General features: G+C 33.7%; 3 protein-coding genes and 1 pseudogene across 3 annotated transcripts; 3 read left to right on the top strand and 1 right to left on the bottom strand.

Annotated features, from left to right (window-relative positions):
• The first annotated feature begins 5,712 nt into the window (after nt 1-5,712).
• LOC122603107 lies at nt 5,713-8,697 on the top strand. Its single transcript, XM_043775728.1, has 3 exons — nt 5,713-6,012; nt 7,144-7,495; nt 7,574-8,697. Exons 1-3 carry the CDS (start codon nt 5,935-5,937, stop codon nt 8,431-8,433), a joined length of 1,290 nt encoding a protein of 429 aa, XP_043631663.1. The 5' UTR covers nt 5,713-5,934; the 3' UTR covers nt 8,434-8,697.
• Nucleotides 8,698-20,161: 11,464 nt separating this feature from the next.
• LOC122591107 lies at nt 20,162-22,974 on the top strand (annotated as a pseudogene).
• Nucleotides 22,975-51,943: 28,969 nt separating this feature from the next.
• On the bottom strand, nt 51,944-53,373 carry LOC122585263. Its single transcript, XM_043757382.1, has one exon. The coding sequence runs from the start codon at nt 52,978-52,980 to the stop codon at nt 52,279-52,281; it is 702 nt and encodes a 233-aa protein (XP_043613317.1). The 5' UTR covers nt 52,981-53,373; the 3' UTR covers nt 51,944-52,278.
• A 14,631-nt stretch (nt 53,374-68,004) lies between these two features.
• On the top strand, nt 68,005-71,326 carry LOC122585118 (synaptotagmin-2-like). The gene is made up of 11 exons (XM_043757216.1): nt 68,005-68,133; nt 68,253-68,351; nt 68,452-68,502; nt 68,593-68,716; nt 68,808-69,028; nt 69,172-69,246; nt 69,761-69,837; nt 69,912-70,158; nt 70,226-70,576; nt 70,673-70,804; nt 70,882-71,326. The coding sequence occupies exons 1-11, from the start codon at nt 68,023-68,025 to the stop codon at nt 71,011-71,013; spliced, it is 1,620 nt and encodes a 539-aa protein (XP_043613151.1). The 5' UTR covers nt 68,005-68,022; the 3' UTR covers nt 71,014-71,326.
• The last annotated feature ends 763 nt before the right edge of the window (nt 71,327-72,089 follow it).

Below are 72,089 nucleotides of genomic sequence, written 5' to 3' on the forward strand. Positions count from 1 at the left end.
AGTGTAAAGTTTGAATTGTTTTTGTAGCTCGGGAGACATGCTCGCAAGCATCAAACAACAAACTTCATTGAATCTAGTGTACTGAACTCTATAGTCAGCTTTTTCAGCTGCTGTAGCAGTGGCAGTCGGTTCATTAGGCCATTGTTTTTCAATGACATCCATACGTTCCTCAACTCGCAGAACAATTCGTAGTTGACGAAACCAGTCATTGAAATTCGATCCATTAAGCTTTTCTCTTTCAAACATTTGCCGAAAAGCATTGGTGTTTGTGGAGGGATTCATTGCCATCTACAAAACAGATTAAGTTCAAAAATCAGTATTTTCGATAATAAGTCCTTAAGAAATTAATTACCCAATGTTTATAGAATAAACAATATTAAGGCTAGGATCCAATTGACATGCAACCATTTCATCAGTTGATCTGCTAGAAATGATTACACTCAAAAGGTAAGTGACGATCAATAATTGCATTACAAGTGCAATTCCTAGAAAGTATGGGACCTACGTAAGACACTCAATTCATCAAGTGATATTTTGTAGTCATGTTTTGTCCCATCTTTTGCCACGGGTCAAGGTCTCACCGCTTAACTCGCTTTAAGTCGTCCAACTAAGAACGTGCAAAATTGACCACCACTGTGTACCAGTGAATGGGTTTCGCCATGTAATCGCCATTTCACCACTTTGTACCAGTGAGTAAAACAACGACCCCATGTGTCCTTGACAAATTGGATGGCAAATGACTTAAGTTTATTGGGTCATTCAATTTGATATGTGATCAAAAAGTTATGTTTCGAAGATTCATGCATATCTTCTAAACATAATATTTAATAAAATCATTTGTATAGTCTTAGCAACACAAGAGAGCTCGGTAGCTCCATTTGAACGCACAAAGAAGTGCAAGGGCAAAGGTTTGCGATGAACGCAATTAAAAACCCGCCCTTTTAGAAGGCTAGCGCACTCCGACTTATACCTCTCTTAGAGTTTGTTCAAATGGGTGAGCCGGTGTATCTCAAGGTTGTAAGACTCCAATTTTATTAAAAAATCTCTATTTCGATATTGCTTAGTCAAGTTTATATTTTCTCAAAACAATTTTACATCACAATTTATATCACAATAAATATGTAAAACCATAAACTATAACTTTTAAGCATGCAACGAGTTATGGTAGGCCACCTAAACATGTCACTATGGTTTATTCATGTCTAAATCGGATCCCCTATCAAAGAAGAGGACCACATACATCAAGTTGCCTTGATTGCGTAAGCCTTAAACATATACAAAACAAACAATTATCACATAATCACATAGTTGCTCACTGGAAATTCCAGTAGCTTCACGACCTGTTTAGACCTGTTTCTGGTCCGATTAAGATTTCGACCAGAACTACAAAGTTTTAGCCCTATGTGTTTGAGCATCTACAGTTCAAAGCACGACCTCTAACCCATTACGGATTAAAAGATATAAATTTTTTAGTAAACTGTCGCAAAACAGAAAATTTATACGAAAAAATTCACATTGTCACACAATTAATTATCCAATTATCTAGTATAATTAACCCTAATGATCAAGATTTCATATCAATATATCTAAGTAAGAATCATAAATGATTTGCATGAAAAATTCATGATTTTTACTTCTTTTTAACCATTAAAAATAAAGGTACAACATATAATTACATGCAATTTATCACATAAACATGCAATTAATCAAAACTTGGATTAGGAACCCTAAAAAATTTTATTTTTTTTTCTGGAAAATTCGAACCATATATATATATATTCGAAAATTTGAAGATCAAGAACCCTAACCCCCCTTCAAGTTTTGATTTATTGGTAATAAAAAAAACATACATAGTAGGCTCGTGATACCACTGTTGGGTTATATAACTATTATCAAATCAAATCACAAAACACGCAGCGGAAGACAAGATCTATGTAGTTTAATTAATTAACCAAAGTATAGAATGTATACCTTAAATTGGAGAGATTAAAGCAAGAAAAAGGTTTAAATTAACCTCTCTACGATTGCACACACAACGTTGGAATGTATGTATGCTAGTACTTGATCACGAACAAACAACCCTTTGTTAATACCCTTTCACACGAACCAAACAAAACCCGAAACCCTTTGTGTTTGTGAGGATCGGCCGAAGCCAAGAGAGAGGGAGGAGGAGAGAATTTTAGGGTTTTAGAAAACCTTAATAATTGTGTGTGAAAAACCTTAAGAATTGGTTTGTATTCATTCTTTTGGTCGCATTATAACTTTATAAGTAATCACTTTAGAATTTTAGAATTGACACACAAATGGAGATCCCTTAAGTGAAAAGTAACTAATGAGTAAAGTTAAAGGAATCCTAACCCTTAGATTGAAATCAATGGTCAAGATTCAAAATTGGTTATCGAATCTTGATCTTTGATTTCAATTCAATGGTCAAGATGCTCTCAACTTTACCCATCAAGTTGGATAACTTGAGGGGATCTCCATCCACAGTTTCTAGTTACTTTTAAAAATTATATATTTGATTAAAACTCAAAATGGACATTTATATAAAGGAAAAATGAATATAAGGTTGTTTAATACCTAAGTTTAGATGTGGAACCTCTCACATACTAGTTTTTAAATATTTTTTTGTTTGATGAATAAATACTTGAGCCCTATGAATTTTATGGATTAAAAAATTAAATGTTCCACGCCTAAGCTTAGGTACCTTATAGTCTTATATAATCATCTCCTTTATATAATTATCATATAACTATTTACCATTATCTATATCTATATTTATACTATCTTATAAAGCATTTTGCCCTTTTTTAAAATCTCAAAAGATGATTTGAACTACCTAAATTACTATTCTTTTTTATTCATTAATTTAAACATCTCTACCTATAATACCCTTAAATCTCAGCCACTTATAACCACTCATTTTTTTTTCTCCTCTATAAATCATTTTATTCATCTAGTTTATTCAAAATCTTTTATCTCAAAAACCGTATATCAATAAATTATAAAAGTTGTATGGGCGTTCTTAAAATTTCATACTTTTTCATTAGAAATGTCATTTGATAACTTTCGACGAATTTTTAAATCCGAGTACGGAGCCCGTACGGTTAAGACATTTGGCTATTATGACTTATCACCTCCTATGACCTATCATTTCCACATCTCACCGGTGCATTGCGCGGGTATTATTGCTCGTTTCTTTTATATATAAAACTACCTAAAATAGTAAAGATATTTAAATTTCTGTGACTAGAAAAAATTCATGTAAGACAACCTTGTTTATATAGGAGGAAAGCCCAAGTTAAGGTTCAGGAGTGAGGGCTCATAAATAAATTAAAAGAGAGTCGATGATTTTAACCTTTTAAGTTGGAGGCTTGGAGCAGGTAGACACAACACACAAGGAGTTCAAATAGTCGTTGTTCGAATTTTTTTTTTTAGAACAGCTAATTTTTATTAATAATACAATGCTACGGCAAGGCGCCGAAGCATAACTCAAACAATTACAATTACAATAAAAAAGAAGGACTCATTGCCCATAATGGCCATGAAAGACTAATTTTCCTATCGCGACTAGAAATCCAAAAAAATGATAAAGAGACAATAGAGTGAAAAACATCACTGACCGATTCATCAGTTGCACGATAGATAACCTGATTTCTATGTTTCCAAAGCGACCACCACCACACAAAAGAAGCAGCTTCTAATATTCGTTTAAATTTGGACGGATAAAGGGAGTCATGAATCCAATTTAGCATCACAGCTGGGCTGTCAACGGGCATATCGATGTTTATCCATGTCATAAACCGATGTGCAAGATCAATAAAGAAAGCACATGACGAAAAGAGGTGACACAACACACAAGGAGTTCAAATAGTCGTTGTTCGAACTTAATATTAATGTTAGCGAGTATTATCTGAAACATTTATAAAACACCAAGTTTCATTTATTGAGTTACAATACAAAATACAACTTGCAAAAAAGGATTTGCCTTACCGTTTTTGTTTTTTTAGTTTATATACAATTGGGGATTACGAAATTTCTTTGGTTTGAATTTGATGTGAGTCACAACAACAGATATATACTATGTTGTTTTAACCGGGTCAACGCTATAAAGACACTTTACCCAATTCCTTGTAAAAGGAAAAACCTTCTAATAGTTCGCTCAAACTCATGATAACTTAGAGGAAATCTTTGCCCCTTTATATTCGAACATGAGTCTCCCCAAATCCAAATTCAAATCCTCACATAAGAACTTAGGGCTATTAACCCGTTTGGTATTTATCTTATGAGATTCTTTAACTATTGACTTAAAAAAAGAATTTAATATATGTTCGAGAAAACTAAGAATGATATATACATACAATTATACAATCCAATGATTTGTTACAAAGGACACATTGTCATACTTATTGGAAAAGTTTTGATAGGGTAAAATATATTTGCTCAAGGCCTAAAAACACACATGAGTATTTGTACAGTTCATATATACTCTTACAATTTTTTAATGGATAATCAATTTATCATCGATCATGCATTGAGAGATCATCAATGTAAAGTGCAATAATTCGTGCATATCTTCAAAGTTGTCTTCAAATAACTACTCGTATTTAGCTATAAACTTGATACACAATAATATCCGACAAACTCTTAATAACTTATAAGTTCATTCTACGTTATTGATTTTTTCCAAATCTTTACAAAGACATTAACAATGAATTATAACTTGTAAGTTCAATGTCGACATTAGCAACATAAGTTTTTTAAAAAACTATGCAAGTTTTCAACATGTGGATGGTAATAGCACCAAACTAAACTTGTGACAATCAACTAGAAGGGTGCTTGCACGTTACAGCCGTAAAAATAGACAACGTTCGAGGTGTTTTGCAATTGTTAATTTCAAATTAAATACGGAACTTTTAATTGTATGATAGTTTTTGACAATAACAAACAAAAACAAAAATTTGACAAACAAAGAGAATTTTAATAAAGTTTGAAACTTTTGTAAGGGTATTTTAGTCACAGTGTATATAATGGAAATAAGGATATATTAAGATGAAAGATAAATTAGACATATCAGGTTGTTAAATTTTAAGAGGGTTAGTTTCTTTTATAAGGGAGTACTCACACGGTACCCGCACAATACGGCGGCAACGGTGGTGGTGGGGGCGACTGTTGGTGGTGGAAGCGGTGTCGAGTGGTGTAGATAATTTATGTAAAATGTTAATGGATATATTTTGGATAAAATTGTAATTTAATCATTAAAAATATTTTAAATAATTTCTCCATAACTTTTAAAGAGAAATTTATTTTATTTATTAAATAGTATAAAAGTATAGATTAGGTGTACAGGGGAATTAAGATTAAGAAATAAGAGTATTTTGGGTATAAAAAAGTTTTAAATTTCCTAAAATAAGAGATATTTATATGTTTTATAAAGTGTTATAAATGATACTTATACAAATCAATCCCCCATAAAAGTATTTAAGAAAAGTTATCGATTATTTTGATAGTCCATATTTCGTTACCAAGCGAAACATATCTTGTTACCAAAAATAAAACCATAAGATAAGAACAAGCCCAATCCAGCCCATAAAAAAAGCCCATAACGCGTAGAAAGTCGGTTAAACATATGCCTATAAATACAACAACCCTACCCTTTGGAGAAGTCAAATTTCATTACGCAATATCCCCAATTGCTTTTCCATATCTCTCTCTCGCAGCCGTTATTAAACGAAACCCTAAGTAACCCAATTTAAAAGGCGCGCGAGGGTAATAATCTGTTGGAATTATTAGATCGATAATCATAATTATCTGGTCTAATAAACCCATATACAATCAATTTTTAGTCTAAATTTTTTTTAATTTTTTTGTGTTATTTAAAAAGAAAAAAAGATTAAAAATAGAATTGGAATCAAATAGATTTGGTGAAAGAGGATGTCTCGGTGTTTTCCTTACCCAAGGAACGGAGCTTCATCTTCCGCTTCTTATGAGGCCTTGATCGAATCGATTAAGGTTTGTGTTTGATTCAGATCTGAGATTTCTGATTCTAATGATTTCTTTCGATTCCATGTCTGTGTGTGTTTTTCTAATGTGATTTACCCTAATCGACCCGCTTAATTGGACTTGATTTGGTTTTAATTATTAGGGATTTGTTTACGTTTGATTGGTGGATTTAATAGAAAAAGATGAATTGGGGATTTAATTAGGTTTTGGTGATATGTTTATTTGATATAAGGATGATAGTGTTGTTATATAGGATAAGTTTTTTTTTTTTGGAACCGGTTCCATAAGTTGATTAGGGATTCAATGTGATAAGTTTTTTTTGGAGAATATTTATAGTATATTTGTGAATGTATATATATTTGACATAAGATTTTGGGATGTAACATGTTTGGAAGCAAAATTTATGATAATACGCAAGAATTTGGGAGACATTTAATTGTGAGTGAGAGATTCTATGTTTTTTCGCTTCTAATTTTCGGTCGAAACACTATTTTATTAAAAAAAACAAATTGACATATATTACAAATTAAATTGTTTTTTGTAATGCTAAACTATTAAAATATGCAATTCCAAGCACAGTAAGAGTCTGTCCGTTTGATATAAAGTGTGCTGGTATACGAGTGGTTAACCTGTATATGTCGATGAGTTCATTTTATTGATGGTTCGGTCGGCATGTCGTTAGTTGTAGTATTTCGTGAGTTTGACTCAAAATGTCTTTGGCAGTTAAACTCAAAATGTGTTGTTTATGTTATTCAGGTGTAATGTTTATTAAATGAGTATGTTGATCATGTATCTTCAAAATTGAATATTTTTTGTAAAGCAAATTGTGTTTTTTTAGTTAAGAATAAATTGATATTGACATATTTGTTATGTTTTAGTCTTAAGTTGTGCATGTGTATATAGCAATTCTGTATTGTGTAGATTTTGGTTGTGTATAAGTTTTGTCATCAGCTATGTTTGGAACACTATACGTTAAGAACAGTTGTAATCTTGTGCGGATGATATGATTAGATGACCACTAATTGTAATCGACAGTCATTTTGTGCTGTCATCAAAATGTTGTATTACTTCCAGCAGTGTGTTGTCCGTGTCCTATGTTACCTATGGATCTAAATTTATGTTCGGATGCTTTAATTAAAGCTCCAGAAGGAAACCGAAAGGGCCCTCAAGGCAGAAAGGAAGAAAGAGAAGAGGGAGAGGAAAGAAAATAAGGAAAGGAGGCACAAACACAAGGAGAAACATTTAGAGAAGGGGAAGTCTGTATTGAACCAAAATGAGCTTCTGCAGGACTCTTACAAAACGGTTGACCTTAAAGAGGCCCTTGAGAAGAAATTGAGGACTGAAACTGAACAATTGGAGAAGAGTGATTTAAGTGAAGAACATGGTCCATCTATCAATCAGCAGAAACCGAGCTACTCTTCTGATAGCACACAAAATAGTAACAAAAGGAAAAGGGACGATTCTACTTTACCTGACGCATCGAGTGGTTATGGTGGGTTTTGTTTTATTAATTAGTTCTTTGGCTACTAATATTTATGCGGTTTCTGATTGTTTTTTTAATGCTAAGCAGGGAAACCAATCAAGATTCGATTACTAAAGAAGCAAAAAGGAGCTGAAGTTCCCATGGAAATTGATCAACCAGTACCATTGGCTACTAGGCCATATAATGAAACACCAGTCATGCAAAACAGGAAAGCCAATGGATTTTCTGCAACATATGGCACAGAAAACAGAACCCTAAGCGTACTTGAAACAAAAAATGATGCTCTGCAGGGGCTTGATTTTGTTAGAACACAGCCTGCTTCAAGTTTTGCTAGGGTGATTCCACCTGCGACTAATTTGAAACAACAAATACCCAGTTCACAAATGAACAATAATGAGTTACCTTTGCTTAATGCAAGCAGACAGCTGCCTGTTTCTGGTTATGGAAGAACTGTTGTTCCGGTTAGTGGGGTTGATATTGATCTTCCTGGGCCATCTTCAGTTGTGCCTCCTGTTCCATCTGCATCGAGATTGGTCAATATGCAAAGGGTCTGTTTAGATTCAAATATGAGCAGAGCCCTAGACACCGGAAAACGACCAATTAATGAATTTACAGCTCCTGCTAACGATGGTCTGACAAGATTGGAGAAACAAAAAGACCCAGTTATTGAGGCCCCACCTCTCTCGCGACATGAGAAGAAGGTACAAAAGAAGCACATCAAGTATGAAAAGCTTATTGGCAGCTGGGTCCCCCCACTTCTTGAAGCTCTACAGAAACCTGATGATGATGAAGATTGGCTCTCGAGAAGGGTTCAAACGGTGAAATCATCTGCCAGGGATATTGTCAAGCCATCTCAAGAGTTGCCAGTGTCGTCATTGTGGCAGCCTTGTGCTCGGTTCTTGGTGGATGCTGATATACATGCGTTGCCGTTTACAGTTCCTTTCTAATTCAACCGAAAGATGTGTATAGTTTTTTGATAGGTAGGGAAGAGACAAAATTTAGAGTAGAGTATTTTTGTTATTTGTTAAAGAGGAAAGACACCAACGGGTTCCCTCTTTTATATACAAAAAAAGTTCAAAAAGAGCTGTATTTTTCTGCTATACTTTTGGATGGTAAAATGTTTGAAGTTTTTGGCTTCACTCTCAGCTTTTGTACAGATTCTGACTTTTTATTTCTTGGGTTCTAATGTGCATATTATTATGAATCATGAATATGTGAACACACATAGAGTGAGTCTGTAAGCAGCAACTTTTTTGTTTTGTTGTCTTCTGTTTACGATCATACCGTGTTCTGGTTTGGAGGTTGCATTAGATGGGATGGGAGTAGCCTATTGAGTTTGGGTGAATGTTGTTAAGTTGGCTGGTTAGTAGTTCATTACTTCATGAGTTCATCCAATCAAATAAGTAACCTCACAACAAAAGAACTTTCAGGCCCAACAATCTAGTAGTATTTGTAACCCTACAACGAAGAGGTTATTTTTCAGTTTTGATTTGTTTTTTGCGTATCAGTAATAAGTGAACAAAATATCTATTAATGGGAAAAAGAAGTGTGTTCAAACTCCTAAGTGGGTGCTTAATGCAATTCCATACATCATGTAGCCAAAACATGCATTTTTCAAAATATTGTGACCTTATTATCAGATTCACATTATCGGAATTGTAAGTTGTCTATCATCCGATGCTCTTATTTATGTTTCTTTGCTATGAGCAAAAAGGTGCACAACTTCTGGTGAAGGTCTAAGTTTGCTATTGAAGCTAGAATTTATTTAGGCCGGAAGACTAGTTTCATCTTATAAAATTAAGTAGATCAAAATCGTATTTGCTTACTTGTTCTAGTCCTTCATAAGATTTTTCGATATTCTCTTTTCTGTTCTTGGGTTGCTTTATAAATATCGTTTATTGTTTTATGGAGTAAGCCACATAGCAATCCAAGTTCAGAATGGGACACACAATAAACTATTTCATACAACCTCACTTTAAGTATACCATTGTCTCATTCTGTACTTGAACTTATCCAAACCATTTCTAGGTTTTTAAAGCCCTGTAAAATTTTATATAATAAAGACTCTAAAACATAGACGAAAATACGAAAGCCTTAAAATGAAAATATTAATGATCGATTGATTATTATCGTAACCACAATAATGCAACTAATAATTGAAAACTTCAGTTGGAAGGAAAACAAAAAGTTATGTTTAAACATAACTATTTGAAAAATAAATAAATAAAAAAATCATGGAAGTCAATTAAATACAATCGGGCTATGTTCTTTATTTATTTTTTCCAACTTTTAGTTAGTTTCGATATAAACTAAAAGTGATAAATGCATGAGAGTATAACCGACTATGACTAAAAGGTTGTGTAATGTACCTTATCTACTGGACTTGCTATTTAGTGTAACCAACTTTGTTTTTTGGGTTATGCAATGTAAACAACCGGCTAGGAAACAAGTTGCAGGTTACCATTTTTAATTCTATTTCTTTTTTATTAAAAAATTTTGCCAATCTTTCATTTTTTTACATGAATACACTCATACACAAAACAAAGGAAAAAAAAGAAAATCCCACCACCAAAAGATTTATAAATCGGTTATTATTTTTACATTATCATCAAAGTATTGTTCTCGCTACTTTCCTACTCACCAACACACTGGATCGAAAGCATTTGTGTTTGATTTATGTTTGTATTTTTGTTTCGATTGATTTGTTGTACATATTTGAGTTTTGTATTTATAGTTGATTTTAAATGGGTTTTGTATATTTGTGTTTGATTTATATAAATGGGTTTTGATTTTTTAATTTGTAAATCAAAATTATTGGAGAATAGTAATCGGAAACTAAAAATTTGTTGAAAAAGTGTCACCGGAATATGAAGAGGTCACCGGAATCTAGAGATAATCAACGGAATCGGGTGACTTCTCCAATAACAAGTAATTTCATAGATACGAATACGATCTGATAGATAGATGTAATAAGATACAGTAGGTGAAGATGAATGGAATGACGTGACATTTATAACTTAATGGGAACCTGTTGTTGCGGGTTGCTTACATTGCATAACCCAAAAAACAAAGTTGGTTACACTAAATAGCAAGTCGAGTAGATAGGTACATTACATAGTCTTTTGGTCATAGTTGATTACACTCCTATGCCTTTATCTCAAACTAAAATGTGAGATTTCTATGATTATAGAGCATGAACTACATGAATCAATGATGTGTCTTTTATTTTCTTTTAACAATAGACCTAAATTTTTAAGTGTTTTTACCAGTGTAAGCCAAAAGACAATTTTAAGATTTATAGTATTAACAATTAAGTACGATAATTTTAATTAAGTTAATCATCCTGTTAGTACTTAGTAGCATACTTCTAAATCTATTTCTCAATACAGTCTTTTCTTTATTCAATTATATGATGAAATTATTATAAAAAGAGAAGTTAAAAATAACATGTATATATGTTTTTTTCCATATAATTAACCAAAACTAACATACAAAATGCACATATACATCTACAATGAGAAGTTTTAGTTTCATAAACTCACTGGCATACAAAATGCACATATACAATTTTTTTTTTTTTCTTTAACATTAGATTGTAAATGCACATGTACAACTATATTGAAAAGTTTTAGTTTCATTATATATTTTCTTGTTTATCATGTAAGAAAAATAAAAGGCATAATTAAGGAAACATTAGAGTGCTTAACTTAATTATTCGTAATCAGAGTATTTTTTTTTTACCCGCGTTAAATCAACGCGATATCCCGAAACCGACATATACTAATACTAACTGTATATATATATACACACACTGTAATGTAATGTAATAGTAAAATCATTCAATCATTCTTACCGCCATCCTGACTTCCCTCCAAACAAATCCACCACGCTCCCCCCGCCCAAATCGACTCCCATACCAACGGTCGGTTCAAATATTATCTACAAATTTCCTTTTGGTGGCCATCGATATTGTATGTATCAAGATTAGGGCTTTAGTTTTATTATTATTCCCTTTTTTTCTTTTGTTAACAGAACACCAACACTTCCTTTTATTTTTAGGTTTCTTTGGGGCCGAATGCAGTGCAGCAGATTCATTCATTCTCCTTCAATCAAGATTAGAGGTTCTTTTCTTTTTCTTTTTACTATGTATTAACTTTTGTAATAATTCGATTTTTTTTTTGGTCAATGTATTACTGTTATGGTAGTTTTAGGGCTCAAAACAAGGAATTAATTAGGGATTTATATGTTTAAATTTTTTTGGTCAACTTTTTTGGCATAACCTGTAGAATGTGTACAACTTTGCGTCATCCTCGTCCTCTGGTACTTCGCATAATACTGGTTTCTATCGTCCTTATCAAATGGCTGTCTTATCGTCTATAGGCTTTGGGCAAATTCTGTTCTGACTTGATCTTTGCTTCTGGGTATTCCTGGTTCTTCTTTAGATTTTGAGTATAAATCTCTCATTTGAAAAAAATACTACTTTGAAGTTCGTGTGTATCTAGGTTGTTGTAGCAAGGATTGCGTTCTTGATATGGGGACTTTCTGTTTTTATGTGTTGATTGCTGAATTTCAATATATTTTAATAATATGCTATGGTTTTAGTATAAATCCATGTTATGTACAAAGTATTTTTCTTATGATTATTCATATTTTCTTTGGCGACGTTTTACTTAATGGGGTTGCATATGTTATAATCGTTTCAATTGCTTTGGTTTTCCCCAACTACAAGAACACCTAAACACTCGTTTCATATTCTCTTGTACTTTGAGGCTTGTACTTGGGAGTATGATCATGTGTATCTAGGTTGTTGTTGTAGCGGGGGTTGCTCTAGCGTTTGAACTCCCCGACTTTATGTGGTTTTGACGTCTTAAGTAATGGGGTTACATATGTTAAAATTTTCAACTGCTTTTGTATTTTCCAACTACTATAACACCTAATTACCCGTTCTAAATGCTCTTGTACTTTGGGTGTTTGATCGTGTGTATGTAGGTTGGTGTTTTAGTGGGGATTGCTTTAGCCTTTGAACTCCCTCAATTTCTTTGGTTTTGATGTTTTTTAATAATGGGGTTACATGTCCTCAAAGTTTTCAATTGCTGTTTTTTCCCCAACTATGATAACACATAATTACTGGTTTTAACTTCTCTTGTACATTGAGGCATGTACTTGAGGGTTTGATCGTGTGTAATTAGATGGTTGTTGTAGCGAGGATTGCCTTAGCATTTGACTTTCTCAATTTTATGTGTTTCTGATGTTTTTAATGAGGTGTTTACATATGTTCCTAAACTTGTCAATCGCTTTTGTGTTTTCCAACTATGATAACACCTAATCACTGGTTTCAATTTCTCTTGTACTTTGAGGCTTGTACTTTAGGGTGGATCATGTGTATTCAGGTGGTTGTTGTAGTGAAAATTGCTTTAGCTTTTCACTTCCCTGGCTTTATGTGTTTTTGATGTTTTTAATGATGGGGTTACATATGTTTCTAAACTTGTCAATCGCTTTTGTAATATCCAACTACTATAACTTCTAATCACTGGTTACAAATGTTTTTGTACTTTGAGGCTTGTACTTGAGGGTTTGATCATGTGTTTCAGGTGGTTGTTGTAGCGGATATTGCTTTAGCTTTTGACTTCCCCAACTTTATGTGTTTTTGATGTTTTTAATGATGGGGTTACATATTTTTCTAAATTTTCAATTGCTTTTGTATCTTCTAGCTATATACCTAATCACACGTTTCAGCTTTTGTCGTATAATCGTACTTGAGGGTTAATCGATTTTATCTGGGTGGTTGTTGTAGCAAGGGTCAATTTAGCTTTTACTTCTCCCGCTTTATGTGTGTTTGACAATGGGGATACATATATTTTAAATTTTTTTAATTGTTTATGTATATCCGCATCAGAATACCTGAACACATGTTTAACTTCTCCTGTACTTTGAGGCTTGTACTTTAGGGTCGATCATGTGTATGTAGGTTGTTTGTGTAGTGGGCATTGCATTTGCTTTTAATATTCCCTGCTCTATGTGATTTTGACAGTTTTATTGTTTTGGGTTACATATGCTGCCAAATTTCAGTTTCTTTTGGAATCCCTACTGGAAGTATGTATGTAGTCAGTAATCAGTATAATGTCTTGCAACATTTAGACTAGAGACACACATGAACATGGGATCAATTTTTTTATAGATCGACAAAAAAATGGACACTTCGATATTATCTAGATTTAATTTTAATACTAACCAAATCTTAAATTTTAACATGATATGGAATTGGTTTCAATAGATAGACCGGAAATGGATAATTTCATATTATGTAAGACACTTGCATAGTTTTTATCTTCTTAGTATGGCATGTCATTTAGGCCATAATATGGATTTCACGCACTTACTTGATCAAAATGGGTTTTAATTGGTTTTATTTAATGCGAGGTATATGGACTCTTTCAACTTGTAACATGGGACACTATGGACGGCTTGGCAGAGTTCGAATGTGGAGCCTCTATGTTTGCTGTATCATATTGGGGGTATAAACTGTCTAGAATTCATTGGATGGTCTAGAAAATAGAGTTCACGGCAACAAATTTGAAACAAGACTTGATGACTGGACATGCAGGTATTGTAGATAGCTCAAGGATCCTCTTTTGTGATAGGTAAGTGATCCCCTTTTGTGTTAGGTGACTGTTTGTCTCAATATCTGTATTTGAAAAGAAGTTTTTTAGAAAATCAGCTAAAGAGTAAAGAGTAGTGGATTTTGTTGAATATGTTCTTACCTTTCTTTCTTTGTTGCATAACCGAGCATCTTTCTCATTAGATAACATTATCATTGTGTGATTAATAGAAGGTTCATGTGTTGTGTCTAGGAAAACTTGTGGCCGGTGTGTTGGATGTCATGGATGTCTCCAGGATTTTTGCTAGCCGGTTTAAATGGTCATATTAGATCTACATAGTTTAGCAGGTAAGTTGCGCTTATCGAACATCAAAAAAAGATATTTTTTTGTTGTTTCACATTGCACTATGTTATATCATTTTTGAAATATTTTATATTGTTTACAAGGTATTTGTTTGGTTATTTTGCTTTGAGCTGATAATTTCTACAGTAAATCATTTAGAATTAAGACGCTGCTTGAATCATTCGGAATTAAGTAGTGCAGATCATATGATTTGTTCATTGTATAAGATAAATCTATATTGACCAAATGTTCTTCAAACCGCGCTAAACATGGCATGGCTATGGGTCAGTATCTACTACATTTAACGTCAATTTAACGTGGTTCCAAATTTCACCAAGTTCTTAAAGGAGAGTTGGAAAAACTTAAATCGACATTTAAACGAAAACGAGCATAAAGTTTCATAGATAAGCAAGAAAGGTTGCAAGGAAGAGTGCTTTAGTCAATAGTTTTCACCAACCTTGTAGTTGTACCTGAAATTCATTCTAGGTTTACTGTGTATGTTAATAGGTTATAAGTGATACTTTGTTTTAAGTCTTCTAGTTCTTGCTTTTATGTGGATATGTTTTCTGCTGTCATTTTGTAGAATTTTGTTGGTTGAGAAGGATCCATGGCCATCAGTTCCCGTGACTTTCTTGTATTTGGATGGTTGTAGAATGGCCGGGTTATGGATTCAGGGAATCATGATAATCCTAGCTAAGTTTTGGGTTTACCTTTAGAATGTGTATGCCATTGTGCCATCCCTGCCCTTGGTATGTAATGTAATATCTAACCTAGTGTCATTTATCAGCTTTGGCGTTTATTCAAAATTTCAAATTATTTTCTTGTATTAATGTCAAAGAGTTTGTAGGGTTGTGCTGGTTAACAAAGTTCCCCGTGGCAATCAATTCGTCTCAATTCCTTCCAGTTGGATGATTGTTTCTGATCATCTTTTTCCTACTTGCCTTAATCACTGTACTTTGGACTTATTAATAGGTAAATTTTCTGATCTAAAATGTTCTTTTTTCAAGTCAAGTCGGTTATCTCTTGTATATAGGAATATTAATTAATTTGCAAGCTAATTGTTGGATGTCAATTAGGAAGTTTGTTTACCCATGACCGATAAATGGTAAATAAAGTTATCGTAAACTTGGGAAGATCATTGCGCAAGAAGTTTTTGTTGCTGTTTCGTTATTTTTATGCTGGTAACTTTTTCTTTGATAATAACCAAACTGTCATGCCAGAAGGTTGGGGTCGTCCATAATCAAGAAATCATGATGTTAAGTTTTGAATCTATTACAGTTGGAAAGCTGTTGGTTACTGGTGGTTTATTTATCTATCACTGTTTGGTTGTTGCTATGACAGGGTGCTGGTATATGTATATCATATATGACTCGTTTATTGCCGTTTCAAAAAAAGTATATGGCTTGTTTGTAAAAGGGTTGATCGGGGCTGGTTCATGGTACTTGGTTGCGTGCACATGCCCAGAAAATATTCAAAATGTTTCAATAATTGTTCTGCTGGTGGATCACCAGCACATGCCTTTTTTCCTTTGCCAATTCTGTTATTTCTTTAGCTTTCTCAGTCCTTTGTGATTAAATCTTGTATTGATAGGCCTGTTAATTATAAATTCAATTGGTGTTAAATAAAGTGATCATGTAGGATTGAAGATCCAACGGAGGCAATAGTACATCGCTATTTATATTTTCTAACATTTTGGTATCTGTGTACTCTATTATTATTATTATTATTTGTGAATATTATGATAATGATACTTCTATGTTTGTCATGTTCTATCTTGTTTAATTTGTAGGGTTCTTTCTCTGTGGAGCTTGGGCACCTGCTAATTTGATTGCCTATGGAATACTTGTGTAGCAAAAACTCTTTTACTTGAACTCCTTGTGTGCTTCTACCTGTTCTCTCTCATTTTGCAACTTCTGCTCATTTTTTCGTTTACATGATGTCATTTCCGAGTTAATTTGGTGCAGTCTGATATGGTACATTACTATAATTTGGATGACACGTATTGTGGCCTTCCATGGGCAGCATACATAAGGGTTCTGCTTTGGTATCTTTTCGAGAAGGGACAATCAGGTGAAGTGTGAATTAGACTGCTTGAAAAGGGGGTATGAGCTTGTCATAGAAGCGTCTAACTATAAGTTTGCTTGGATAGTGCTAATTAAACATGTAAAGATTGACCTTTCACATGGTTGGATTGAGACCTTTACTCTGTTTGGTTTTTGTGAATTCTTTGTTTAGGGTCCTGATCTCTTCTCATGGTTGGTGTCTTCCTTGTTCATTTGTACGTTTTGATTGCATATAGTGATTTAATCTTTTAGATAATATCTGGATTTTTTGTGCTTTGTATAAGGTGGCTTGTGAAAGATTTATGCTCTTTGTTTTGGACATAACTTGTATAATGGGTACAACTTTGAATCATCCGTGTCCCCTGCCCCTGGTGCTTCGTATAATACTGGCTGTCTATTCTAATCAATGGGTGGCTTATTGTTTAGAGGCTTTGGACAGATAATACTTTGACTTGGATCTTTTCTACTGGCTATTCCTGATTTTTCTTTAGATTTTGATTGTCAATCTCTGATTTGGAAATATAGTATTGGGTTAGTGGTATTTTTCTTTTGTAGGTCTTTATTGTATATAATGGTTTATAGGCCTCTGCTAGGTTTATGGCTATTTTGTAGGTTTTCTTAGTGGGAAGATAAAGAGAGCTAAACTCACTAAATAGTATGTTCTTGCAGTACTCTCCAAATGGGTGGTGACTGGCTTGCCGCTAACTTCCGGTTGTGCGAATTACCAGTTTGGTTTCCTGGTTTCCTTTAGCAGCTGGTATGCTTCTTTTTCATTTGTAGGTCTTTATTATTCTATATAATAATTTGATCATAAGCAGTTATAGGCTCTATGTTTCTGTTGTATTACAATTAGTTTCTGTTAGAAGGTGGGCAAGAGGATGGGTTATGTTCTTTGTTTTGTTGATAGGTTGTTGAGGATGGTCGTTGTTGCCTTGCGAATGATAATCCTATTTTTGTTTTGGGTTTACCTTTAGAATATGTACGACCTTGCACTATCCCTATGTCCCCTGGTACCTAATGCATCCTCTAACCTTGTGTAAATGGCGCTAGTTGATTGTTTCGAGGCTTTGGGTAGAATGACGGTCGACTTGACCTTTGTTGTTGTTTGCTACTATAAAGTATAAACATGGTTCTGTTACCTTTATAAGCATACAAATCTCGCTACTTATCCTGTATAAATATATGGATACCATCATAATACAGCTTGATCAAGTTTTGGGTTTCTAGTTATGATTAGTTATGATAGCCAGGAACGTATATACCCGAAATTAAGGCCTGAACAGCCAACGACTTGTCAAGTTACAGCCACACCCCTTGACCTCCTCGTTGGGCAGTTACTAGCTTGATACAATTGCTACAGATTCACCACAATGTACCAATAACTAGCTTTCAAAGATCACCTCTTAATTTTCCAGAATTAAGATAACAATGAAAAATATTTATGGAATAAAATTAACAACCAAAGAACTGATTTTCTCTTTCATTGACTTTTGATTTACATAGTACCAAAAAGAGAATAACTGTTCCCGCCACTAAGGCCTACACTTGTGGAATTAAAGTCATACACAGACTAAAAGTGAAACAAATTATTTAAATAAAACAAACAGGAATAATAAACTTTGCATATGTGTAAACGTGGGTGGAAACACAAGTAGTAGCAACTTTACGTGACTTCAATTGACAGCTTTCCATTTGATCAAGTTGACCCAAATGTGCTCCTTTGTAGTTGGACCTGGACTGCCAAAACCTATTGTAAGTTGGTTTGGACTATCCATGTCAGCTGCTGGCCTATCAAGTTATCTTTATGCTGATTAAAAATCTGTGTAATTTATTATATTACTTTATCTTTTATTGACATGTTTGCTATGGCTTGGACACAGACGTTGCTTCTTATCTTTGTTTAAACTTTTAAGGGACAAGACTATGAATGTTTTGTCTGTGGCACTCTTTGTTTATTTGACAACCTTACTGACCACTACCTTAACATGTGATGTAATACAGTACCTTGAATGGCGTTATTCTAGGTTAATGGTTGTCTTTGCAAGGTCTTATTATCAGAATATAATGGTTCTGTTGTTACAAGTCACTTGGATCTTTCGAGTCAACAGGTACTGTGTTGCTAAGTTGCTTTGCGTTTTCAGTGTATGCTTGGCAATTGAACTGCTATGATGATATAAAACCTGTTACATCCTGTGGTTTTTTCGGGGTCAATCCATCCATGGATATTATTTCAGTCATGGGTCAGTTTTTTTTTTCCTAGCAGGGTTTGCATGAAGAAATAGGTTGTCCTTATTTTTTAGCCACAGGCTTTTCTGTGCCCTAGTTTTATAGGTATAATTACCGAGACAGTGATTTGATTCTTACCTGCAAAGCTTGGTGACATAGGCGATAGTCTTTCATGACCAGTTTTTGTTAATTACTGTTTGCACACATTTGGATATTTTTTTTCACTTTTAGTTGTATTCACTTTCTCTCGGATGGTTATTACTACGAGGTGTTCTAGAATTCTGAGTTCAGGTGTTCTAGAATTCTGAGTTCTTGTTTGTTATTTGTGTATCCTTGCTAGGCGTACAGTTTTCTATAGGAAGGTGGGCAAGGGAGGATCTAGTGATTGTTAGACACAGTTTTTTTGTTTCATTCTTTCATTGAAGCAGTGAGTAACCTCTCCACTATCTTCAAATTTTGTAGTTATAAACTTATAATCTGGGTTCCTGGTTTCCTTTCCCGACGGGTATGGTTTTTTCATTGTGTTCGTTTTTTGGTCTTAATTGCATATGTTGAACTCGATCATAAACACTTGCATAATTTTTGCTATCTATTGGATGGATGCCATCTGGGGCCCCATTCTTGACCACAATTTCCTTTTAAACAGCACAATGTATAGCACCTTGTTACTTACTATTTTTTTCTGCTAGTGTGGTTGCATTCTTAGGTGGCTATGAAGCTCCTATCATGATTGGCCATGTAGGAGTATATATCTTAGGAGCAGTTCTTGATCCTACAGGATGCATTTTTATTTAACTCGATCTTTTACCATGCTTCTGTATGTTCAGATACTAGTCTGTATTTGTCATGCTTCCTTGTGATTCTGGGTTCGTTTTGTACAGATATGTATTTTTTTTGCTCTTGCCGTTGCAGTGGTGAGTTTGGGTCAGCTGTTTTGTTGATAGTTTCTAAATTGCTATCACGGTTAATTAAACAAAGTTTTGCCAATTTGCGTATTTACCACTGCTGGTGCTTCTGTGTTTCTTTTTCTAGTCTTAATTGGTTATGTTTTCTTTTCCTCTTTGTCTGGCAACTTCTAAGTAATACATAATTTGCAGGATGTTTTGTGTACTTCCATCACAGGCTGGTCAGTACCCCTGTTTGATCGGTATTCAAACCGAGAACTTTCTTTTTTTACTTTGTTTTTGTTTTACCTCAAAATCTTGGTGGCACATGCGATATACTTCATGACCAGTTTATGTCAATTGCCACATGAGCATTTTTGATAGCGTTTACCTTCTGTTGCACCTTTTTTTGGATATGTGTTTTGTAGCTTGGGCATCGGTGGCTTGCATATTATAAGATGACACAGTTGGTTTGCAACTTATTTGGGTATATCATGGTTGGGTTTCTGGTGTCTTTTTTGAGAGGCAATAACCATATCAAGTCTCTGGTTGAGTGATGGAATGGAGGTATGACTTTGTTATAGAAGCTTCTAACTTAAAATTTGCTTGGATTATAGTCTTCGTTTTAGATTTTGCTAATAGGACATGCAAAGAACCTTTTACAAGAGTTGATTGAGACCATTGCTGTAACGAGGTAGGTTCCACATTCACGCTCAGACAAAGCGAGGATGAAAGAGGTAGGACGCTTTCACTAAAAACTTGTATACTTGCTTGTTTCTGCTAGTGTAGTGTTGGTACAGATATCATTTTGGCGTCGCCTATGTCAACTACAACATAAGTTGCACTTAAGGGTCCTGCATTTTTAGGTGGTAATTGTGATCTTCGCTAGAAGTCTTCCCAAAAAAATTTGTGAGCTCATCAACTAGACATGGTTGTCATTACTCATTATAGCTACAAAATAGTCTGATATGGTAATGGTTCAAAAGGTATGGTCAAATGTATATATTTTTTTATTTCTTATTATCTGATTGTTGTCATTACAAGATGCTAGTATATATTTGTCGTTTGTATAAGCATTTGTGGGTTTTGGCTCCTGGTTTTCTTTTTGCAAGTGTGGATTATGATTTCTTTGATATCTTGCAATGCTGCCTCTTTGAGTTCAGATTCAGGCTTGTATTTCTCACACTTCCTTGTATGATTTTGTGGGAAACCTTTTCTTATGGTTATGTTATTGTGATTTTGCCTTTCACAGTGGCGAGGGTGTGTGTTTGTAAGGATGTGTTGGGTTACGTAATTGAAGGAGGTTGCATTTACCCTGTTTTTCAGTAGGCCGTGTTCTGATATCTCTTCATGAATGCAGGGCCACTTTTAGAAGTGAGAATTCAAATTGTTTACTTATAAAAGTGGACATTAAATTAGGACGGAGGCAGTATTAGTTTATCTTTTATTGACCTTTTGGCTGTGTCTTAAGCAGAGATGATGGTTATTTTCAATGTTAACGGGTACTTGAAAGCTTTTTGTTTATTGATGACTGTTTTATATGTCTATGACCCTGGTTTATGGCAAGCTCCTATTTTAAACAGCGTTTGGCAAGCAGCCTTATCACAACCTTTTTACATTTGGTGTAAAAAACATCTCTGCCTTTACTGATTCAGAGTGTGTGTTTGGGATGCATAGTAAATTGGTACATAATAAAGGGTAAATAGATGGAGACCCTTTAGTCCCGTGAAGAAATTTTTCCTTCCAGTCTGGAACCTTGCAATCCTGACTGACGGTGACTACCCAGAGGACTGGTGAGGTGAGTATTCAAATAAAGGGGAGCACCTTGCTATCATGAAAACGCCAGTGGATTGGGTAGGCATATATCTCGCCGAAAGGTGGGGCATTTGCACGTATTCGAACCCGCGCTTTTTAGCAATTTGGTACATGCGGTCATCTGATATGGACATCCATCATGCACACATTACGCTGGTATGTATAGCCATCCAGTAGTAGATGTCATTGTATGGTATACACTGCTATACCTGTGTGGGGCACTAAACTATCCCACACCTATAATCAGATTATTCCGATATGCTTGATATATTTCATATACCACTTGTCATCAAGAATGTTTGATGCTCTTATAACTATGTAGAGACAAAGAAGGGTTATTCACTGATTATTCACCGAAGAAAGGAGAGATTGGCTTCATGCCTATTCCCAAGAAGGCCATCAATGAAACTCTTCTTTCATAGCTTGGCGAATTGCTTTCCTTTCCATGCTACTTCTTTCTTTTCCACAATGGAATATACCCCACAACTTCTATAAACACAAGTACACAACCCAGTTAGTCCATTCTTTGGTCAAATGGCAGGCGCATATGTGATATGAGTTATTCAACTGGATTCTTCTAGACCCTCTCCAACGGAGCCCTTTGATATCAATCGTTGCCACTTTGGTTCTGTCATAGTCCTCCCTGGAAATAAACCTGTTATATTTCCATACAGGATTTTACTTTGAGTTCTGTCAAGTCCAAAATTTAGCTGTAGCAAAAGACTTATCTGTTTCCTGTCTAAGAGAATGGGTTAAGTACACTGGTAACCCAGTAATAGATGTGCCCGATGGGATTGAGTCAGATGACTGTAGAGGCCCAACCACCACCTAGCTTGCAGATGATGGGAAATGGAGAACGAAAATGAGAAGTCAGAAAGAGAAGACAGGGATCACGTGACTCTAGTAAACTTTGAATTTTTGTTCATTGGACTAGATCAGATCTGCCACTTAACAAGGTTGCAGGCACTGCTGTATGGGGATGCCCTGATTTCTTTCCTGTGTGGGTTGACAGCACGAATGGGGTTGATACATCTGTCGGCGACCCAGCTGACCGTGTAAAGCATGTATTAAAACTGGGATTGCTTGATCATGCGAAAGACTAATACATGATTGGTGTTTACAGTCCTGTGGAAGTATGGAAGAACAGTATGTTCCTCAAAAGGATTTGACACATGGTACATTGAGGTAAATTTATGGAAATTACTATGCCTCGGAGTCATTTTTGACCCTATGAAAATCCAATGCATCTTGATGGCTTGGGTGAACGAGTCTGAAGCTGATGTAGTCACTACGAATGTTTTGGAATGCAAATAATGACTGATTAGTTTTCATTTAGTTTTATCTCCGTATTCCTTTCTGATTTTTACTTGATGATGATGATTTTTCATTTATAACAGAGTATTTTCCAAGGATTATTTGGCTTTACGAAAAACAGAGGCAGCTCGTACAATGGCCTATCAAGTAAATCGAAATGTTACATGAAAAATGAAGTTAGTTTACAGAATAAGAAGCTTGAAGGTGGGTCATTACATAAGGTTGTAGGAATAACGGCTTCTTAGGTAATCCATGTTATCTTAATAACTATACTTGATCTTAATAACTATACTTGATCCATTTATCCCCATGTGCATGTCCTAGCTGTAAAAAGGTGGACAATCTATAAGCGAGGCCTCTAACCATGGCACCACCTTCCTTGTTTGCAGGAAAATGTGATTTGTCTCCCCGTATTGGCCATGGACCAGTTTAGTGGGGGTGCCCAGGGGTGTGGTTACCCTTTTATTCGACTTCAATCCATTTTAGCTTCTTTTGCACTAACATGTTGAATTCCTTGTCTGAAAGGCAGATGTGGTGATTTCATTCTAACTAGATAACTTAGAGGAAGTTGAAGAACTGGACCAAATTTGAATTCATCCGCAGCTTATATGTAGTTAAAGCGATGGTTTAAACAGGCAAATTTGGTCCAGTTCTTCAGCTTCTTCTAAGTTATCACTGAGAAACAGGAATCGGTTTAACTACATATAAGCTGGATGGTTTGTTAAAGTGGAACTGGACCAATATGGCTAAAATCCGGATGGTTTAAACACGCAGATGTGTCTTTCCTTTTTAGCATATTTGGTCAGTACCTCAGAACTGGACCAATATGGCTTTTAGCTCTGGCTTCCAATGGTTTGACTGAACAAACTGCAATCTTCTTTAAAATTTTTAAGAGTACAGACCATTTATTGTCATAGTGTGCAGTGACCAAAGCCGGATGGTTTCTTCAAGTTGATTCTTCTCCGAATATATGAAAAAAAACTTACATGTTCTGAACCTGCATATTTCAGGTCTTCTACAACGAAATATCACTGAGAAACAGGAAATAGTGAAATACATATGGAGCATTTGTGGACATAGATTGCCAACAACAGGAAACTCACTGAACCTTAGTGTTTTTTTGTGTGTCAAACCAGATTTGCTACATTTTTTTAATGGTGTCATTAAACATATGCAGGGTTCTAATGAACCGAGCTATTTAATCTAAGACTGTTAGAAGCTCTGACTTGTGTTGAGCTTATGAACAACTTAAAGCCTCACTTGGATTGAACATATCAAATTATAATTCACAGAGAATTAATAACTGACTTGTTTCTTGAAATCATCAACTCTTTTTAAAGTTTCTGAAATCCCTGGCATTAATCCATTTTAAGTAGTAATTCGGGTGAAGATCCTAATGACCAGTTTGACAAATGGCAGTGAGAAGGATGTTTGCCCAGCGTCTCCCTGATTTTTCCTATTATCTTCAGGTGGAAGTTGGAGCCAAGTTTCTCAATAAGGGAGTTCGATGAAGCACAACGACTTGAGTAAGTTGCCTAGATGCAGCCTAACCTAGCCGGCAACTTAAGAGTAATTTTGTTATTTGTTAAAGTGGAAAGACGCGCCAATCGGTTCCCTCTTATATATTCAAAAAAGTTCTAAAAGAGCTGTAATTTTCTGCTATACCTTTGGATGATAAAATGTCTAGAGTTTTTGGCTTCAGTCTGACCTTTTCTACAGAGTCGCTGACCTTTTAATTCTTTGGTTTTAATGTGCATATTATGATATTATGTACACACACACACACACAAACACACACAATATGACTGCCATGTTTTAGTTTTATCTTGAAAAAAAAAAAGAAGCAAAACTTGATTTTCGCGCATGCATAGAGTAAGTTTGCAAGTAGTAACTTTTCAGTCTATGGTTTTGTTGTCTTTTGTATATGATCACACCATATTCTGGTTTGGAGGTTGCATTAGAATAGCCTTTTGAGTTTGGGTTGCATGTAGTTCAGCTGGCTTAGTTCATTGAGTCTGGGTCGAGTGTAGTTAAGTTGGCTGCTTAATAGTTCAGTCAATCAAATACCTAACCTTACAACAAAAGAAGTTGCAAGTCTTTCACTCTAGCTGTATATGCAACCCTGCAACGTAGAAGTTGTAAATCAACAAGATTTTCCAGTTTTGATTTCTTTTTGTACATACCAGCTAAGAGAACAACATATATCTTGCTGGACATTGTAAATCATAGGGGAAAAAAAGAAGTGCTCAAACTCCTATATGCTCAATTAGGGTGTTTATGCATGCATCATGTAGCCAAAACATGATTTTGCTCAAAATATTGTGATGTTATCCGATTCAAAGTATCCGAAGTATAAGTTGTCTTTCATCTCATGCTCTTATTAAGTTTCTTTGCTATGAGCAACTTCTGGTGAATGACTGTTTGCCATTGAAGCTAAAGTTTTAGTAAGCCCAATCTTACAGAAAGACTACTTTCATCTTACAAATTAAGTACCAATGAAGGTCCACGATATCGTAGCTGGTTATATATTCAACTTCTTCATAAAAATTCTGGATTTTCATTTTCTTGGTTGCTTTTAAAATACATCGTTTAATGTTTTATCGAGTAGGCCACATAGCAATCCATATACTTTTTGGTTTGTTACTTTGTTTGTATTTCTTCACATGTGGTACGAATGTATTATTTACCATAACTTTTGGAGTAAGCCCCACGAGATGTCTATATGAACTTGTAAACTTAAGAACCTTCTCTATTTCTCCCTCCCATGGAGTATTTGTGTATGGTATTTTGATCTTTTGGTCAACTGTATGCGTGTGTTTTTATACTTATCTAGAAATTAGTTAAAAGGAAGAAAACTAATTGTACATCGAATGGTGGGTGCAATTTTGAGGGGATAGAAGATAAATTTGGTGATTCGTTGGCGTTTTTTTTTAAGGTAGGGCCAAGCCGCTTTACACCTCGGAATTGTTTGTTATTTGTCGAATGGTGACATTTGTGTGAGAGAGCATGCTTACACAAGTTGTGATAGTGGCGGACTTAGGATTCCAAAGGACCCGTAGCATAATTTATATAACATAACATATAGAGTAAATTACACGGATCGTACATAAAGTATACCCTAAATTACTCTTTTGATACAACCTTTTGAATTTTCACTCAGGTCATATCTAAACTTGCACTTTTCCACACTGATTATATCCAAAGTTTCACTTTTCCACTCGGACCATAACTATCACTAACGGCCGTCTATTTGGCCGTTAAGTCAAGCCACGTGTCGTGCCCGTGAGGTATCAAACAAGTAATTTCATGTATATTTCATGTATCATCCGTGTAATTTATTCTAAAACTAGTTATTAAGAATTTTAAAGTTTTATTTATATTCATTTGTTAATTAGTTGTGTAGATAAAATATTTCGTATGGGAAAATTATATTTTTTTTTATATATTTTTGTATTATTTATTGAATAAATTTTCACTAAAAAGATACAAATAAGTTGTAAAAATGAAAAAACAAAAAATAAAAACATCTTCATCATTCTCACCCTTGTTTCATCAATATGATAAATAATAATAATAACAACAACAATAATAATACAAAACTTTACATGCATGATTGTATCAAACTAATAATAATAATAATAATAATAATAATAATAATAATAATATTAATAATAATAATAATAATAATAATAATCTTTTTTTTTCATTGAAAAACAACTAACAATAAAAAATTTCTTCATAATAAATATTTGTAAGGCCTAAAACTTCTAACATCAAGTGAAAATAAAAGATGCCAATGGGGTTAGTGGACCATTGGTAAGGTCTTTGACCTTGGAGGATTCACTTGGGTTAAAGTCTCACTTTTCACATTCGTAGGGGTGGATTAATAGGGATTTATCGAGAGTTCTGGGTCTCATCCCTGACATGCGTGTAATTTGTGATTAAAATGTCGTTCTAAAAAAAAAGTGAAAATAAAAAACAAAATTAAGTGTTTTGTGATAAGTGAGAATACCAGATGCTTGATTCCGGTTTTCCGATTAGATAAAGTGATACTATCCAGTTTAATATACTTAAACACCTTAATAACTTCAGGAAACAACTTAATCAAACTCGTGTATAAAATATAATTGTGTGGTTATAATTGGGCCACAGTTATATATAAAAGTATTTACAATTAAAAAGCTATTAGTAAGTACTTATTTCCACCTCTTTTTTCCTAAAGGATATATAAAATATAATTTTTTTTATTGGATTGGTATCCTATTTTTTTAGACCCTTAGCACCAATACGTAACATAAAAAATTTTAAATTTTTTTCACTTCACGGACGAAACGGATCTGTAGCCCCGACTACCCCTACCTTATATGTCGGTCCACCCTTGGTTGTGATGCTCATATACTTGCCGTCCAATATGAAAAATTGGGGTTCTTTGTAATCGGCAAATAAAGTTTGTGTATCTTTAGGAGAATTTAATGATCATTCAAGGAGGAAAATCTCTCCTTTTATAGGAGATATTTGGAGTAAGGGTTAAACAAATCTTTTATTTTTTATATATAAAATTGAAGTCTTAACTAAATTTTCTCATTCATTAATCTTATTTGGCACAGCTGGCCGCTTTCCATTCATTAACTTTATTTTTAAAATATGTTATTTATGACGTCAAGTATATCTAAACAAAATTAAATTAAATTATATAATTTAAAGAGGTTTTCCGAAAATTTGGTCCTTAGTTGACCGTGATATCTCCAAATATAAAGGGTTTTCTCACCATAATATATCTTTACTTATTATTTATAATAATTTATAGGGTTATTTACTGAAATGGTACCTAGACTATCCATCATATTACTGGTTTCATACCTCTAACTTTAAAATTATTCTCATCATACCCCAACTTATCCATTTTTCACTCGGACGATACATGAGTTGACGGACGTACGTTTGGCCGTTAAGTTGGGGTATGACTACCGTAAATTTTAAAGTTTTAGGTATGAAACCAATAATATGGTGGATAGTTCAGATATCATTTATGTAATTATTATTATTATTATTATTATTATTATTATTATTATTATTATTATTATTATGGTTGTTGTTGTTGTTGTTGTGTTTTAATTACACAAAGTACATTGATATTTTTTTTTTGTAAATATTTATATTTATTTTATAAATAAATACTTTAATTTTATAAAAAAGTTATTGTAAATATTTAATTTTTTATTAAAAACTATTAATATTTCAAAAACTATTATTTATAAAATTTATTTTTTAATAAAATAATATTTTCTTTTATAAAAGATCATTTTTAGTACAAAGTTTTTATTTTTATAAAAAATATTTTTCAATCTTCTTTTTTAAAGGGGTGAACCGGAAAGAATATCATAATTTCTTGTATTGCATTAGTACCTGTACAACTACTATGTAAGGTTTGAATCAGCTCAAAACAGATTTAATCAACTCCATGTGGTGGTATCCATTCAAGACTTCACGTTCATTTATCAATATTTTACATGAAATTAATGTACTGCTTCCGATTTACTTATTTTTTTTAAAATAAAAAATAAATAAATTTGAAATAAATAAAATCATCATGGATCTATAATTTGATTGATTAATAGTTTTTAATAAAAAAAACTAAATATTTACAATATTTTTTTATAAAAATAAAGTATTCTTTTATAAAATAAAAGTAAATATTTACAAAAAATATCAATGTATTTTTTAAAATTATTTATTCCTAAATAATACTTTGTGTAATTAAAACAACAACAACCATAATAATAATAATAATAATAATAATAATAATAATAATAATAATAATAATAATAACATCACTTCCATTAGAAATTAATAGGATTTACAAAAAATTATAGTAATAATATAATAATAATAATAATAATAATAATAATAATAATAATAATAATAATAATAATGGTTAATTACATAAATGACACATGGACTATCCACTATATTACTGGTTTCATACCTAAAACTTTAAAATTTACCGTAGTCATACCCCAACTTAACGGCCAAACTGACGCCCGTCAGGTCAGGTATCGTCCGTGTGGAGAATTGATAAGTTGGGGTATGATGAGAGTAATTTTAAAGTTATAAGTATGAAATCAGTAATATGATGGATAGTCCAGGTATCATTTCAGTAAATAACCCTAATTTATAATGTATATCTACTATCTATACACCTATATAAAAGAAGAACCTTTCTCAAATATCAAATTACAACTCCAAATTACCAAAAGTGTTTTTCGTTTTTTATCCATTAATTTAAACATTTCTATCTAACATACCTATAATACCCTAAATGAAATAATTTCCAACGTAAATTCTTCAATCCTTAAAATAACTATACTATCTCTTTTAACATCGAAAGTCTTGGATTCTCGAATGCTAGTTACTAACTACTATTATTAAATCGTTGTTAAGAATAAAAATGTAATCGTTTAAAATAGTATGAATTTGATGTTAACAAAAATCGTGTTTAACTCGAATGAGTATATTTTTAGTTTTTTACCCGCGTTTAATCAACGCGTACCTGAAACCGACATACACCGACCTATATATATACTGTATGTATTCATTCTCAGTTTCTCAGCATCCCTCCAAACAAACGCGCCCCCGCCCAAATCGACTCCCATACCAACGGTCAGTTCACATATCTTCATCTACAAGTTCTTTTCTTTCTTCTTCTGATTGGCCATCGATTTTGTATGTATCAAGATCATCAATTTTTTATGTATCAAGATCAGGGCTTTTTTACAAATTATTTTTCACTTTTTTCTTTTTGATAATGTTCGATCATAATCTGAGTTTATTATCAACATACATTACATTCTTTTTCATTCCTTTCATTTTTTCTGTGTTTTAATTTTCTAAAACGAGTACGAATTCGCTTTTTTGTTAATGTATTACTGTTATGTTAGTTTTAGGGCTCAAAAGAATGAATTAGGGGATTTTTTTTTAACATACATTACATTCTTTTCCTTCTTTTTATCAAGATTAGGCCTTTTTTACAAAACTTTTATTAAAATTGGTTGCAGTACCACTTAGCTTTATTTTTTCACTAAATATGTATATGGGTACCCTGTTATTCTTTGTGTGCATTATATTATTCTTATTTATTTGTTTTCTAGAAAGTTATATAATATATGCGCATATTGTTCTTTCTTGCAGTTTCTTAAAGTATCTCGATTCTTTGCAATTGTATGACTGTGTCTGATATCCTTCCTCCTACTTGCCTTAGTTACTGTACTTTGGATTCAACCAATATTAACAAGTAAATTTTCTGATCTATATGTCTATATATTTTGATCAAGTAGGTTATCTTCTGTATCTGGGAATATGCTTTGCAACTTGTCTGTTAGATCTCGATTCAGAAATTTGTTTGCCCATATCTAAGTAATTCTTGATAATCGATTAATAATAAAATAAATTCTCATAAACATGGGATTAGATCATTGTTCAATAATTCTTCGTCTAGGTTCCTGGTCCCTTCTCATGGTTGGTGTCCTCGTTAATTTTAAGCTTTTATTGTGTATAGTGATTCAATCTTAAACAATCTCTGGATTTTCTGTCTTGTGTAGAAGGTGGCTTGTAAAAGGTTAATGCTTTTGTATTTTAGTTTTAGGTTGTCGAGAACTAGAACATGGTCATTGCTTCCATCCGGGTGGGAATCCCAAACAAAATTTGGCATAACCTTTTCAATTGCTTTGGTATTCCCCAACTACAAGAACACCTAAACACTCATTTCAGATTCTCTTGTACTTTGAGGCTTGTACTTCAGAGTATGATCATGTGTATGTAGGTTGTTGGTGTAGCCGGGTTTGCTCTAGCTTTTGAACTCCCCGACTTTATGTGGTTTTGACGTTTTTAAGTAATGGGGTTACATATGTTAAAATTTTCATCTGCTTTTGTATTTGCCAACTACTATAACACCTAATCACCCGTTTTAAATGCTCTTGTACTTTGAGGCTTGTACTTTGGGTGTTTGATCGTGTGTATTTAGGTTCTTGTTTTAGCGGGGGATTGCTTTAGCTTTTGAAGTCCTCATTTTCTGTGGTTTTGATGTTTTTAATAATGGGGTTACATTTCCTCAAAGTTTTCAATTGCTGTTGCATTTCCCAACTATGATAACACATAATCACTCGTTTTAACTTCTCTTGTACTTTGAGGCTTATACTTGAAGGTTTGATCGTGTGTATTTAGGTGGTTGTTGTAGCAAAGATTGCTTTAGCTTTTGACTTCCCAACTTTATGTTTTTTTGATATTTCTGATAGGGGGGTTACATATGTTTTTAAACTTGTCAATCGCTTTAGTATTTTCCAACTACGATAACACTTAATGACTGGTTTCAGATTCTCTTGTACTTTGAGGCTTGTACTTGAGGTTGGATCATGTGTATTTAAGTGGTGGTTGTAGCGAAAATTGCTTTAGCTTTTGACTTCCCCAGCTTTATGTGTTTTTGATGTTTTTAATGATGGGGTTACATATGTTTTTAAACTTGTCAATTGCTTTTGTATTTTCCAACTACTATTACTCCTAATCACTGGTTTCAAATGCTTTTGTACTTTGAGGCTTGTACTTGAGGGTTTGACCATGTGTATTCAGGTTGTTGTTGTAGTGAGAACTACTTTAGCTTTTGACTTCCCCAACTTTATGTGTTTTTGATGTTTTTAATGACGGGGTAACATATTTTTTAAAAATTTTCAATTGCTTTTGTATCTCCCAGCTATAAAACCTAATCACCCGTTTCAGCTTTTGTCCTATAATCGTAGTTGAGGGTTGATCGATTGTATCCAAGTTGTTGTTGTAGCAAGGATTAGTTTAGCTTTTACTTGTCTTGCTTTATGTGTTTTTTGACATCAATAATGGGGTTACATATATTTTTAAAATTTTCAATTGCTTTTGTATTTCCGCATAAGAATACCTGAACACATGTTTAACTTCTCCTGTACTTTGAGGCTTGTACTTGAGGGTGGATCATGTGTATGTAGGCTGTTCTTGTAGCGGGCATTGCAATTGCTTTTGATTTCCCTTGCTTAATGTGATTTTGACAGTTCTATTGTTGGGGTTACATATGCTACTAAAATTTTCAATTGCTTTTGGGATCCCTACTAGAAGTATGCATGTAGTTAGTATAATGTCATGCAACATTTAGACTAGAGATACGCAAAACATGGGATCAAGTTTCTATAGATAGACAAAAAAAAATGGACAGTTCGATATCATCTAGATTTTATTTTAATACTAACCGCATCATAAATACTTAATAAAGTGCTTGCTTTGCTATATTAACATGGATATGGAATTGGTTTCAATAGATAGACCGGAAATGGATAATTTCATATTATGTAAGACACCTGCAGAGTTTTTCTCTTCTTAGTATGGCATGTCATTTAGGCCACAATATGAATTTCATGCACTGTTAACCATTTATCACTTGCAATTACTTGATCATAAAGATCCAGACCAGCCAAAATGGTTTTTAATTGGTTTTATTTAATGCGAGGTACATGGACTCTTTCAACTTGTAACATGGGAAACTATGAACGGCTTGGCAGAGTTTGAATGTGAAGCCTCTATGTTTGTTGTTTCATATGAATGGTATAATGTCTAGAATCCATTGGATGGTCTTGAAAATAGAGTTGACAGCAAAAATTTGAAACAAGACTTGATGACTAGACATACTGGTAATTAGGATCACTCAAGGATCCCCTATTGTGATAGGTAAGTGATCCCCTTTTGTGATAGGTGACTGTTTGTCTCAATATCTATATTTGAAAAGAAGTTTGTAGGAAAATCAGCTAAATAGTAAAGAGTAGTGGATTTTGTTGAATATGTTCTTACCTTTCTTTATCTTTTGCATAATCAAGTATCTTTTTTGTTAGATAACATTATCATTGTGTAATTAATAGAAGGTTCATGTGTTGTCTCTAGGAAAATTTTGTGGCTGGTGTATTGGATGTCAAGGATTTCTCCAGGATATTTTCTAGCCGGTTTAATTGGTCATATTAGATCTTCATAGTTTAGCAGGTAAGTTGCCTTTCTTCCTTTGCTACTTCTGGTATTTCTTTGCTTTCCCAGTCTTCTTTGTGAGTAAATCTTACATTGACAGGCCTGTTAATTATAAATTGAATTGGTTTTAAATGAAGTGATCATGTAGGATTGAAGATCCAACGGAGACAATAGCACATCGTATATTCTATTTTTTTTTAACATTTTGGTATGTGTGTACTCTATATTTGTGAATTTTATGATAATTATACTTCTATATATGTTTATCATGTTCTATACTTCTATCTTGCTAAATTTGTAGGGTTCTATGGAGCATGGGCACGTGCTAATTTGATTACCTATGGAATACTTGTGTAGCTAAAACTCTTTTACTTGTTCTCTCATTTTGCAACTTCTGCTCACTTTTTCGTTTACATGATGTCATCTCCAAGTTAACTTGGTGCAGGCTGACATGGTACATTACCATAATTTTGATGACACAGGTGTATTGTGTCCTTCCATAGGTAGCATACATAAGGGTTCTGCCCTGGTATCTTTGCCAGAAGGGACAATCAGGTGAAGTGTCAATTAGACTTCTTGAATAGGGCGTCTGAGCTTCTCATAGAAGTGTCTAACTATAAGTTTGCTTGGATGTGCTAATTAAACGTGTAAAGTTTGACCTTTCCCATCGTTGGATTGAGACCTTTACTCTATTTGACTTACAATGCGAGGATATACCTTTCATATAGCTGAATTAAGGGAGTTCGGTTTTTGTGAATTATTTGCTTAAGGTCCTGGTCTCTCTCTTCGCATGGTTGGTGTCCTCTTTGTTCATTTGTAAGTTTTGATTGCATATAGTGATTCAATCTTAGATAATAGCTGGATTTTTTGTGTTCTGTATAAGGTGGCTTGTGAAAGATCTATGCTCTTTGTTTTGGTATAGGTTGTAGAGCATTGTCTTTGTTTCCATCCTGGCGGAAATCCTAATCAAGTTTTGACATAATTTGTATAATGGGTACAACTTTGAATCATCCTTGTCCCCTTCCACTGGTGCTTCATATAAACTAATTTCTATCCTAATTAATGGGTGGCTTATTGTTTAGAGGCTTTGGACAGATAATACTTTGACTTCATCTTTTCTACTGGGTATTCCTGATCTTCTTCAGATTTTGATTGTCTATCTCTGATTTGGAAATATAGTATCGGTAATTAGTGATATTTTTCTTTTGTAGGTCCTTATTGTATATATTGGTTTATAGGCCTCTATTAGGTTTATGTCTATTTTGTAGGTAAAGGGAGCTCAAGTACTTGCTAGATAGTATGTTCTTGCGGTACTCCATAAATGGGTGGTGACTGGCTTGCCGCTAACTTCTGGTGTTGCGAATTATCAGTTTGGTTTCCTGGTTTTTTTTAGCAGTTGGTATGTTTCTTTTTCATTTGTAGGTCTTTATTATTCTATATAATAATTTGATCATAAGCAGTTATAGGCTTTTTGTTTCTGTTGTATGACAATTAGTTTCTGTTAGAAGGTGGTCATGAGGAAGGGTTATGTTCTTTGTTTTGTTGATAGGTTATTGAGCATGGTCCTTGTTGTTAGGAACTTCGGGTCTAATTATTAAAACACACACGAATCTGGACTATAAACAGAAAAGGAAAGAACGAGGAACGCCAAGATTTAACGTGGTACCTCATACTAAACTGTGTGAAATAATCCACGGGGGGCAACTGGTTTTTCTTTCTTCTTGCTAAACAAGACGAATCTAAAGTCACCTGCTTTGACGGATCCTTACTGCCTATTTTTCATGCAACACGGCGGTCTCCTCTTATCATGAACAAGCCAATCAAGGCCCGCAAAGAACTCAACATCAACACACCGTGCTGAAAATTTTGATCTAATCTTCACTACCCATAAATTCTTTCTCAAAATCCACCACAACCAAACAATAAAATCTTCACTACCCATAAATTCTTTCTCAAAATCCACCACAACCAAATAATAAAATAACAGCAAGTGAGCCTCCTGCTTCTGTCCTTTTTTTTTTCTAGCTAAGCGTAACCTAGTTCAAAGCCTCCTGCTTGATGAATTTTTCCTGTTCGCTTCTTCTGCTCTGGTTGGAATAACTTATGCCTCGAGAACAAGCTGTCTTGCTTTTCCGTTCTTATACTAGGCAAAAAAAAAAAAGAATTAAACTTGGTTTGAAGATACCTGACCAAAACAGTCCCGGAAAAAACAGCCCTGAAACAATCTCTGCCGTCCCAAAGAGACCAGAAACAACCCCTGCTGTGAACAGTCTCTGTTTTTCTGCTGTGAAATACACTCCCGGAACAACCCTTGCTATCCCCAAAACCAGTTCTTCCTCCTGTTAATTCAACAACCCCCAAAAAAACCCCCAATTTGCCAAATCAAGCCCTAATCTGCCCAACTGAACCCTGGTCTGTCAAAATCAGACCCGAAACTGCCCAAAACAATTTCGCCGGAACCCTAAATTGCCAAATTTAGACCTAAATCTGCCTAAATCAGACCTGATTCTGATCAAAGCAGACCTTATACTGCTTAAATCAGCTTTGTCCGACCCTAATCGGTGGGTGTGGCGACTGATTTGGCTGTTCTGGTTGTTGGTGGGTGCTGTGGTGGCCGGTCTTGGCCGGAACCCTAATCTGGATGACGGCTTTGTGTGATTTGTGAATCAGAACCTTGGAATCCGTTAACCTTGGCTCTGATTCCACTTGTTAGGAACTTCGGATCTCATTATTAACACACACACACACACACGAATTTAGAAAGGCTATTTTATAGGTTTTCTTAGTGGGCAGATCAAAGGAGCTCGAGTACTGCTAGATAGGATGTTCTTGTGGCACTCTCCAGATGGATGGTGACTGGCTTGCCGCTAACTTCCGGTTTTGCGAATTATCAGTTTGGTTTCCTGGTTTCCTTTAGCAGCTGGTATGTTTCTTTTTCATTTATAGGTCTTTACCATTCTATATAATATTCGATCATAAGCAGTTACAGGCTATTTGTTTCTGTTGTATTATATTAGTTCTGTTAGAAGGTGGTCATGAGGAAGGGTTATGTTCTTTGTTTTGTTGATAGGTTGTTGAGCATGGTCCTTGTTGCCATACGAATGATAGTCCTAACTTAGTTTTGGGTTTACCTTTAGAATGTGTATGACTTTGCACCATCGCTGTGTCCTCTGGTGCCTAATGTATCCTTTAACCTAGTGTAAATGTCTATTAAGGCCAGTTGATTGTTTCGAGGCTTTGGATAGAATGACGGTTGACTTGACCTTTGCTGTGGTTTGCTAGTATAATCATGATTCTATAGATCTATGGCATGCTACTGAGTTATTGGTTTCTTTTGTACCTTTATAAGCATGCAAAATTCGCTATTTGTTTTGATCAAGTTTTGGCCTTTTGGGTTCTAGTTATGACTAGTTATCTTTATGCTGATTAAAAATCCATGTATTTTGTGATATTACTTTATCTTTTATTGACATATTGGCTATGACTTGGACACGGACGATGCTTCTTATCTTTGTTGAAAGGGACAAGACTATGAATTTATTGTTTGTGGTTCTCTTTGTTTATTTGACAGCTTTACTGTGACTACCACCTTAACATGTGATGTAATACACATTTTTTGAATGGCTTTATTCAAGGTTAATGGTTTCCTTTGCAAGGTTTTATTATCAGAATATAATGGTTTCATTTTTACAAGTCACTTGGATCTTTAGAGTCAACAGGTACTGTGTTGTTATGTTGCTTTGCGTTTTCAGTGTATGCTTGGCAATTGAACTGCTATGATGATATAAAACCTGCTACTTCTGTGGTTTTTTCGTGGTCAATCCGTCCATGGATTTTATTTCAGTCACGGGTCAGATTTTTCTTTTTCTGGCAGGTTTTGCATGGTGAAATGCTGAAATAGGTTGTCCTTATTTTTTAACCGCAGGCTTTTCTGCCCTAGTTTTATAGGTACTATAACTGAGACAACGATTTGATTCTTACCTGCAAGACATAGGTGATAGACTTTCATGACCAGCTTTTGTTAATTCTTGTTAGCTCACCTTTGGATAATCTTTCCACTTTTAGTGAATTGATTGTTATTACTACGAGTTGTTCCGGAATTCTGCATTCTTGTTAGGCTTACAGTATTTAGGTGTTCTTGTTAGGCTTACAGTATTTAGGTGTTCTTGTTAGGCTTACGGTTTCCTGTTAGTTTTTTATAGGAAGGTGGAACATGGGAGGATCTAGTGATTTTTAGACATAGTATTCTTGTCTCATTCTCTCATCGAAACAGTGAGTAACCTCTCCACTATCTTCGAATCTTGTAGTTATAAACTGGGTTCCTGGTTTCCTTTCCCGGCAGGTATGGTTTTGTCATCATGTTCATCCTTAGGTCTTAATTGCATATGTTAGGTTCGATCATAAACTCTTGCATAATTTTTGCTATCTATTGTATTGCTTCCATCTGGGGCCCTATTCTTGACCACGATTTTCTTTTAAACAGCGCAATGTGTAGCGCCTTGTTAATTCCCATACTGGTATCTATTATTTTCAGTATTGTTTATAGGTTTTAGATGCAAGTTGGTTATTTGGATTTTTGTTATTGAATTTCCCATGATCCTTCCTACCATCTGCTTTTTTCTTTCTTCACGTGTTTCTGGGACACAATTGGATTTTGTTTTTCTTTGGGTAACAATTTAACATACATAACGGTTAGGTTTTTGGTATCTTTTGGAGAAGGAACAATTAGATCATGTCCCGTTTAGACTTCTTGGTAAAAGGTATGGGCTTGTTATAGAAACTTCAGGCTTGTAATTTGCTTGGATTATAATCTCCACTTGAGATTGCACTCATAGAACATGTAAGGAAAGCTATTTGCTATGGTGGGATATATCTCAGTGTTGATTCATGGATGCACCTGGTTATGACTAGATTGTTAACCAGGTTCTTTGCTCATCTCCGGTAGTAACTGATTTTAAAATGGAAGCCATTTGTTAAGGCGATAATTCATTGGTTTTTGGTCTACAGATGGGAGGAGGCCAGCCAAATAATTTATGTAAATATGGTTCCTTGTTATTGAGTGCCGGTTGGATAGTTTCTTGTGTGTTTGTAAGGTTTTCATGGTTATTGAGTGCCGGTCTTATATTCCACAATCTAGAAAGGCTATTTTATAGGTTTTCTTAGTGGGCAGATCAAGGGGGCTCGAATACTCCTAGATAGGATGTTCTTGCGGCACTCTCCAAATGGGTGGTGATTGGCTTGCCGCTAACTTCCGGTTTTGCGAATTATCAGTCTATGTAGTCAATTTCGGTCCTCCACTGGTATACCAGTAAAGATTTTTGTCTAAAATTTCGGTACCGAGATTTTCGGTGAAATTTATCGAAATCTCACCGAAATCGGTCAAATTTCGGTCCAAATTTCGGTGGTATTTCGGTGGTATACCAGTTTTTCAGATTTTTTTTAAATTTTTTATTAAATTATTTTTGTCTAAACTGACAAACAACATAAGAAACACTAAATTTTTCAAGCATTAACACTAATCTATCAAAAATTGACACTTTTAAGCTTGACTTTGATATTTAGATTGAGTATTAACTTAATATAATTGTTATTTGTGTGTATAATTGCAATCTTTTTGGTATATATATAATTATATATAATATTTTTCATAATATTATGATTACCGAAATACCATCGAAATACCACTGAAATAATTGATATTTCAAATACCAGTCCTTGACCGAAACACCGAAATTTTGGTCCTTAACTACTTAGTTATCAGTTTGGTTTCCTGGTTTCCTTTAGCAGCTGGTATGTTTCTTTTTCTTTATTAGGTCTTTACTATTCTATTATAACATTTGGTCATAAGCATTTATATGCTTTTGTTTCTATTGTATTATATTAGTTTCTGTTAGAAGGTGGTCATGAGGAAGGGTTTTGTTCTTTGTTTTGTTGATAGGTTGTGAGCATGGTCCTTGTTTCCATACGAATGATAATCCTAATTAAGTTTTGGGTTTACCTTTAGAATGTGTGTGACTTTGCACCATCGCTGTGTCCCCTGGTGCCTAATGTATCCTTTAACCTAGTGTAAATGTCTATTAAGGCTAGTTGATTGTTTCGAGGCTTTGGATAGAATGACGGTTGACTTGACCTTTGTTGTGGTTTGCTAGTATAAACATGGTTCTTTTATAGATCTATGGCATGATGTTGTGTTACTGGTTTCTTTCTACCTGTTGTGTTATTGGTTTGATAGAATGACGGTTGACTTGTCCTGTATACATATATGGATACCATCATAATACAGCTTGATCAATTTTTGGGTTCTAGTTATGACTAGTTATCTCTATGCTCCATGTATTTTGTTATATTACTTTTTTTATTGACATGTTGGCTATGGCTTGGACACAGACGATGCTTCTTATCTTTGTTGCAAGGGACAAGACTATGAATGTTTTGTCTGTGGTTCTTTTTGTTTATTTGACAACCTTACTGACCACCACCTTAACATGTGATGTAACACAGTAACTTGATGGCTTTATTCGAGGTTAATGGTTGCCTTTGCAAGGTCTTATTATCAGAATATAATGGTTTCATTGTTACAAATCACTTGGATCTTTAGAGTCAACAGGTACTGTGTTGTTAAGTTGCTTTGCGATTTCAGTGTATGCTTGGCAATTGAACTGCTATGATGATATAAAACCTGGTACTTCTGTGGCTTTTTCGTGGTCAATCCGTGCATGGATTTTATTTCAGTCACGGGTCAGATTTTTCTTTTTCTCGTAGGTTTTGCATGATGAAATAGGTTTTCCTTATTCTTCAACCGCACGCTTTTCTGTGCCCTAGTTCTATAGGTATAATAACCGAGGCAACGATTTGATTCTTACATGCGAAGCTTGTTGACTTAGGCGATAGACTTTTATGACCAGTTTTTTTTATTAATTACTGTTTGCACACCTTTCAATAATCTTTCCACTTTTAGCTGAATTCACTTTCGCTCGGATGGTAATTACTACGAGGTGTTCCAGAATTTTGCGTTCTTGTTTGTTATATGGGTGTCCTTGTTAGGCTTACGGTTTTCTGTTAGTTTTTGATAGGAAGGTGGAACATGGGAGGATCTAGTGATTGTTAGACACAGTATTCTTGTATCATTCTCTCATTGAAACAGTGAGTAACCTCTGCACTATCTTCGAATTTTGTAGTTATAATCTGGGTTCCTGGTTTCCTTTCCCGGCGAGTATGGTTTGTCATCGTGTTCATTTTTAGGTCTTAATTGCATATGTTGGGTTCGATCATAAACACTTGCATAGTTTTTGCTATCTATTGAATTGCTGCCATCTGGGGCCTTATTCTTGACCACGATTTTCTTTTAAACAGCGCAATGTGTAGTGCCGTGTCACTTCCCATACTGGTATCTATTATTGTCAGTATTGTTTATAGGTTTTAGACGCAATTTGGTTTTTTAGACTTTCGTAATTGATCTTCCTGCCATCTGCTGATCTGCTCTGTTTTTTTTTTTAATGTGTTGCCGGGACACAATTGGATTCTATATTTCTTTGGGTAACAATGTAACATACACAATTGGTTTCTGGTATTTTTCGGAGAAGGAACATTTAGCTCATTTACCGTTAAAATTTCTTGAAAAAAGGTATGGGCTTGTTATAGAAGCTTCAGGCTTGTAATTTGCTTGAGTTATTATCTCCGCTTGAGATTGCACTCATAGAACATGCAAGGATTTGTAAGGTGGATATATTTAGTTGGGTTATAACGTTCGCTTTATTTTGGAAAGCTATTTGTTATGGTGGGATATATCTCAGTGCCGATTCAAGGATGCACCAGGTTATGACTAGATGGTTAACCAGGTTCTTTGCTCATCTCCGGTAGTAACTGATTTTAAAATGGAAGTTATTTGCTATGGTGATAGTTCATTGGTTTTTGGTCTACAGATGGGAGGAGGCTAGCCAAAGAATCTATGGAAATATGGTTCCTTGTTACTCTGATAACTTTTATTGGCTATGTAGTTACGATTTCAACGCCATATCTTGTGGCAGATGATTAGGGTAGTACTTTAATAATAGGGTTAAGTGCACGGAAATGTATATAACTAAGGACGAAAAGTTATTATGTGTATGAACTTACAAAACCTTTATTGTATGCATGAACCCTGTTAATTTTTTATTGTATCATGAAACCGGGTAAAGGCTTATGTGGGCCCGGTTTCATCAACAAGCTCAGATTTCATCTTCAACCTAACATATTCATGTATAATTTTCAAACCCATTAGATTTGGGGAAAAAAAGTACAATGAAAGGGATCAAATTTTCAAACGCATTATATTTTATCTATACATCTATATCAAATTATCAATCCATCTATATATATATATATCAACAGATAGATTGCACGTGGATCAATACACTTTGACCACATTCATTCTTGATGTTTCTCTATTTCTTTCCCTGACTCTGTCTCTCTTTTACCAACCATATCACCAAACCCTTTTTCTTTTTTAATCTTTTTTTATCTATTAGTACTTATTTCTTTTGATATATTTTTTTCAAAGAAAAATGATTTAGATGATTATAGGTCCAAATTTCAAACCCAGATGATGATGATGTTCATTAAGGGATGCTGAAATGGGGTGGCCGGAAATAATGGTGGTGATAGAAGTGACGGCGGCGGCGGAGTGATGAGAAGCTGCCGAAATCAGCCCCCCCCCCCCCCATATTTATCTATCTATCTTAGTTTATTGATGATTTGTTAACAAAATAAAACATTTGGGTGGGTTTTGATTTTCCGGCCACCATCGTTATTCCGTTCATCACTGCAGCACCACCATCTTCGTCCACTTGTCACCCTTCGTGGGTGTACGGGGTTTCGTTTTTATCATCAACTCCTTGAAGCCGATGAAACCCACTCCCAAATTTCACCACCGTTCACCACCTCTTAAAATCCTTCCCCTAATTATGCCGACGAATGCATATAAACATATTTTACATGGGTTTCAATTTGGAAGTTTTGCTTGACTTAGCTCATTGATTATCAAATTCATGGATTGTCGATCGGATATAATCACATATATTTGTATAACTAATTTTCAATGAAACTGACTTTCATTAGTGAGGTGATGATTGGGTTTTGTTCTGTTAAACTGACTTTGGTTCTTTGCTACAGAATATATTTTGTATAGATGTATATTTCTAATATTTAAATCAAATAATCCGCCACGTAAGAAAAAAAGGTTGAAAAGTCAAAAGGGTGACCGACTAATGGAATAGCAGGTCATTTGTGCATACTATATATGTTTTTTTTTAAGTTTATGCACGCAATAAAGATTCTGTAACTTCATGTACACAATAACTTTTCGGCCTTCTTTAATTACATTTCGGTGCACTTAACCCTTAATAATAAATTTTATTCTGTGACTGTTTCCTTTCTTTGCCGTATGTTGCTACTAGTGTGGCATGCATTCTTTGGTGGCTATGAAGTTCCTGTCATAATTGGATATGTAGGAGTATATATGTGTTAGGACATGAGCAGTTCTTGATCCTACAGTATGCATTTCTATTTAGCTCAATTCTTTTGCATGCTTCTGTAATTTCATATATTGGTCTGTATCTTTCACGTTTCCTTTGTGATTCTGGGTTCACTTGTATGGTTATGTATTTTTTGCTCTTGCCGTTGCAGTGGTGAATTGGGTCAGCTGTTTTCTTGATAGATTTGAAATGGCTATCACGGTTGATTAAACAAAGTTTTGCTCATTTGCGTATCTACCACTGCTGGTGCTTCTATGTTTCTTTTTCTAGTCTTATTTGGTCATGTTTTTCTTTTCCTCTTTTTTTCTGGCAACTTCCAAGTAATGCAGGATTTGCAGGATGTTCTGTAAACTTCCATCATAGGCTGTTCAGTACCCCTGTTTGATCAGTATTCAGACCGAGAAGTATTTTATTTACTTTTTTTTTGTTTTACCTCAAAATCTTGGTAGCGCATGCGATATACTTCATGACTAGTTTATGTCAATTACGGATGAGCACTTTTGAATAGCGTTTATCTTTTCTGTTGTGCTTCTTAATTTTGTATCTGTGTTTTTTTTAACTTGGGCATTGGTCAGGGCTTTGCATCTCCTAAGATGACACAGTTGGATTGTAACTTCATTGGGTATATAATGATTGGGTTTTGGTGTCTTTTATGAGAGGCAACAACCATATTAAGTCTCTGGTAGAGTGATGGAATGGAGGTATGACCTTGTTATAGAAGTTTCTAGCTTAAAATTTATTTGGATAATAGTCTTTGTTTCAGATCTTGCTACATGCAAAGATTGACCTTTCACAAGACTTGATTGAAACCATTGCTGTAAAGAGGTAGGTCCCAAGCTCAGACAACGAGAGTCGAAAGAAGTAGGATGCTTTCACTAACAACTCGTTTACTTGCTTGTTTCTGCCAGTTTAGTGGTTGGTATGCATATCAGTTTAGCATCACCTATGTCAACGACAACATAAGTTGCACTTAAGGATCCTGCATTTTAGGTGGTTAATGTTATCTTGGCTATAAATTTATGTGAGCATATCAATCAAGACATGGTTGTATAGGTACAAAATAGGCTGATATGGTAATGGTTCAAAAGGTATGGTCAAATGAGTATATTGGTAGGTTTTTATTTCTTAAGTAAGTTGCCTTGATTAGGGCTGCCAACGAGCCGAGCGTTTTTCGAGCAACTCGAGCTCGACTCGATCGAGTCGAACTATTGTCGAGCTCGAGCCTTAAATTCAGACTCGAAATAATTATCGAGTCGAGCTCGAGCTTTACATAGCTCGGCTCGAATACTTTTCGAGCTTTTCATATATATATATATATAATTCTTAAATAGCAAATTTCTAATTCTACAAGGGCTATTTGTATAAATTTTAGTTATAAGTGATATATTTTTGAGCTTTTTGAGCCGAGTTTCGAGCGGAGTTCGAGTCATGTTTATAGACACAAGCCAAACTCAAGCCTTTTTCGAGCTTTTCGAGTCGAGCTCAAGCCTACACACCGAAAGCTAGTCGAGTTATCGAGCCGAGCTCGAGAAGCTAAAGCGGATGCAACCTAGCCAGCAAGGATAAATGTACCCTATAACTGCGTAATGCAGCATCTCGTTTGAACGGTGTTGTACCCCTCAACTTTCTTGAGACTGGTAGTTTCCATCATTGATCTCACAGTTTGCCCCTTCGGCAGATTATTAGACAATAGAGTTTAATATCCTGTGTCAATGTGTCATCAATCTTTTCAATATTATATCAAATCCGTTCGATCATATCTAGTCTCCTGTGAATCCAACAACCACTCGGCAAAGGACCCCACCCCATATGCTAGAATTGGGTGGAATTTGCATGGAAGTATGACAGTATTATATGCTTCATTAAGAAAACCAGCTCTGAAGATCAATTAAGCAAGAAAAATGTTCTAATTTAGGTCAACCCCAAAATCCTTCTTCATTGAGTCGTATGAATCTTGTAATGATTATTGTATTGAATTGTAATTGATAGGGATTACAAGAGATTATATTTATAGTGTAGCCTAAATCAATATAAGGAAACTAATACTATGAAAATTAGATAAATGGAAACTAGATATATAGAAACTAGATATATGTCTAATATCCCCCCACAAGCTAAGGCCGGGGAGCGACCTTTAGCTTGGATCTTATGTCGAGGAATCGAGCAGCGGAAAGTGGCTTCGTGAAGACATCTGCAATCCCATCATATGTGAAAATGAACTGTATAGATAATTTTCTTTCTGCAACTTTTTCTCGAACAAAGTGAAAATCTACTTCAACATGCTTTGTACGTGCATGAAAAACTGGATTTGCTGAAAGATATGTTGCACCTAGATTATCATACCACAATGTGGGAATGTTCTTCATTGGAACTCGAAGTTCATGTAGAAGGGCTTGTATCCATGTAAGTTCAACAACCGTATCTGCCAAGGCTTTGTATTCAGACTCTGTTGACGACCTAGAGACAGTTTTCTGCTTCCGAACAGACCAGGAGATGAGATTTGATCCAATGTATATAGCATATCCCCCTGTGGATCGACGGTCGTCAGGGCAACCAGCCCAGTCAGCATCCGAAAAGGCACTGAGGTTATTGTGATGGGCATCAGTATACGCATGTAAGCTGGTTGTCGAATTTTGTTGTATTAGTAGACCATACTTAACCGTCCCTTTTAAGTATCGAAGTATGCGTTTAACCGTGGAGTAATGGTTGATCGTGAGAGAATGCATGAATTGGCAGACTTTGTTGACCGCATAAGGAATATCGGGACGAGATAAAGTCACATATTGAACTGCACCAACAATTTGACGGTACTTGACAGGATCATCGAAAGGAGGGCTGTCACCCAGAGAGAGATTGGCATTAGAAGCAATCGGCATTGGCATCGGATTGGCGTTAGAATGGTTTGCACGATCAAGAAGCTCAAGAATGTACTTCTGTTGTGATAGAATGATATCATCTCCTCGTGGAGTAATCTCAACACCCAAAAAATAAGAAAGTTTGCCCATGTCTTGAATTGCAAAGTAGTGACCTAAAGAGCGAACCACGTGATCAATTGCATTGGGGTTGTTCCTAGTTAACACAATGTCATCAACGTAGACGAGCATGTACATTAGTGTGCCACCCATGGAATAAATAAATAGAGATGGATCTGTTTTTGAGCATGTGAATCTAAGATGTTGAAGAGTACTAGATAATCGTTGGAACCACGCTCGGGGAGCCTGTTTGAGGCCATATAGGGACTTGTGTAAGCGACATACATGATCCGGTTTGTGTGGATCAACAAAGCCTTCAGGTTGTTCTAAATAAACTGTTTCTTGGAGATCACCATGTAAAATGGCATTTTGGACATCAAGTTGTCGTAATGACCATTTTTGTGCAACAGCTAGAGAAAGAACAAGACGGATGGTGGCGGCCTTAACAACAGGGCTGAAAGTCTCCTTATAATCGATGCCGGGTTGTTGGCGAAAACCTTTGGCAACCAAGCAGGCTTTGTAACGTTTTACAGCCCCAGTTTGATCTCTCTTCAGCTTATAGACCCATTTACAGTCTACCACATTCGTGTTTGGGGGACGGGGAACTAAAGACCATGTCTTGTTCTTGATAAGTGCCAAGTATTCATCGGTCATGGCTTGGCGCCATTGAGGAGAAACATTAGCTGCGGTAAAGGAAGGAGGTTCAGTATCGGTATAAAGGTTGGAAGCATGAGTTGTAAAGGATTCGGCATTGTATTTAGTGTTAGGTTTTGGATTTTGCCTTAAGTTTGGAGGGCGAGTACGATGAGAGGATGGTGGAACAGACGTGTTCGAAGGCTGGGATGGAGGTAAAGTGGCATTCGTGGGCGGCAGAGATGGAACAACGTCAGCTGCTGACGATTGCTGGTAATTATCAAAGGCAGAAGTAGCGGGCTTATAATTACGTTGGTAAGTGAGAAGAGAGGGACCCGGTACAATGTTGTTTGTAGGTATAATTTCGGGTGAAGTGGAACGGTTGTGGGGGTAGGAGTAGGTTCTGCATGTGTGTTTGTAGCTAGATTGTCGAGTGAAGTAGGAACTGTTGTCAGGGTAGGAGTTTGTTCAACAGTCGTGTTTGGAGGTGGTGTTTGAGTAGTTATAGGTTCGGGATATAAAATTGGATTGGGATATGATGAGAAATATGGTTGAGTTTGGATAGGTGTGGAAATTTTGTTTGGCGGTGAAATAAAGGGAAAGTGGTGTTCATTAAACCTCACGTGACGCGCAATGTAAATACGGTCTGATGACGGATCAAGACAGCGATAGCCATGATGTTTGCTACTATATCCGAGAAAAACACAAGGTGTAGAGCGGAAATCCATTTTGTTTGGATTGTAAGGACGAAGGTGAGGAAAGCATTGACAACCGAATACACGAAGAAAAGATAGATCAGGTTTGGTTTTGAAAATGTATTCAAATGGAGATGTGTTAGAGCTACTACGAGTAGGCATGCGGTTTGTAAGATAAACAACAGTTTCAAAGGCATAATGCCAGAAGCGTTGAGGAACATGGGATTGTGCCATTAATGTAAGACCGGTTTCCACCACATGACGGTGACGTCTCTCAACAATACCATTTTGTTCACTAGTGTGTGGACAAGAAAGACGATGTATGATACCAAGTGAGGCGAAAAAAGGAGAAAGTTTTCTGAATTCTCCTCCCCAATCAGTTTGCACTCGTTTTAGTTTCGTAGAGAATTGTCTATCAACCATGGCGACAAAACGTTTAAAGACCTCAAACACATCGGATTTTTGTTTTAAAGGAAACAGCCACATAAATTTGGAGAAGTGATCAACACATAAGAGAAAGTAGTGATGTCCATCATATGAAGTTACCGGTGCGGGCCCCCAAACATCACAGAAGAGAAGATCTAAAATATGAGTACTTCTATGTTCCGATGATGACAAGTGGAGTTTGGAAGATTTTCCAATAGAACAAGAAGTACAATGGGAATCAAAATCTTTGATGGAGATAGGTAAATGATATTTAGAAAGCATAGTTTGAAACAGTTGGGAATGTGGATATCCTAGACGTTGATGCCATGTAGTTGTAGAGGCCCGGGCAGTTAAGAAAGCAATTTTTGGAATTGGTTGATTAGCTGGGAAGTTAAGTTTGTAAAGTCCTCCATCACTAGGACCCATGAGAAGTGTACTGTGTGTATGCATGTCTTTTACGACAAAGAATGTGGGGTAAAAGCTAAAATAAACATTGTTGTCACGACAAAATTTTTGAACAGAAAGGAGATTTTGTTTGATTTCGGGAACATGAAGAATATCCTTTACGGAAAAAGTTTTGCTAGGTGAATAATAACGAGATGAACCAATATGCAAAATGGGTAAGCCCTTACCGTCACCAACATGTAGATTGTCGCTACCATAATAGGGTTGAGTAATATCAAAAAGTGACAAATCTTTTGCAACGTGGTTGTTTGATCCTGTGTCGCAAAGCCATGAATTAGATGCCTGTGAACGATGGTTGGCATAATTGACAGGTGGTTGTCTCGTCCGGAAAGTGGATGGGTCACGATTTGGGCACTGTGATGGAACATGAACAATTCCACAGGAGTTACACGTCCCATAAATTTTATTTCGAAAAGTAAGGGGACGAGAGTTTCGGTTGTGGTTGTTGCGGTCGGTGTTATTGTTTTGTAAGTGATTTAAGTAAAACTCTTGTGATTGTGTAGAGACCGGTCCTATTCGTAGACCAAGTGGAGCAAGCAGTTGTTGTAGAGTTTGTAAATCAGAGGCTCTTATATGTGCCATATGAGTTGGATTTGATTAACTGGATAGAAGCAACGGTATTGTTAGCAACAAGGAAGTTTGTCACAAATATGATAATTGTGGAGTTCTCCTTCTTTTTTTTTTTACTGTAGCAACTGGTACTGTAGCAGCGGTATGTAGCAGAGGTGCTATAGCAGCGGTACTGTAGCGACAGTGCTGTAGCGGCGGTACTGTAGCGCGGGGTGTTTGTCGGAAAAATTAAAAAGTGGGTTTTGACCGGAATTTAACGATCTTTTGAATGGTGTTGATGAAAGTTTCTGAATCGGCGAATTTTGGCCCGAATTGAAAGAATAAAAAAACGGACTTTTAATTTTCCGTCGAACTTTCTGCAGCAATTGGCGGTGCGTCGGTCGGAGTTAGGAGTTGATTTTCGAGGGTTTTTCTTGGAATTTGATTCCGATTTTAATGGTGTAGGAGGTGAGATTCAATTCGTCCGTTAAGACGATGAATTTATAGTTGCCGGAAAACTGGCCGGATTTTGGATTTCCGGCGATGGTTGTGATTAGATTTTTTTGTTTAGGTTTATTGGCTCTGATACCATATGAATCTTGTAATGATTATTGTATTGAATTGTAATTGATAGGGATTACAAGAGATTATATTTATAGTGTAGCCTAAATTAATATAAGGAAACTAATACTATGAAAATTAAATAAATGGAAACTAGATATATGTTTAATAGAGAAATAATACTTGCCCTTTTCAACATATCTAGCATGACTACAGGCAGATGGGATTTTCATACACGTATGTAATTTTATTCGGTGTCATCTTTGATTTTATCATTCTATCAAAAACTTAGAATCCGAGAGCCATATCAATATTCATGGCACTCTATGACACGACACTCTTGGGTTGCATGATGTCAAAAACGGTTTCAGCCATCCATAATTCACCACATTTGGCATACATGCCAAGTAAAGCTGTATACAAGTGTATCCTTCATGACACCATTTGTAATGAGATTGTGATGAATCCATTTTCCCTTTTCAACCTCTCTTAAATTCGAACAAGCTTAAATTGCACTAAAAAAAAGTAAAATAATCTATCTCTTGACCATTCTGATAAGATTCATGGCCTCAATAGAGTTACCGTCATTACAAAACCCCAACATCAAAGAATTCCATGCTACTACACTCTTAATAAATGTTGGCTGTTAAACAACCTACATTGATAACCCTCCCATGAACATTCTGTCCAAGACCCAGATCACCAAAAGAGGAACAAGCATGTAAAACAAATGGAAATATGAAGCTGATAATAAGGGTCGGCTTTTGCGGCATAAAGTAAGGGCCTTTTCGGATAAACCATGCTAAACATAACATTTAATGAGGACATCATATATGAAAGAATGAGGGGTATAATTAGGGAATGACTGGAATACAAGATTAGCAGAAATCGAGGGAACCCAAATGGGTATATGAATCAGTGAGTTTAGTTGAAGCAAGATGGTTTGTGTGTTGGACAGCTAGTTACAAATAGATGGACATGAAGTTGAGCGAATGTTTTCATAGTGCAACATAATCTGAATACAAGCATGTATTGTGTCATTTTTAGTTTGTGCGTAAATGTTTTTGTAGCTATCGACTATGAAAGTAACTTATGTACATTATGTAATTGGCAAAACTAATAATGAAGTCAATCTTTTATCTTTATATATAATAAAGAAAGATTGTTTTTTAAACTATTTTTAGAAATAATTATGATATTTGTCAAACAAATTTTTTCAAAATGTTTTTATTCTATTTATGATGTCATATTTAGTTAATAATCTTTTTAAAGATAAATAGCCCATTGAATATTTTCAAAATGTTGTATTTTATTTATGATGTCTACAAATTTATTTTTTTATTAGAAACAAAGTAAATTCTTTTTAATATAATATCATGAAATTTTTTTTTATGTTTTGTTAATGCAATATGCACTATAAATAATACTGCATTTGTTCACACTTTTAATGAGTGTGAACAAATTAAAAATTGTCATGTTTTTTTGTGTGTAAAAATATATAAAAATAAAAGTGTCTATAAATTTTTTTTAAAAAAAAGTAAATAGCCCATTAAATATTTTCAAAATGTTTTATTTTATTATGATATCTACAAATTTATTCTTTTATTAGAAACAAAGTAAATTCTTTTTAATATAATATCATGAAATGTCTTTTTATGTTTTGTTAATGTAATAGGCACTACAAATAATACTGCATTTGTTCACACTTTTAATGAGTATGAACAAATAAAAAATTATGTCATTTTTTTGTGTAAAAATATATAGAAATAAAAGTGTGTATAAATTTCTCCACACAAAAAAATGTATAGAACTAAAAGTTCACACTTTTTAGCATGAACTTTGATAATTATTTTGTAACACTTTATTTGTCCACGCTTTTATAGTGAGGTACTAATATTTATAAATTATTGTGTTAATCAATTTAATACTTCCAAACCGAGTTATGATATATCAATAACAAAAATTATATACATTTTTTAAGATTTTTTTTGCTTTTAAATTTTAAGAGAAAATAATGGGGTTTGTTTCCAGAATTTTTTGTTTCATTTTGATACCCAAAAAATTGAACGTTTAAAAAAGAGAAATGTGTGTAAAAGGCAACATCATGTCGCTTCACATCCAACTCATGTTAATAAATAAATAAAATAATAATAAAATAAAAGTGTTTGCTGCTTTATGTTGCAACCATATGATAATTCACATTATCATGTAAGTTTTTAATAATATTAAATTTTTTATAAGCGTAAACCTTTTTAGTTGAAGTATTGTGGGAAAAAAAATATTATAGGTTAAAAGCATAAATTTGACACTCAAATTACGTAAAAATAACAAATTTGTCATTTTTTTTTCATAATTGTTTATTTACCACTAAATCCAGTATTAGGCCAATTTTTCCATTTTTCTAACCTAATTTTAATCATCTATACTATGCTTTATGTGATGTATTAGTTTAAAAGTTTACATCTATTAAACACTTGATCAATATATGGTATCGATAATACATTGATTTTTATTTTTATTAAAGTTATTTTGTCTATTTATTAACCATGTGAAACCGTTGGATTTAATCCAAGAATTGATATGGTTTAAGTTACAAAAACATCTTGAAGGCCTGCCATATAAACTTAGTTGGATCCATGTTTTTATTCTTTATTCAGTGATACTCGGAGTCTAGGAGGCATTTGCCTAAAACTTTTTTTTTTTATGAAGCTCATGCCTATAACATTTGCGGGGTAATAATAACCCGTGGATGCACGCATCTTTCATGTATACAAGTTTCTGAAGGCAGATACATATTGAATAGTTCAAACATATGCTTTAATTTATTGTTGAATAAGAAAATGTATACGGTAAAATAAGGACTGGCTCACATACGTCGCCCCATGTACCGATCGAATGGTCCGTTCACAAAAATGTCACCTACGACTCATAAGGTCAAGTAATTGACCATTAAAATTAGTTTTTCTTTTTCATATTTATTTTTGTGGTTGGTAAAAAAAGATGTATCCATCTAATTAATTTAAAGTTATTTTGTGTCACATATCGTATTTATTGCAGGATTGTTTGCAAAACCCACCAACTTAGCCCAGAATCTATACTTGACTTTGTTTTGGCTTAAAATCTGTCTTGCATAATACATCTTGATATTTTTAATTCTTCAACTTGTAACATTTCACGTGTTTGGAACGTTAATTAGCTTTTAAATATAACAATATAATCGACTACTTGGAGGGAATTTCTTCATCAATTTCAGGCTGCTTGATTATCATCTTAATAAATAAAATATGTATACGATTTATATATTGACTGGTGCTGTAAATCTTAAAATCAAAATCAACATTTGTTGGTAAAACAACAAGAACTTTAGATTCAAGATAAGAAAACATTCATACATTTGACATCCATCCTGCTTACAACATTAACAAAAATAAACATTAAACATTTTATCACAACATGTAAATCATATCAGTCTTGTGCACTGCATGCCAATTAAAAAAAATCAGGCAGACGACACAAGTTACAATAACATACAATCACAAGAAATCCTAATTCAACAATTATTTTAAACTTAGGGTTATTTAAAAAAAAAAGCATCAAATATAGCCTTTTTTTCCCCTTCATGATATAATATATGTCCACATTAGTACCATGCATAATAAAACAGTAGCATCAACCATGTAGTACACATCTATATTAGATCCATCGATTTACGGGAGACGGAGAAGTCGACGGAGACTATCCGTAGCTCCGTTATCGACACCGGCCGCTTGGGCGCTGCAGCTCATCTTTGGCCTTAGTGAAAAAGTAGGCAAAGGCAAGCTGCTAGGTGGTGGTGAAGGTGTAAACACAACAGAACCTGAAAACTTATCAATATTATTAATAATTGATGAAGAAAACACCTTACTAATTAAATCCACTTTTGGTAGATCTTTAGGATCCGGTCCAACCGGTTCATCTTTCTTCTGATCCTTCTTTTGAGATTTAGACTTTTTTGGTGTGACAGAATGATCTCTCCCCCGGTTTTTCACATTATTTTTGTTGATTTTAGTAGACGATAATCGGATATTATTGTTAGTAGTTGTAGTAGTACTATTACTACGAGCGATATTGTTGATGCTCATAGTTTGGTTGTTGTTTCTTGGGATTGAGATTGGAAGGGGAAGGAGAGGCGGTTGTTGACCGCGATGTTGAAAGTTATGTGGTGATCTGAAAACATTAGGCGGGGGTAAAGACATAAAACTGCCCCCGCCACCTATGTTTTTGTTGGCGAGAAAACTCGCCAACAATAAATTATCAGATGGGTGAGAATATAAAGTACGGTTAGTAGTAGTATGGAAACTCCAATTTGGATTTCCTATCCGGTGGTGCTTGTAATCACCGGATGAGTAGTGCATCAAAGCGGTATCCATAATCAAAATGAGATTAACAAAAAATGGTTTGAAAATTAAGATAAAAGCAAAGGGAAAAAAAAAAGTTGTGATTGATCTCAAATAAACAAGGATCAACAGCCAACAAGATAACTAGATATATAACTATATAAACAAAATTCAAGTAGATTAAAATCTATTGAATATCTGCCATAAGAAAAGGGGATCTAGCTAGAGAAGGAAGAACACCCAAGAAAAGAGATGGGGTTTTGTCAGTTTTAATAAAAGGTACCACTTTTGTTTTGGCGAAGGGATCACTCAAACACCAACCAATGGGATCTTTATATAGAGAGGAGAAGGCTCCAACGGCTACTTGTATCGTATTCTTATATTTATTATTATATTACTCTATATTATTTATTTTATATGGAGTATCAACGATAAACATAAAATAACATTAAACAAATTTGGTATGGAACCAAACTCACGTAAATGGAAATATATAATGCTACATGTCACATTAAGGTCGGTAATTCGGTACAATAACTTCAAATTAAAGAAATTAGTTTTAAGTAATTCTCTAAATATTAACCTAAATTTTTTTTGAAATTATAAAAAAAAATGGCATATAAATTCTATTGATTCTCTCTCATAATCTTAATATCTAATTTTTTTCGCATATATGTTTTCATCTAATAACTAAAAGAATTTTTAAGTTATTAGTTTAAAAAAATTTATCATTTCTAATTAATACGGAGTACTACACAATAGTTGGAATACCGAGTTTAATTAGTAAATGTTCTAAATGTTTATCGTGGATATGAAACTTGAATGTTAACTAAATATGATAAATTAATATTACGTAAGATTTATATATAGTGGTCATTTTATACATTCAAAAAATGCAAATATATATTTTAACAGATAGAATACTAGATTATAAAAGTTAAAATATTCATTTAATTTATTACTTAATGAGGAAAGTAGTCCATTCCAAAAGGTCGGCAAAGTTGAGTCATGAATAATTTATTGGTTGCTTCAAATAGTTTCTAATCTTATACGGAGTTTACTAGTTAAAAGATCGGTGCAATAGACGGTTACTTCTGGCCTCAAGTAATATTTGACTTGTATTCATCAAGATACTTAATAATAAGAAGAGCTGCCCCTCAAGTTAATTAAGCCACTAATGTTGTATGTTTCGGATCCATGAATGAAACATAAAGAATATATATATTCATTTTAATAAATGAAATGAACTGTTAATAATACATTTAACATCACATTTACAAAGCAAAATGAAGCTTTATATATTACTTAATTAAAATTTTACTCATAGTTTACGGATTAATTTTTTCTTGAGAAGTCACTCTACAGTATCGCAAACCCGATTAACACAATGTAATCTATCTTAAGTCACACTAACCCTTAAATGACGAGTTGAAGATGATTCGAAACACGTACCCCATTTTAAAATAAAATTATATTTTTGAGTGAGGATACTCAATCTTAAGTTTATGCGAAAAAGACTAAATTAGATAGTGTTTAGTATTAATTGGGTGTAGTAGTCATAACTGCATTCTCCTTTTCTAAGGCACATTCTATTCTATTTGTAAATATAAATCTTTGTGTTTCTTACCATAAAAACGATTGTGGTCTTTCTATCACAAATTTAATTAGGGAGTTGTTTGAATGTCACATGACATGAACATGGCAAATTCAAGTACTTTTATGAGGTTTTTGTGTCTTTTCATACACTAATATTTAATTAGGCTGTACTTGTATAGGTATGTATAGTTATAATATCCAAAAATTGAATACAAACAGTTATGGGCAGATCGAACTATAAAGCTTTTGAATGAACATTCTTTTTCAGTAATTGCTGATTATGTGTATTTCAGAATCAACATTGTTTTTCACCCGTGGTTCACTAGCTTGAGTGGCAAGAACGACATCGTTCTGTAGAAGAAAAAAAAAACAGAACATAAAGAAAAGCAGCTAGCGACTCGAGTGGGCCATTTGGCCGGCCCTCAATACCACATATATATATATATATATATATCAACACCAATTAAATCTCTGGTAACTCGCGCTAGCTAGATCCAACATCATGCATTAACCTCCAAATTTGTGCGAATTGAAGATCCCATCAGAAGCTGGCTTTAATTAGGAGTTAGGACCACAATAATTTGGGTAATTTGAAAACGTCGGAATGTGACGGTCACCTTTTAATAACTCCCCTAATGCTAGCTAGGGTCGACTTTATTATTGTCGATGATAGTAATTAAATTAACTTAATTATTTGGATTACTAGTAGAAAACGTACGTATATAAATATAGCTTGGGTGGATTATTTGTGATCGATCCTAGCTTAATTGTTCCACTAGCTAATTGACCCATCAATTGAATATCACATAAAATAACATGGGATGACTTGTCATGACTTGTTGATGTTATTGTTCTCTAGCCTGGTATATATATTGTGTACGTTCACTAAATTGTCATTTTCATGATATAACATGTGTTTTTGGTATCACATTGATGCTTTCTTGTAAATTTCCTTCATTGCACAACTTTTTTCCTAGCAACTAATTAATATTGTTTGGTTCTTAATAAAATTAACCAGCACCATTAATAAAGTATTCTTGAAGGGTCGACGTCCATTAAAGCACGGGAAATTAATTGTATCAACGTACGATAATACATTCATTGTAGGTTTTTTTCGAAGCATGTATGCTCAAATTTAATTAACAATATATATGGTTGGTGCGCAGGTTGTACAGATATATATATACAAAAAAAATAAGTTGTAAGAAGTTGATATAATTAAATCCACCTTGTGTGTATGAGGCATGAGATCAAAAAGCCTAGATTTAATTACTTTCATCTGATCATTATGTGCTCATACTATACGAATACGAGACTACGTTATGGAAAGTAGTATTGTGCAAGTAAACCCACATGACATGTACGTACGTACGTATGTTCTGATCATATGGGATGCTATGAATTCTATAAACTAATTAACTTAGATAACAATTTCCATATCTTTTAGAACAAAAGATCAATTATATATTATGATTCCCAATCCTCGAGATATATATGATCGATTCTAGCTTTTATGTCCAATTCTGAATATAATAAAGATCTTGTTACTTAGCGTTTAATGGACGATTTATAATATAAAAACTAATTTAACATGACACGTATGCAACAAGATAGAATATTTATATGTAATTTCGGTAGAACACCTTTTCGATGATAATATTCCCTAATGTAAACTCTTCGAAGAAGAAAAGCTCTAGCCAAAACTAGAACTCAAGACCTTGTGTTTCAATTAAAAGTTAAAACCCCTCCTTGGTCTTATTGGGGAAATTTGTGAATAACGAACAGATAACCGAATATAAACAAACTCTGAAAGACATGTAATCACTTTCAGATTGAATCAACTTGGCGGTTCACCCAAACTATTCAATCGGATACAATTCAGAGAATTAAGAATTTTCTGTGTGTTGATATTTGAGAGAAGAACCAGGAAAAAGAAAGAAGAGAGTGATCAGAATTTATTACGGGATGTATTTATCCAAATATTAACTGTCTAAACGACAGTTATTGGGGTTTCACGAATTGCCAATTTTGGTCCCTTAAGTTCCGAAAATTAAAATTTCGGCGGCAACCCCTTGGACCCTGCCAGGGGCTGCCGCCCCTTGGACCCCGCTCCCAGGGGCGCTGCCCTCGGACCCCCAAGGTCATAATAAATTCAAATAGGCATGCGTGTACTCCGCACCACCAATCCTATATGATGTATTATTATGACGTTATTGATCAAACAAGTTAACCCAATTACACTAAAATATCCAACAATACCCTAACAAATCAGTGACCAATCTACGTAGCTGAATGAATTGAATTGGTTTTGAACAAAACATAAATAGATACCTTAATTTGAAAGCTAAAAAGCTTATCCTTAATTTTAGATCAAATTTATGGAGTGAACTCTCATTGTATATCTTTTGCTTTTGAAAGGTGAATTTCGCTGAAAATTTTGGTGTCGCGATTCGACAGCGGAAGGTCTAGTATACGTTGTCTTAATTAACCGGCTCTCCGCTAAAGAGCTCGCTCGAAGTAGAATTGTCTTCTAAATACCCAACGGGGAGAAAACCCCCCACTACTAATCCGTCCAAAGACACAATGATTAATATGGGTAAACTTTGTTTTCCCAGAATTGAATCTGGGTATACCCAAGTCAATCCCTCATAAAGGGACTTTCTATGTCTTCCCCAAAACTTGAACATAAAACCTCTTGAATGAGGGATGACCTTTTAACCATTTGCATCATTGTATATATATATCATAATTGTCCTTATTGGTGCTATAGCTAAGTGTATGAAGTTTGTTTTCAAGCATCTATATTAGGTTATATTGTTAAAAGAAGAGAACATATAATGACAATAATACATTCTTCCTTTCGCATAACATTTCCTAGTTTGAAGGCATAGTTTTCAACAATCAAAAACACATATAAAATTGACAATATATTTTAAAAATATCAAAGATACAAAAACGACATTGTCAATAAACAAAAACCACATGCACGAGACCATAAAATATTATAGTCAATATTGGATTTACCATTGGATGGAACAAAGTCTAAAAAAATAGGCCATAAGTTTACTCGTCCTGAATATTAGCGACCAACATCTGACGTCAGATTTTTAAAATTTTAAAATATATATATATGGGAATCTAATAAAGAAAAGTCGCGCTTAAGATGAAGATATTAAGTACTGTAGGCCGGCAGCCGTCAATTGAATCGTGGCCATTGATCAGGCAAAGCCGTTGGAGATACTACGACCGTTGATTTATACCTTACATTCGAGGAAACTTTATATGGTCGGAAAGCAACTGATGAGGAAATCCTAGCCATACACGTTGCGATGTGCCTTTTTCCCTCACGTGGAAGGTAATTGCGTTGCATACACAAATCTCCAATTAATTTCCTTTTTTTGATACCTTTAAATAAAGTATATATGTAAGCGTCACGAGCTTTATGAGGTTGAGCTTTATTTGCAATCCCATATCTCATAAATGTCAGATGTTATATAACTTAGTACTTACATATAACTAGTTGTAACAAAGAAGGGGAAAAAAAATATTGGAGGAAATCTTCTACATTATTGCGAACGTGACATGAAGTCGATACGAAATAAAATAAGAGGGTTTGAGTTGAAGCTCTAACAATTTGAATTGTGTATGTATAGAGTATTTTTATTTGTCTATCAAATGGGTCGTGTTTGTGTTGGCGGTGCGTCTAGAATATTAGACTTTAAGAACTAAAAATGTACGCATACAAAAAAGCTATAACCAACTAAACTGGTCACAAGTTAGCTAATAGACAATTTTTGAAAGGGAAATGATATAATTAGTACAACACTTTTTTGATAATTCTATCACAATTGTGCATTGTTGGTTTGTACAGTCTGCTGTAACATTTGTACGTTGTTGTGTATTTATCAAAAATCGTGGTACGAATATCACCTCCCTTTTTGAAACCTCTTTACGTTGTTCTTTGCAACCAAGTGATGGCAAACACCTTAATAATAACGTGTTTTATCAAATGCAAAATTTAAGGAATCTGAAAACCTGTTTACATTGTTCTTTACAACTAAGTGATGACAAACATCTTAATAAGTTAGTGATCTATATACCACTTATTTTCTCGTACACCATCAAACATACTTCACAGTATTATACATTACAGCACTTTAAAACACATGTTTTGATGTATGGTTAAAATTAGATGGTATACAAAACATGTAAAATTTAAGGAATTTGAAAATGATCTAAAATGCCTTTGATTGTTTACATAGGCGGACCTACATATAAAGTAAGGGTAGCCCGGGCTACGAGTCCGTTAGATTCATATAGTGTAATTTTTTTGAAAAACGATGTATTCTTTATTGGTGTTACAAGTCAAACAAATATGAGATAACCGTTATTATAACTACTTTTAAACTTTCGAAAGATTATCTTAATAATAAAACTTATAAAGACGTAGTTGTTCAATTAAATGATAAAAGGAAACTACATAAGTGACAAAAAACTGTTAAAAATGATTAAAAATAGCCAAAAATCTTAGCAAAACGCTAAAAGTCTTAACAATATATTCAGTACCGTTATTTTACGTTGATATAAGGTGAGCGATAAAAAAATCTGTGCTACTCGTCCCTTTCAATCCTGGTTCCGTCACTGATTGTTTATGAGTTCTTATATTGACATGATTAATAAATGGGAATATATTTACCAATACGCAACAAATACACATACTATTTTATAATATAACTAGTGTTATGTCCGGCCGTTGGCGGGTATATATCAACTTGAATGCGGGTATAAACTTTAACATATCAACCGTTATCATCAGACTAAAAAAAAACATCTAGTTAAATAATACACAATAAATCTTAAACACAAGTTTTTGGTAATTTTTGGTAAAATTTACGGCTAAATATAAAATTGCGAACTTTTTTAGAAGATAAAAATTAAAAGCTAAAAACTTTGATGGTAAAAAAACTAAGGTATTATAAATCCTAGAAAAAAGAAAAAATTTACACTTAAAGATAAAACTTTAATGATAAAAAAAAAAAAGTTTAAAGATTTAATAAGTAAAATGTGAAACATTAAAATGTTAAGAAAACTACAACACGAACACCATTTACATAGGTTATAATAATGTATAACTCTATAGAATATGTATTATTTTGTATGGTTAATTTATGTTGGCAAGACAATATTTTCATTTAATACAACATAAAATAACTAATTAAAGAGATCAATTAATTGTATTGGGTAAACGAAAAACTATATAATTTGAATTTCATGGCGAGTAGACGTAGCTACCTTATGATTTGTAGTTTTGGTCGGTTGATTATATTATGTTAAAAGATCGGAGAACATATGTATCCAATCAATCATGCAAACAACTTGTCATTTATATATCTTTGGATATCATTATCTTCCGCTTGTAGGAGACAATATCTTCAATTAGCTGTCTATTCTATGATTACGTACACGTTCTATTATATTCTGCTTGTTTATGTACGATCGAGCCAGATTATATTTCTATTTCTATTTCTATCTTTTCTGTTTTAAGTTAAAGTTTAATAATTCAATTTCTTAATTTTTTCTTGTTTTCAATTTTGTCTAGTTCTTATTAAGCTTTAAAACATTAATTCTATGAACGACGATATATTTATTTAAGATGGCCCTAACCTCTTAATTAATTGAAATATTTATTTATTTAACATCTGAATATACGATCACGGTGATTAAATTGCCTTGATATAGAAATCTAGCTAGAATGTTATGTGAAATGCACACTTTTTCGGCCGGTAATAAAGCACTTTGTCGCTAAATACGAAAGTAAGCTAGCTAGTGTGTAGTAATGTACTACTTTACATAAAACAATTTTAACTCTTTTTTTATTTATAATTAAAAGTTCTATCTTTTTTCTTTTTTAAACATCATAAATAAAGTAGGAAGCAAATTATACCAACTTTTGTTTGACTTAGCTAGAAGCAATCATAATGATTTTCTTGTTCTTCTTCGTAACTCTTGAGCACATGTCCTTTTTTCCCACCTTCAATTAATCTTTTAAAATATTATTTTTTAAATAATATATACAAATTTTGTATCATTATCTAAACCCTATCTTTTCAATTATAACTACTTAATTATTTATGATCAATTATTTTCCAAATTAATAGATCAGATGAGTCGAATGAAAGAAATAGTTAATAAATGAGGATATATAAGAGGAATAGAGAAATCTTAAAATATTACGGAGTATCATGTACAGAGTATATGTGTACAGATTTTTGGAATAATGTAAGTAATCATCAAAAGTAATTTGTAGAAAGTTTTTACATAATGGATATATATTTAATAGCGTTAGCAATGAGTATTTATCTTTTTTAAGTGGTTGATTTTAGGTCCATTATGATTTGCTTTTTGTTAAAAAGCTAAAAATAATTCTTTATTTATAAAAAGATGTATTTAATTCGATTCAAAATAACATAAAAAACTTTATCTTATAAATTTTAGAGACTAAGCTCTATTTCATAATATACAATCTATCTTGGTTTTGATTGCAGTAACAAGAATAAGCGAAAATCAGAAAGTTATCATTAGAAAAAAAATAACAAAGTGTAGCCCATTCTTTCTGTAACAAAAAGTTATGAAGCCTTAATAGTAAATGAATAATCAATTTTAGGCTTTATTTTTCTAATGGGATTTAAGAACGATTATTCAAAATATATGCCATATATCTAAGTATAAATGTCTGACAACACATGTACATGACTACATGCACTTATTTTTCCCTTCACAGGACATGCGGTTCGATCTGCCAACTTAATTTAATTATTTGGATTAGCAACATTCGGATCTTCTTATTCATTAGACCAATCTTTTAATTTATTAAGTTCTCATCTAAAGCATCGTTGGACTTGGTAATTTTTAAGATATTTTAGGTACGGTATTGTATTTATACAAGTCATATAATTAATGTTCCAAGAATATATCTTTTATTAAATAATAGGAAAAAATCTTTTTTATGTTCTAAAAAAAAAGGAAAAAATCTTTTTTGGGAAATTACCAGTAGACAGAAGCAGTCATAGCCAACTTGCATCGGCAACCGACCATTTAATTTTAAAGTCTACATGATTAAGTGTGTTTCACATAAAGTTTATATGTATAATCATATAGTTACACACTTACACAAACGATTTCTTTCCATCCATAAATATAAATGAAACTTTTCATATCTATCTATGCTATCTTATTATAACTGTAGCAATTTATTTTCAAAAAATTACAACATTCGTAAGTTTAATTAATATTGTACCCATGTATATTCGGAAGAATTCGTTATTCGCTTAAACGAAACTTGCTGTTGATGTAAGTCGTCAACGAGCACTCAACAGGTCCATCTCACTATAAAGTGTCAATCTTATCTTATTTTTTTTTATACTCCCTTATAAAGAGTATTGAATTTTTTAAATTCAGCATTTTTTTCTTCCCAAAATACCCCTACTTAAACATAATACCCTTATATATTATTCTTTTTCTCATTCTCTCTAATCATTACACACTCTCATCGACTTTCTATCACCCTCTTCCGCCGCTGCTCTCCTTCTCCACCGCCTACCTCGCTTTCCACCACCGCCTCCCTTATATATTGTCATCACTTTCTAAGCGCTGCAACGCGCGGGCACTATGCTCGTAAGTCAATAAAAGGAGGGAAATGAGAATTCCAAAAAGCCTAGTGACAAATGGTAATATGATTACTCACAAGTCACAATAGTCATATGACTCATTTTATCCATCTTGAAATAAATAAAAAGTTTATCTATTTTAGAATAAAAACAAGATTTGATCATCTTCCAAATTAAAAAAAAAACAACAAAGAATATACTTTAGAAGCATTAATTGTACAGTTCTCCACCAATGAAAAATCGACAACCAACTTGATGTCAACATATATATACAGATCTCTCTACCTATAAAAAGTTACACGTTATTAGAATTGTTCTTGTTAATCCAAGAAAATTACTCAGTGTATTTTCTTTGTTTATATAAGTTGTAGTTTTAGTTTATCTATATTTTATTTAAACTTTTGTATCCACTTATATATTAAATATTTGTCTATTTATTTTCTGCTATTAACTTTGTGTTTCTTAGTTATTGATAATTAGAACTGTGCACACTTCGGAACCTACAAGTGTATGTGTGTTGAAAACCTAAGATATAATACATATCACAAGTGTATTCATAGGTGTATAAATGATTGTCTCATTTATATCATTGGTGTGGGTTTTTATGTTTGGGCTGCCAGCCGACTAAGATGATTAAAAAGCAGCTCAGTATTGTTAGATAGGGTTTTTCTCTACTCTCTCTCTCTCCCCTCTGCACTCTCCTTTCCCAACGGCTCTTTTTTTTGGATTCTTAGATCGGAGACTGGGCGTTTTTGAGATCGAGATCAGGGTTTTTGAGATTGAGAGTTTGAGATTGAGATTATTCCTTTCGGGTTAAAGGTCCCACTCCGGTGGATCTAACCATATTTTTTTATCATTCTTGGGCCGGAGGTCCCTTCCCACCTTGGTGGATCTGAAAGCAGCCTCTCTACCTTTGAGTAGAGATAAAGTCTGTCTACATCATACCTCCTTCGTACTCCGGCTTTGCCGGGAGTGGGAACCGTTGCCGTTGTCGTTGCCCTTTTTTGTTAGTTTTTTCTGATATTTTATTTGTTCTCATTTAATGTGAGTTATTTTTATCCCGTTGCAAAACGTAAAGTTATAGTATACTTTTTAGATTAACACTTTGTTTAAATTTGTTCATATTGAGATATACGAGGTCATATAGAAGATACAGTAACAACTTATGTAAAACATTGACAAGACAAGTGTAAACAAAACTTTTGATATCATGGCCACTCATTATCAAATCATAAAAACTTTACAAGATACTGATTGATATGTAAGATTGAATTTGAAACCTATATGAAATTAACCAATAACTCTACAAAAATAGATAGCATGTGGGCCCAATTTGTATACAAAGAAACGACAAAATGTTAATATTTTTTTGGATCCAATTTTGTATTATATATTTTTCATGACTCCATGAGCATGGTTTCAAGGCCCATATATTAAAACCCAACCCGTTGCTAAAAAGCCTGAAACATGGTCTTTCTTAGGGACTACTTTGGGCTGTGGGGCCCTTGGGCTTGTCTCAAAAACAATTAGCTACCAAATTAACTTTTTTGTTAGTCTGTATCTGTAAATTTGTAATGCCTTTGATCATAAATTTTGACTGTATAAAGCTCACGACCATATGATCTTATAACTTACAAGGCACCAACTTAATATAAGAAAAGAAAAGAAATAAAAATTATCATTATTAAAATATGACTACATAAGATTATCACCAAAAATCTATCCACTGCCGTCAATCACAAATACAATCCCAGCTGTAATATAACCAGGGTCATAACCTGCGAAAATTTCAGAGACATTGTGCAACTATCAAAATGAGCCCCTATGCTACAATATATATTCATGGTATGGTATATAGCATAAACTCAAGTTTTAACAATTCAACTCAACTATCATTGGAGAAAATAGTCTAGATACCCAAAAACCATCTTCAATATATGAAAATACCCAACTTTTTTCGAATTCACCAAAAATACCCATAAAATCGCAAGACCGCAAGGAGGAGTTGCGGATCGCAAGCCTTGCTTGCTATTCCTTGCGATCCGCAAGCAAGTCTTGCGATCCGCAAGGAGTTCTTGCAATCCGCAAGCAAGGCTTGCGATTTTGAATTTTTTTGACTTATGGATAAGATTTTTTTTGAGATTTTCTTGTACTTGTTAAGATAGCAATCGGATTTTTATGTATTTTTTTTACTTATGAATTTACCAACAACCTTACACCATAAACAAAACCATAGTTTATTGTTTTTTTCAATTTGCAAAGTAAAAGGTATGTTTTTCTTAGCTAATAAGTATTTAGTATTTAATTTTGTTTTGTTTGAAACGTAGAGTTAGGATGGAAGTTTGAGGCTGAACTCTGAGTCTTCTTAGGTACTGGTGTGTCACTAAGAACTGAGACGGTTTCTATGTTTTCATTATGGAAAATTGTTATTTAACAAGTGAAATTTGCTACCTGTTTGTGTTTCTTTGATCATGGTAATCCTGAAAGACATAAATATAGTAACAAAGCTAAGATTAAAATTCATTAAATAGTAATTTCAACAGGTTTTATCAAGAAAATGGACCACGTTATTACTGGACTCGAGTCAGAAGTGTAAATTGGTCAATATTTTGTTGCTCTGTGCTTGAAACTTACAGAAACTCGATGATAAATATTTTTGAGCAAACAGGTTTTTTAGTTGACTAGAGATAAAAGAAAGTTTCAACTTTGTACATGTCATTATTTGGCTGGGTTTTTGGTAGTTGGTATTGTTGTTTCAAAAACCCTTGTATCTTTTTAGTAGTTGTTTATCAACATTGTAAATACAAAATTGGTCCTCGTGGTTTGCCACTTTTTGCAACGGCATTAAATACTAAATACTTATTAGCTAAGAAAAATATATCTTTTACTTTGCAAACTGAAAGAAACAAAAAATTATGGTGTTGTTTATGGTGAAAGGTTCTTGGTAAATTCATAAGTAAAAAAAAGTACATAAAAATCTGATTGCTATCTTAACAAGTACAAGAATATCTCACAAAAAATCTTATTCATAAGTCAAAAAAAGTCGAAATCGCAAGCCTTGCTTGCGGATCGCAAGACTTGCTTGCGCATCGCAAGGATTCCTTGCGATCCGCAACTCCTCCTTGCGGTCTTGCGATTTTATGGGTATTTTTGGTGAATTTGAAAAAAGTTGGGTATTTTCATATATTGAAGATGGTTTTGGGGTATCCAGGCTATTTTCTCTTTTTTAAACCTTATTATTATTATTATTATTATTATTATTATCATACTACTCATTTATTTTTTAATATGGAGGTCCCACCCGATAGGGTAGTGATTTGTATACCACCTATGTTTAGTTGTACACCACCAAATGTGCTTTACGGTATTATAAAGAACAACCCTCTAAATTAAACACATTTGGTGGTGTATGATTATTATTAATTATTGGGTTAAATGCAAATTTCATCCCTATGGTTATTCGAAAAATGGGTGTTTCATCCCTCTGTTAGTTTTTAATTTTTTTTCAACCCTATGGTGCGACTTCGTCCCTGTCCCCGTTAACTCCCCTCTAAGTGCAAGTCACGTGAAGGGCATTTTCGTCCTTTTACTTTCTTTCTTTCTAACAGCCCAGAAACCCCTTTTATATATATATATATATATATATGAACATACATGTTGCATTACATATTCATAATCACTTTACCATACTCGAATCAAGATTCACATCGAATCAAAGCAAAAGTCTAGTTACACTTTTTCTAGATTACATTTTCACCAAAGCTATATCTTTTTAATCTTTTGCTTCTCCCATTTTTCACACTTTTCAAAGATTTAAAGCAAATACAAGCACACAAATATATATATATATATATATATATATATAGGAAAAAATGAGTATGAGGCTGTTATACACCTAACTTGGGTGAAAAACCCCTCACAAACTAATATTTTAATATTTTAAATAAATACATGGCCCCCCATGATTTTTACCTTTTAAAAAAAGGTATGTGAGGGGTTTTTCACCCAACTTGGGTACCTAACAGCCTCATATTCCCTTCCCCCATATATATATATATATAATATCAGATTGCCTTTCCTATTTAATAAATGCCTTTTAAATCTATATTTATAAACCATCAAATAAGAACTTACCTACAATTTGCTATGGAATTAGAATCATCATTGAACGATAATTAAATTAAAAAAATCAAATGAAAACAAAACTTACAGGCGTGGCTACAATTTGCTATTGATTAATAGTGATATGAACGAGTAAAGCTTTGCTACTGGAGTTCAACAGTGAAAAGGATGTGGTTGTCGGTGGTGTTAGGATCTGAATAGTTGTCGGTGGTGTGGCCAACCACAGTAAGCGAGAAAGGGGGATCAATGCTCACGGTGGCTAGAGTCTGGCAGAGTGGTGGTTGTGGACTTGCGGTTGGTATTGTCAATTTTTTCCTTAAATTCTATAGAAACCCAAATTTTATTTTATTTTTTTAAAAAAAATTCACTAGTATTTTTGGAGAATAAATCTTAGATAGCATAATACTAGGTGGTTTTGTAACTAATATTTTTCCATTTGTTTTTTTAATGAATTCGATCATTGAAAACTATTTTGATTATGTCTATATACATATCTGGTATTAGATCTATGATATTTTTTTTAGTTTATTGATTTGATTGGGATATTAATAACGAAAAAGTGGAAAAACATCTTAAGTATGTATTTATAGTTGGTGAAAATAAAATCTAAAAGACTGAACTTTTGCGTTTAGATCCATTCAATGTATGGATCTTGTCAAAAAATTTCTGGGTTGTATTTGAAGGTCGAAGAAGAACAAGGATGAAGATGGATAAAATGACAAAAATGTCCTCATGTTGGGAGATTTAACAACAGGGATGAATGATTTTTAACGGAAGTTAGACCACAAGGATGTAAATAACTCAAAAAGTAACGGAGGGATGAAAAACCAATTTTTGAAAAACCACATGGACGAAATTTGCATTTAACCCTTAATTATTATTATTTGAATGAAACAAGATTAACCGAGCAACAAATTTACACGAGTTACGTCTGAACCACATTCAAACAAAAACAGAACAAAATACATTAAAATTTTAAACAACCCCATCTCAAAAAAACCGAAACACTAAAACCGTTGTCCAAAAACACATTACCAACACACCAAATAAATCCAATAGGTATGGATCCAATTCACGTTGGCCATGCATAATGAATTAATATTTTCCTTTTATAGAAGTTACATACATTTTCCTCATTACAATGTCCTTTATCTTGTAGTACTATATACTTAAATCTTGCATTTTAAAAAAATATATATTTTTATAAAAAAAAATGCATTAAATATCGCTTGGATTTCTTCGGTTTTCCTTTTTGGTGTTTGACAGTTTCATGTTCTTATAGTTTGTCATCTTTATTATTTTTCTTTTTTACAGGAGTTTTTTTATTTTTATTTATCCCATCTTCAATAGCAAATTATATCATTTGTTATTTCTTGGCTTTCTATGATTTGATACGTAGAAAATCTGTCATCATGAAATTATGCAAATTTAAATCATAATGTCGTTTTTAATTTTCGGGTCATAATGTGTTCAAAAACTTTTACAAGATTATGCAACATTGGGTCTTATAGGTTTGTTTTTGTGTATGTGAAAAACTATGATGGAATTTATGTCATATTGAACCAAATAAAATTGTCACAACTCATGCAATTGTGAATGATAAGCAAAATCCATATATGGGTCTTCTTTGAGTTCACATATTTATTGTCACTTTGAAGAAAATAGTGTGTCATCGGATAGAAGAGTGAAGATGGGCATAATAAGCACTATTATGGGGGCCTTTGGTTTTGGAATCGGAATCGTATTTGGACTTGCGATTGGTTATTTTTTCTTCATCTTTATCCAATCATCTGATGTTCAGGTTTACTTCTTATATCTTTACTCATGTTCTTTGATCTACATTGATAAGTAAATGAGATATATATTGTTTATTCATAAGTTGACATTTCCTTCATTGTTTTTGTTATATATATTGTCAAGACTCCTGAAATTCGGGCTTTGGTTGATCAAGATGAGCCAGCCCTTCAAAGAATGTTCCCGGAAATACCAGTTTGGGTGAAAAATCCTGACCACGATCGTGTATGTTTTTGCTTAAGATTATCGTCACAGGTTGCAAAAAAATTATTTATATTAAAAGAGTTTACTTATGGTTTTTTATGTGATATCTGTTTATTCACAGGTTGATTGGCTTAATAGGTTTATTGAACTAATGTGGCCATACTTAGACAAGGTACTTTACTAGTTATAGTACTCATTTTTTGTTTGAGTGTTTTAAACTTGCCAATAATAGAAACATGACATTTTTCCATGTTTTTTGTAGGCAATTTGTAAGACCATACGAGCAATAGCCGAGCCCATGATCAAAGAACAGACTCCTCAGTACAAGATTGATGAAGTAGAATTCGATTCACTTACATTAGGCACCTTACCACCTACTTTTCAAGGTCAAAATTCTTTTTAATCTCAAATTATAGTGAATCTCTTGATTTTTAATGTTTCTGTCAAACTTGTTTATGATGATGTTAGTAATTTTAGGAATGAAAGTTTATACTACCGATGAAAAGGAGTTGATTTTGGAACCGTCGTTCAAATGGGCTGCAAATCCTAACATTCTAATAGCCATTAAGGCTTTCGGGTTGAGACCTACAGTCCAAGTGGTTGATTTGCAAGTGTTTGCTTCTCCAAGGATCACTTTGAAGCCATTAGTCCCAACCTTCCCCTGCTTTTGTAAAATTCTGGTCTCTCTCATGGACAAGGTAACCAATTTTCAAAACTAAATACTAAAGAATGCATGCAAGTATGCAATTTTAGGTCTAACCAATGACTTTGGTAGAAATTGGTCATGGGTTCAAGTTGATTTTTAGTCAAAATCTTCAGTTACATCTATTTGTTTTTTCAGCCTTATGTTGATTTTGGACTAAAATTAATCGGGGCAGATCTCATGTCGATTCCTGGCTTGTATGGATTTGTCCAGGTAATCTGTTTTTTGCCTGTTATCCTTTCAGATCTTCATGAAATTCCATATAGTCTCGTATGAGGACAATCTAAGAGTTGAAAGTTTGGACTTTTAATTAAAAGATTATTATTGTAACTAGAATTTATCGTATATATATGGACTAAAGGTGGAAAAATGAGTTAGTTGAGCAGGTTGGGTAACGGGTTAGGGTCAAAATGAGTACTTTTTTTGTAGGTCGACTGGTCGAGCTCAACTAAAACATTTTTGTGAATGCTTTAATATTGTATTAGAAAAAGGTCAACTATGATTATAGAAATCACTCGTATGTTACTTAGATTCAAACGTACTCCGTAATGTTTTGAATAAAGTGATTTAGTAGGCTGCATATGCATTAATAATACACTTAGGGTGACATTTGACCCATTCAAGTGAAAACATAACCCGAATCAGCCCATTTATAAGTAAATGGGCCAAAAGCGCCACCTCTACATCTGATATGGATGCACCTCGGTGACACTTGTTTCTCATACAGGAGCTTATCAAAGATCAGGTTGCAAATATGTACTTATGGCCGAAAGTACTTGAGGTGCCAGTATTGGATCCTGCAAAGTAAGTATCCATAATTGTTTTTTAATTTGCATAAAGAAACACATAAGAATACTAATTACATTCTTAAATGGCAGAGCTATGAAACGACCCGTTGGAATGTTAGCTGTGAAAGTTATAAAAGCAATGAAGCTTAGAAAGAAAGATCTATTGGGTGCTTCTGATCCTTATGTCAAACTGAAACTGACTGATGACAAACTTCCATCAAAGAAAACGACGGTGAAACACAAGAACTTGAATCCAGAATGGAATGAAGAATTCAGTCTAGTTGTGAAAGATCCTGAGGCCCAAGCTCTTGAAATTATGGTTTTTGACTGGGAATCGGTACGTCTGAATTTAATATTACTTAGGCTTCATAAATCAAACGTATGATTGTTCTTTGGTTATGTAGGTAGGGAAACATGATAAAATGGGGATAAATGTTGTGCCATTAAAAGATCTTACACCTGAAGAACCAAAAACTGTAACTCTTGATCTGTTAAAGAACATGGACCCAAACGACCCACATAATGATAAGTCACGTGGCCAAGTCGTTATTCAAATGGTATACAAACCATTTAGTGAAGATGAAATGCCAACTGATGCTGAAGATGTAACTACAATACAAAAGGCTCCTGAAGGTACCCCTGAGGGTGGAGGCTTGCTTGTTGTTATAATTCATGAAGGTGAAGATCTTGAAGGAAAACATCACACAAATCCATCAGTTCGTTTGGTTTTTCATGGCGAAGAAAGAAGAACTAAGGTTGGTCTTTGTTTTTATAGTCATTTGATGATAAAATTACTACAATACGTTAAGTTGTGCATTTATAACCATTTTTGATTTTGATGGTTCTTTTAGCATATAAAGAAGAACCGGGATCCAAGATGGGAAGAAGAGTTTACGTTTACATTAGAAGAGCCGCCAATAAATGAGAAAATGCATTTGGAAGTTGTTAGTAATTCCAAAAGGATGGGACTAATTCATCCTAAGGTACAATGAATCCTTGATTACCAGTTTCGATTTATACAGTATATATACAAACTTGTTTCACATGTTTTTTTGGTCAGGAATCTTTGGGTTATATAGATATAAACCTTGGAGATGTTGTGGAGAACAAACGGATCAACGAGAAATACCATCTCATCGACTCAAAGAATGGGAAACTTCAGGTGGAGATGCAATGGAGAGCTTCCACCTAGATGGCCACGGCGAACAAAATGTCACATTTACCAGTCGAGATTTATTAATAAACGCATGCTATCTCCAAAGCAAAAGTATATGAGTTCTTAGTAGGCATCCAAATCTTAATTATACCAAGGTATATGACATCTTTAAGCATTCATGTGGTTTATGTAAACTTCTGAGTTATATGGTCAGCAGATAAGCCCCTCCAAGAAACTGATTTCGGGTTCTTAGCAGAAATAGGTTTGAGTTTATGATGATACAGGAACATATAATTCATCTTCTTCTTCTTTTTTTTATTTTATTATTTTGTGTTAATGTTATGTAACACATAGGGCTGTCTTTATTTAAGTTTTGGGGTTCAAGCCTCGATGAGATTGCTTTATAAAGAAATTATTCAATTAAGTTAGTAGTATCGAGAGATGTGATTGATTAGGGGGTGTTTGAAATTGCGTTTTGAAGAAATTACATTTGATTGTTGCAGTTATAAAATGCAAATAATGAGAGAAAAGTGTTTAACTAGAAAGTACAGTAATTATTTGCGTTTTTAAGAAAGAAACTCAGTAAGAAACTAAAAAAGAAATTCACAATAAACTACCTCGTATAGCAATGTTGCCGTTACTTAAAAGTTATGCACTTTGAGATTATGATCGATCTTTCCGTCTTTTGAGTTTGATGGCTAATATTGGGGCATGTTAAGACTATCATGTCGACACTTGAGTTTGTATGGGCTTTTATGGGCTAGATTTAAGCGTTGACTTTGCCTGTGCCTGGGCTTTAGCCCATTTGTGTACTGGGTCGATCTCTGGTTTTGGAATTTACCTTTCGCTTTCGGAAAATACAACATGATTTAAGCATGTTATCTTTTATGAGCACTAAGCATAATACTCGTATAATATATTAACTAGCTAATCACCCCGGGTTCAACCCGGGTTAACTTATAAACGCTTTACAAATTAACTGAATTATATCCGGGTAGTTTTAAAATATATTATCATGTTAAAATGTATAATAACAACGTTAAATAAATTGAAAGGTTATAATAAGTTATTATGTAGATAACGAAACTAAAGGGAAACAGAACATGTGCAGC

Source organism: Erigeron canadensis, chromosome 1 (assembly GCF_010389155.1).
Source record: "Erigeron canadensis isolate Cc75 chromosome 1, C_canadensis_v1, whole genome shotgun sequence".
NCBI classification, from domain to species: Eukaryota; Viridiplantae; Streptophyta; class Magnoliopsida; order Asterales; family Asteraceae; genus Erigeron; species Erigeron canadensis.

Coding starts and splice junctions, on each gene's coding strand:
- LOC122603107 (XM_043775728.1), top strand. CDS start 5,935: ATGTCTCGGTGTTTTCCTTACCCAAGGAACGGAGCTTCATCTTCCGCT. Junction 6,013..7,143: donor CCTTGATCGAATCGATTAAG/GTTTGTGTTTGA, acceptor CTTTAATTAAAG/CTCCAGAAGGAAACCGAAAG. Junction 7,496..7,573: donor TGACGCATCGAGTGGTTATG/GTGGGTTTTGTT, acceptor AATGCTAAGCAG/GGAAACCAATCAAGATTCGA.
- LOC122585263 (XM_043757382.1), bottom strand. CDS start 52,980: ATGGATACCGCTTTGATGCACTACTCATCCGGTGATTACAAGCACCAC.
- LOC122585118 (XM_043757216.1), top strand. CDS start 68,023: ATGGGCATAATAAGCACTATTATGGGGGCCTTTGGTTTTGGAATCGGA. Junction 68,717..68,807: donor CTTACCACCTACTTTTCAAG/GTCAAAATTCTT, acceptor TAGTAATTTTAG/GAATGAAAGTTTATACTACC. Junction 70,159..70,225: donor TGGTTTTTGACTGGGAATCG/GTACGTCTGAAT, acceptor TTGGTTATGTAG/GTAGGGAAACATGATAAAAT.